This window comes from Erythrolamprus reginae, chromosome 2 (assembly GCF_031021105.1).
Source record: "Erythrolamprus reginae isolate rEryReg1 chromosome 2, rEryReg1.hap1, whole genome shotgun sequence".
NCBI classification, from domain to species: domain Eukaryota; kingdom Metazoa; phylum Chordata; class Lepidosauria; order Squamata; family Dipsadidae; genus Erythrolamprus; species Erythrolamprus reginae.
The window spans coordinates 160,604,182-160,676,270 of record NC_091951.1 but is presented as its reverse complement, the minus strand read 5'-3'; the positions used below and the strand labels follow the sequence as shown (position 1 = coordinate 160,676,270).

General features: G+C 42.7%; 1 long non-coding RNA gene across 1 annotated transcript; it reads right to left on the bottom strand.

The window, feature by feature from the left end:
* Window positions 1–25,289: 25,289 nt before the first annotated feature.
* On the bottom strand, window positions 25,290–50,254 carry LOC139158649 (uncharacterized). Its single transcript, XR_011557728.1, has 2 exons — window positions 48,848–50,254; window positions 25,290–26,861 (listed from the first exon to the last, which is right to left on the bottom strand). It is a non-coding gene; the product is annotated as an uncharacterized lncRNA (long non-coding RNA).
* Between the last annotated feature and the right edge of the window lie 21,835 nt (window positions 50,255–72,089).

Below are 72,089 nucleotides of genomic sequence, written 5' to 3'. Positions count from 1 at the left end.
CCAAATTCCAAGTTAAACTAAATAAAAGGAAGACAACCAGTTTCCAGAATATGGTCTTGAGTTTATACCCACCTATTTCAAGGGAAACATCAGGAATCACTTTGAATCTCATTGATAGGGAGCCAGGAGAACTGTGGCGTGAACTTAAAGAAGTTGTTTAGAACTAATGTGAAAAGAGACTGTCAAAGGTGAAGAAAAAACAAACAAAAAAACATAACAGATTTGGAGCCAAAGCCAAGAAAGACAAACATCTTATGAAGAAACTTAACAAGGAGTCTCAGAGAGCTGTTGGAAGAGAGAAGAAAGAAGCAGAATTAGAACAACATCTGTAAAGACATTGAATATGGAAACATATATTTTTCACAAAGAAAGTCTTCAAAAGGCCTTTGAAGGAAGTTCCAGCCTCAAACTGATTACCTAAAGAATTCCAGTGGACAGATATTAACTGGTTCAAAGTAAATCAAATAAAGTTGGAAGGCATGTGATGACATGCTGAACAGTAGAGATGTCAACATCCAACACTTAGAAGATATTCATGATACTTAGAAGAAGACAAGAACTTCTACTACAAAAAGATTAGGTTAGATCAGTATTTTGGTCCTTACCAAGTCAGAAGGCTACAGGAACCCATAGGTATCTGCAGGCAACTGAAGAAGAATCATTGAAAGTTGTAACCAAACTATGCCAACAAATCTGGAAAACAATATAGCAGCCAACAGATTGGAAGATATTAGTGATGGTGAACCTTTTTTGTTTTTTGTTTTAATTTTTCATATTTATTTTTAAGCAGATCATAATCCATATCTATTACATTTTGAAATTACAATTCATTGCACTATGTATTCAGTTAGACTATATACATTCTAATACACTAATCAAGAATAAAGCATAATATAATAGTGAGCATGAATAATTTGATTCTATAGAAAGTAGTTTTTAGTCTTTAATAGTTATTACTGTACATTTATTCCTATTGCTATTGCCAAATGTTTATTTTTATTTCTATGTACACTGATACTCTTTATTGCTACTTTTTGATGTTATTATGTATCCATTCGTGCCGTTTGTACCATGTCTCTTTGGTTTCTTTATTCCTTGTCCCCTTGATTGCGTTTGTCATTATGTCCATTTCTGCGCATCTATAGATTTTTTCAATGATTTGGCTTTCAGACAGGGTTTGTTCTTTTTTCCACATTTGTGCAATTGAAATTCTGACTGCGGTGATTATATGCGTCATAAGATAAAGTGTTTGCTTAAGGCAGTGTTTCCCAACCTTGGCAACTTGAAGATATTTGAACTTCAACTCCCAGAATTCCCCAGCCAGCAGATGCTGGCTGAGGAATTCTGGGAATTGAAGTCCAAATATCTTCAAGTTGCCAAGGTTGGGAAACACTGGCTTAGGGTATGGTGAACCTTTTTTGGCTCAGGTGCTGAAAAGATGTGCGCACACATGATAGCTTGCATGTGCATGTGCACACCCATAATTAAATGCCCTCCCCCTGTGCATGTGCACAACCCGCACATTGCCTCCATACGCATGCACAAGGCGTCACTGAAGCCCTGGACTTCTGGTAGGCCCATTGGGCTGTTTTTTACCATCCCCATGGTACAGGAGGCTTTCTTGAAGCCTGGGGAGAGCAAAAATGGCTGGAAAGAAGGCCAAAAATCAATTGACATAGGGCAATGCCTCGCGCACCCTCAGATATGGCTCTGCGTGCCACCTGTGGCACCTATGCCATAGGTTCTCCATTACTGGTCTACATTAAGAAGACCTAACAGAGATTAGTTTACAAAAAAGAGATTTAACAGAGTGTGCAAACTATTGTACAATATCCTTAATTCACATGATAGCAAAATAATACTGAGCAACATCCAAGCAGACTAGAACCATATATGCAAAAAAAAATACTAAATGTCTAAGCTAGCTTTAGAAAAGTCCAAGGAACATAAGGCATTATTGCAGATGCAGGATGGATAATCGAGAAACCTCCAAAATTCCAAAAAGAAGTCAGCATATGCTTTATTGATATCCCATTGATCATGACAATCTGTGAAATATGCTCGGCGAAATGGGAATCACAAACCATCTCATTGTCCTCATGTGAAACCTATGTATAGGTCAGGAAGCCAAAGTACAGATCGAATATGACAAAACAAACTGGCTGCAGGTTGGCAAAAGAGAGAGACAGAATTGTATACGCTCTCTCACACACACACCATTTAAACAATTTATATGCTGAATATATATTAACACAAGCTGGATTGGAAGAAGATGAACATGATTTTAAGAGTGAAGGAAGAAACATCAATAATCTGCACAATGCTGATGACACTACTGTGAGAGCTGAAAAGGCAAAGGATCTGCAAGTTCCGATAATAAGTCATGAGACACAGTGAGAGGGGGGGGTCTAAAATTAAATGTAAACAAGACGGATTGAATATGACTTGTAGAATTGACAAGGGAGAGATTTTGAAATGGTAGCTAGCTTCTACCTTTTGGGTCAAGCATTAACAGTAAAGGAGCAGGCAGTTAAAAAATATGCTGCAAACTAGTTCTTGTTCTGTCGAGCTCTCTGGTAGAATCCTCCCAAAAATGCACAGATACAATTTCAGACACAAACACGTTTGAAAATTCAAAACAATGTTCTTTATACCGAAAATGCAAATAAACAGAGCACTCTTTTTGTATAGCAAACAGCACTTGTCTCCAAACAAATTGGTAATGTGTACAAGTCCCTTATCAGTCCTGTGACACTTAGCTTGCAGCTGTGAGGCAATTCACAGTCCTTCTTTCACAAAGTGAAACACACTTTGCTCTGGTTTAGTTTCAAAGCGGGGGGAAAATCAGCACACAAAAGGTCAAAGTCAGCAAAGCAATCACGAAACACCACGATCAGATAATCCTCCACAATGGCCAAACCCACAGGCTGCTATTTATAGCAGCCTCACTAATTACCACAGCCCCACCCAACCACAGGTGGCCTCATTTTCTTTGATAATAATCTCTCAGTTGTTGTTGCCTATGCATCGCTCTCCGCATGCGTGGCTGTATCATTAACTCTTGTTCTGAATCCAAGGAGGAGCTAGATAATTGATCTCCTTCTGAGCTGTCTGCCACACTCTCCTCCCCCCTGTCACTCATGTCTTCTTGGTCAGAGGAGCCTTCATCATCAGATTCCACCGGGGGCAAAACAGGCCTGCAGCATGTGGATGTCTCCCCCACATCCACAGTCCTTGGGGCAGGAGCAGGGCCAGAGCTAACCACAACAGTTCTTGGTGGGGCAGCCATGAAGGCCATGGAGAAGATTAATAATAATAATTTAATAATAATGTATTAGATTTGTGTGCTGCTCTTCTCCGCAGACTCGGGGTGATATCCAGATGCTTCCCTGAATCTATACCTACAAAGCTCGGAATCATGCAAGCTATGGTATTTCTTGTGACACCCTATGGAAGCAAAAGTTGGACTTTGAAGAAATAGGGTAAGAAGAGTACTGATGTTTTTGAACTTTGGGTTTGGAGAAGACTCCTGAGAATGCCATGGACAAGCAAGAAAGCAAATTGAGGGACCATTGAACAAATCAATCTGGAGTTCCCACTCAGGGCACAAATGACCAGGCTCAAGATACAAAGGTCGCCCAGAAAGTAATGCACCAATATTTTTTTTCTTCAACAATTATTATTGAACACAATGAAACTTAACACACAACAAAGAATGATGTTTCTTCTACACTCCCTATTTTTCCATGTAATCTCCATCCCGTCCTATGGCCTTCCTCCACCGAGACACAAGGGCATGTATGCCCTGTCGGTACCACTCCTTGTTCTGGTCACGAAGCCATTTCTGCACTGTACGAATCACCTCTAATGGCCTCACCCTCTGTGCCCAGCGACTAACCACACTTCTCTCGACTGCAGATTTCCCATAAACTGTACACAAATGTTTGTGAATGTTCCCAACAGTTTCTTTCTCCGTGGTGAGAAATTCAATGACGAAACGTTGCTTGTAACATACATCACTTACAGACGCCATTTCAAAACACTGCTGCAGCTACGCTATCTGTCTGAAGAAACCCAAAATTTACACACACACTCCCGACAATTCAAATAATGTATATCTAAAGTTTCACATCCGTACCATTACTGTAGGCTGAGAAAAAAAATGGTGCATTACTTTCTGGGCGACCCTCGTACATCATGTGAAGACCGGCTCCAATGCTATGAAAGGTGGAAGGAAAGGAAAGAGGACAATCGGCATTATGTAGCAATGGATGCCCTTGGATCAGGTTAGGGACAGATCACCATAGAGAAAAGCTATCTTCATGCTTGTTGGAACTCTCAATTGCCTTGACAGCCCATCAATCAATAATCAATTGCCTCACCCTGCAATCTTGAAATGTAGTCCATCCTTTTCCATTTGCCTGAAAATGTTTGGAAGGGATTAGGAAAACAGGAGCTGTGTGTAAATCTGCCTAGAACCATTTTGCTATCTCTACTGAGATCTCCTAAATCCTGGATCTCCAAAGATCTGGGGGATGGGTGTCATGAGCCCAAGGAAACCCTTTGGGTTGGTTTTCCACAAAGAGCAAGCTCTTCCCCTTTCCCTTAGGTTGCATGGCAGCCGGTGTTAGAATGTGATGTCTGCTTCAAAACCTATTTAGATCGTGCCCTGGTAGTGTCAGGGATGTCAATATTTAATCTAAGCTAGCCTGAGCCTCCCGTGAAAGCTCCCCCTCCTGACCTCCACCTATTTTAGCAAATATGTCTTGAATGCACAGTTTTGTTGGGTGGGAGGACAGAAAGACAACAAAACCCTCCTAAGTTGACATATACCATCTGCACCAACTGCAACAGTTTCTAGTTTCCAGTCTTTCCTATCCCTATCTGGATGCTAGAATTATTTAAAACTGTGACACAACGAAGTAGCTGGCTTCTACATTTCGAGGTTTCCCCTAGGATTATCAATGTCTGAAAACTTTCCTTCTCATTCTTTTGTCATAAGGGTTGTGAACAGGTGTGTGTGTGTGCATGTGAGACATCTATGGAGAGCCTCAGTCATCCAGGTCTCCCAAAGGTGTCCCAAAGGCGCTTTTTTCAAGAGACAACTGGACTTTCCGGTTTTCCTTTGAAGATGTTTCACTTTTCACCCAAGAGGTTTGGATGAACCATTCCCCACCATCCAGTCAGAGCTGAAGAAGCTTCTTGGATTAGAAGCGAAATGTCTTCAAAGAAAAGACTGAAAATCCAGTTGTCTCTTGAAAAAAAACACCTTTGGGACATGCATGTGAGACTTTTTCCTTTCTTTTTCATTCAACAACTTGTCTTCCCCAAGTACAGGTAGTCCTTGACTTACAACAGTTCATTTAGTGACCATTCAAAATTACAATGGCACTGGAGACCATTTTTGACACCGACGACCATTGCAGATTCCCCAGGATCACACGTTCAAAATTCAGACTCTCGATAAGTGACTCATTGTCAAGCCACTGCCAAAGTTGGTGATAAATTAAGAGCTTGCCACGCTATCTGTAGAAGACCTGATGGCTGTGGGAACCTGGGAGAGGTAAATGTTAGGAGGGAACAGATGCAGATACACAACATTATTTCGAGTGGTTCAAGGGCATGCCCACCCATGGGGGCAGAAGTGAAGAAAAGACTGGCCACGCTGGCACAATCTGAATGGACAACGTGACGGGTTTGTGGGTGGGAGACAAGAGATGTGAACTTTCAAGTAATAATAATAATAATAATAATAATAATAATAATAATAATAATAATTTATTAGATTTGTATGCTGCCCCTCTCCGAAGACTCGGGGCGGCTCACAACAACAATAAAAACAATATAACCGTGATACAAATCTAATATTAAAGAAAAAATATATAAAACCCCACCAATTAAAACCATACAACACATACATACCAAACATAAAATATAAAAGCCTGGGGAAGGTGTCTTAATTCCCCCATGCCTGGCGATACAGGTGGGTCTTGAGTAATTTGTGAAAGACAAGGAGGGTGGGAGCCGTTCTAATCTCTGGGGGGAGTTGATTCCAGAGGGCTGGGGCTGCCACAGAGAAGGCTCTTCCCCTGGGGCCCGCCAAATGACATTGTTTGGTCGACGGGACCCAGAGAAGGCCAACTCTGTGGGACCTAATTGGTTGCTGGGATTTGTGTGGTAGAAGGCGGTTCCAGAGGTATTCTGGTAAGTGAGAAACTCAGATCCAGATTTCCCTGGGTAGGTGCCAGCATGACTCCGGAAATAAATTGGAATTTTGAGGAATGCTTTGATTCAGATTCTGATTTAGTTCGGATGTTACCCGGAACCTTGACATTATGACAACTGCAGTATCCTAGGGGCAGAGGTGGGTTCCTCCCAGTTCAGACCGGTTCTATGGAACAGGTAGTAACCTGGCGGCCTTGGTCACTGAAACTGGCAGCGACTCAGGCCTGCCACACCCCCAAACTGTCTCTCTTGGCGGTGCCATAGGTTGCACCATTTTGTTTTTTGTGCATGCACAGAAGCTGGGTTTTTAGTTTAGTTTAGTTTAGTTTAGTTTAGTTTAGTTTAGTTTAGTTTAGTTTAGTTTAGTTTAGTTTAGTTTAGTTTAGTTTAGTTTAGTTTAGTTTAGTTTAGTTTAGTTTAGTTTAGTTTAGTTTAGTTTAGTTTTATTGGATTTATATACCGCCCCTCTCCGAAAACTAGGGGCGGCTAACAGCAATCATAAACAATATACAGTAATAATCCAATACTAAAAGCGAATTAAAAACCCCCTTAATATAAAAAACCAAATATACATACAAGCATACCATACATATAATTGTAAAGGCCTAGGGGGAGAAGGAATCTTAATTCCCCCATGCCTGGTGGCAGAGGTGGGTTTTAAATAGCTTGCAAAAGGCAAGGAGGGTGGGTTTTTAGCGGCACATGGCGCATCAGGAAGAGAACCAGCAGCAAAGTAAGCCAGAACCCACCCCTGCCCAGGGATCATGTGATCTCCTTTTGTGACCTTCTGACAAGCAAAAGCAATGGGGAAGCCAGATACACTGAACAATAGTGTCACTAACTTAACAGTGCTTCACTTAACAATTGTAGCAAGAAAGGTTGAAAATGGAGGGGAAGGAATTCACTTAACAAATATCTAACTTATCAGCAGAATTTTTGGGCTCAATTGTGGTTGTAAGTCAAGGACTACCTATATGAAAAGAAAGCCATCCATGACAAGCCCAGGCTGCTGCAATGTCTTTCTGTTTCTCCTTTCTTTCTCAATGCACACAATTCTCTTGGTGTTAGGAGGATGACTGCCAAAGCTCCTGAACAAAATCACTAAGGATTTTCCAACCTAAATTAAAAGAAATTGCATTTTTATATCACAAATAAGGATAGTTTTTATTGCATAACCATTAATGAAGAGCCGTTTCAGAGGGCCTTAATTGCTCAAAGACTAAAGTTCAGCTCATATCTTCAGCACACACTAGAAAATGCAATGCGTCTACAGTCACGTACCTGGCATATTAGAAATGTAAATAAATTTATGGCCATTATTAGAAAAATGAGAGAAAGCACCCTATATAGGACATCTATTTATATAAAAGAGTGGTGATTAGGCAGCATTCAAGATTTAAAAAAAATAGAAATAAAACATAGACAGAGTTGGCCTTCTCTAGGTCCCGTCGACTAAACAATGTCGTTTGGCGGGCCCCAGGGGAAGAGCCTTCTCTGTGGTGGCCCCGGCCCTCTGGAATCAACTCCCCCCAGAGATTGCCCCCACCCTCCTTGTCTTTCGCAAACTACTCAAGACCCACCTATACCGCCAGGCATGGGGAAGTTGTAACACCTTTCCCCCAGGCTTTTTATATTTTATGTTTGGTATATATGTGTTGTTTGGTTTTAAATATGATAGGGTTTTTATATGCTTCTTTTTTAATATTAGATTTGTTTCGCTATATTGTTTTTTATTATTTTGTGACCTCTTTAGGTTTTTGCTGTTGTTGTTGTTGCTGCTACTGCTCTTATCAACTATCAAGAATCTGGTTCAGAGGTGGATTCCTACCGGTTCTAACCGGTTCTTTAGAACCGTTAGTAGCTCGGCGATGACATCATGGAACCGGTTCCATCAGTGTCTCTGCGGGTCCACCCACCTTCCCCGCAACTTGAGAAACAGCTGCTAACCTGGAGAGCACATGGACTGGAGCAGCTCTTTATGCTCTTCACTGACTGTTTCTTCCTCTTCACTGTTTTTGCTGCTGTTTTTCCTGCAGCACAGTGAAATGAAGCAGCCATGAGCTGTGCTTTCCTATAAGTCAAATCTGGAAAGAACTGGCTGGGAAGGGATGCCTCTGTCAACCAGCTCAGGGTAGCAGGCTCAGCTGCAGCCCAGACGAGCCGAGGAACTGTGGGGAGCCTCTGCACCACTTTTTCCCATGCTAAGTTTAAGTGCAAGAGCAGCAAGCAGGCACAGAGGCAGTGAGAAGAATATGGGGAAACGTGACCCAGCCGGTGTCTCGGGGTGGAGAAAGTCGTGTGTCTCCCCATATTCCTCTCACTGCCTCCATGGCTGCTTGCTGCTTTTGCAATTAGCACATAGAAAAGTCTCCCAACGGCTGGAAAAAGAAGCCAGTAAAGGGCTGCTTCACTCCTGCTCTGGAATACGGAGAGAGTCTCCATCAGCCGCTCCGAGTCCTCGGAGAGGGGCGGCATACAAATCTAATTAATAATAATAATAATAATAATAATAATAATAATAATAATAATTGTTGGGGGGGTTGTTGTTGTTGTTGTTGTTGTTGTTGTTGTTGTTATTGTTGTTGTTGTTGTTGTTGTTGTTGTTGTTATTATTATTATTATTATTATTATTATTATTATTATTATTATTATAGATAGAGAGAAGATTCTCCTAAAATCCTGACCAGGGATTTATAAAATCTGTAACACAACAATCCATATCTTGCTATTTATTCTCCACGTGGCATTATATACTGCTCCAAAAAAAAAAGGGAACACTCAAAGAACACATCCGGCTCTGTGAACCCAATCCTGGGTGCTGGTGATGAGTGTAATTCTGGCCCTGGGCTCAAGCTGCTGCTACTCAATGCCAGGTCAGTGGTAAATAAAGCTCTCCTCATCCGGGATCTGATCCTGGATGAGGAGGCCGACCTGGCATGTGTTACTGAAACCTGGCTGGGCCCAGAGGGAGGAGTTCCTCTCTCTGAAATTTGCCCAGCCGGGTTTCAGATATGGCATCAGCCTCGACCCCAGGGAAGGGGGGGAGGAGTGGCTATTATAGCCAGGGAGAGCCTTGGCTTGCGTAGACTCGTTGCTCCAGAGATTGCGGGCTGCGAGTCCCTCCTGGTGAAGTTGGACTTAGGGCTCCAGGTGGGCTTGTTTCTCACGTACCTGCCTCCCAGCTGCGTGTCACAAGCCCTGCCTGTGCTACTCGAGGAGGTAGCCAGGTTGGCGGTGGGGTCCCCCAGACTTATTGTCTTGGGGGACTTTAACCTGCCGTCGCTCGGTGAAACCTCTGGACTGGCACAGGAGTTCATGGCCACCATGACAGCCATGGACCTGACCCAAGTAGTACAGGGTCCGACTCATGAGGGGGGGCATGCACCCGACATGGTATTCCTCTCTGAGCAACTGAGTAATGGTCTGAGACTAAGGGGCTTAGAAGTGTTGCCTTTGTCATGGTCAGACCATTTTCTACTGCGGCTTGACTTCCTGGCTCCAATCCTTCCCCGCAGGGAGGCGGAACCAATTAAGCTGTTCCGCCCCAGACGCCTGATGGATCCAGAGGGCTTTCAGAAGGCACTTGGGGTTATTCCAGATACACTCGTACACAGTTCGGCAGAGTCTCTGGCTGAGGCCTGGAACAAGGCTGCAGCGGAGGCTCTTGACCAAATTGCGCCGTTGCGACCTCTCCGCGGCACTAGACCCCGTAGAGCTCCATGGTTCAATGACGTCTAGAGAAGTGATGGAGGAAGAGTAAGTCCGAATCAGATCGAACACTTGTAAGAGCACATGTTAAGACTTACAAAGTGGCGCTCAAGGCGGCAAGATGCGTGTATCATTCCGCCTTGATTGCATCAGCGGAATCCCGCCCGGCCGCTCTGTTTAGGGTGACCCGCTCCCTTCTTAATCAGGGGGAATTGGGGAGCCCTTGCAGAGTAGTGCCGAGGATTTTAACACGTTTTTCGCTGATAAAATCGCTCGGATCCGAGCGGACCTCGACTCTAATTGGAATACAGAGTCGACTGACAATGAGTCAGTTGAGGTGACTGGGGCACGTACTTGTCCACCTGTCTGGGAAGAGTTTGATCTGGTGACACCTGATGAAGTGGACAAGGCCATTGGAGCTGTGAGTTCCGCCACCTGTTTACTGGATCCGTGTCCCTCCTGGCTGGTTTCGGCCAGCAGGGAGGTGACACGGAGCTGGGTCCAGGAGATTGTCAATGCTTCTTTGGGGAGGGGGTCCTTCCCGGATCCCTACAAGGAGGCACTTGTGCGCCCCCTCCTCAAGAAGCCTTCCCTGGACCCAGCCATTCTCAATAACTATCGACCAGTCTCCAACCTTCCCTTTATGGGGAAGGTTGTTGAGAAGGTGGTGGCGCTCCAGCTCCAGCGGTCCTTGGAAGAAGCCAATTATCTAGGTCCTCAGCAGTCAGGATTCAGGGCCGGCTACAGCACGGAAACTGCTTTGGTCGCGCTGATGGATGATCTCTGGCGGGCCCGGGACAGGGGTTTATCCTCTGTCCTGGTGCTTCTTGACCTCTCAGCGGCTTTCGATACCATCGACCATGTTATCCTTCTGCGCCGGCTGGAGGTGTTGGGAGTGGGAGGCACTGTCCTTCAGTGGTTCTCTTCCTACCTCTCTGGTCGGTCGCAGTCGGTGTTAGTGGGGGGTCAGAGGTCGACCTCTAGGTTACTCCCTTGTGGGGTGCCTCAGGGATCGGTCCTCTCCCCCCTACTATTTAATATCTACATGAAACCGCTGGGTGAGATCATCCAAGGGCATGGGGTGAGGTATCATCAGTATGCAGATGATACCCAGCTTTACATCTCCACCCCTTGTCCAGTCGGCGAAGCAGTGGAAGTGATGTGCCGGTGCCTGGAGGCTGTTGGGGTCTGGATGGGTGTCAACAGACTCAAGCTCAACCCGGATAAGACGGAGTGGCTGTGGGTTTTGCCTCCCAAGGACAATTCCATCTGTCCGTCCATCACCCTGGGAGGGAAGTCACTAACCCCCTCAGAGGGGGTTCGCAACTTGGGCGTCCTCCTCGATCCACAGCTCACATTAGAGAATCATCTTTCAGCTGTGGCGAGGGGGGCGTTTGCCCAGGTTCACCTGGTGCACCAGTTGCGGCCCTATTTGGACCGGGAGCATAGTTCCCTCTAAGCTGAGCAGTGAGCAATTGCTCACTTAAAAATCATCATCAACTCAGAGTTTTCCAAACCTGCCCAGAAGCCGAGAGGGAAAGAGTGAGAGGGAAGGAGAGAGAGAGGAAGAGAGGAAGAGAGAGAAACAGATAGAAAAAAGAGAGGAAGGAAAAGAGAAAGAAAAAGAATGGGAGTAAGGAAGAGAGAAAGAAAATCAAAATCTAGTTTGAAACTAGCTCAACTATTTAAGTGGCATTTTGATATTGATAGAGTTGCCCTATTATGAGCTCACTGTTATAGACACAGAGTACAGTATTTTATTTTGAAATTCTCTGAGGCAAAACAGGGTGGGTTTTTTATTTGTTTATTTGTTTGTTTGTTTATTTATTTATTATTTCTGTGCCGCCCAGTCCCAAAGGGACTGCCGCTCAGACACTATACTTTTCCGCCCCCCCCCCCCAAAAAAAATTAGAGGGAACACTGACCGGGAGTCACTGCTCACAGTCACTCATGCCCTCATCACCTCGAGGCTCGACTACTGTAATGCTCTCTACATGGGGCTACCTTTGAAAAGTGTTCAGAAACTTCAGATCGTGCAGAATGCAGCTGCGAGAGCTATCATGGGCTTTCCTAAATATGCCCATGTCACATCAACACTCCGCAGTCTGCATTGGTTGCCGATCAGTTTCCAGTCACAATTCAAAGTGTTGGTTATGACCTATAAAGCCCTTCATGGCACTGGACCAGAATATCTCCGGGACCGCCTTCTGCCGCACGAATCCCAGCGACCAGTTAGGTCCCACAGAGTTGGCCTTCTCCGGGTCCTGTCAACTAAACAATGTCGTTTGGTGGGACCCAGGGGAAGAGCCTTCTCTGTGGCGGCACCGACCCTTTGGAACCAACTCCCCCCAGATATCAGAGTTGCCCCCACCCTCCTAGCCTTTCGTAACCTCCTTAAAACCCACCTCTGTCGTCAGGCATGGGGGAATTGATATGTTCCCTCCCACTAGGCTTATAAAATTTATGCATGGTACGCTAGTGTGTATGATTGGTTTTAATTTGTGGTGTTTTTTTAAATTAATTTAAATATTGGATTTGTCTTACATTGTATTGCTATTGCTGTGAGCCGCCCCGAGTCTGCGGAGAGGGGCGGCACACAAATCTGATTAAACTAAACTAAACTAAACATCCTAGATCTGAATGAATGAAATATTCTCATTGAATACTTTGTTCTGTACAAAGTTGAATGTGCACAACAGCATGGGAAATTGATGGTCAACCAGTGTTGCTTCCTAAGTGGACAGTTTGATTTCACATAAGTTTGATTTACTTGGACTTATATTGTGTTGTTTAAGTGTTCCCTTTATTTTTTTGAGCAGTGTACATTAGCATACTTTCTCCCAAACTCCATGATACTTTCTGTAAAAGATAAAATACAGCTGATCCTATTATTTTTGATGACTATGACTGAAGATGATAGTTACTACATGAGGAATAAATGACTTTGAGATAAAAGAAAGAGAGGAGAGGGAGGGAGGGGGAGGGGAGATGAAAGAAAGAGAAAGGAGAAAGAAAGAAAGACAAAGAAAGAAAAGAAGAGGAAGGAAGGAAGGAGAAGAATGTGTGTGAGAGAGAGAGAAAAAAAGAGAGTCAGACAGACTGACAGACCAACAAAAAGAAAGGTGGGAAGGAAGGAAGGAAAGAAGGAAGGAAGGAAGGAAAGGGGGAGAGAGAGAAATGTTTAATTGTTCCATTATTTATCATCTGTTAATATTTTACACTGTCCCTACACCTAGAGTGATTTTACTGTCTTTCTTTTTGCCCAGGGCTACAATATATTTTTAGGGACTTACATTCATTCAATGTCTATAGTCCAGAGAATGAATATATGTATGTGTATTTTGTACATCAAGTTGCATAAGTCCATCTTAATATGCTATTCCTGGTATGTGATGTTTTGTATACATACAGAGAAAGAAGCAGTCTTTTGATCTTTGACTTTTAGGCTTGCTGTCAAACATCAGGCCTAACACTAATTACTGTTTTGAACAATATGGAGATTGTATTACACACAAATGGCTATTTTATATGTGAAATTATGACTGAAATATTTCTGCACCTATATTGGTTCTCCCTGTCAGGAAGTTTCTCCTAAGTTTTAGGCTGCTTCTCTCTTTGTTCAGTTTCCATCCATTGCTTCTTGCTTTGCCTTCTTGTGCCTTGGAAAATATGTTGCTCCCCCTTCTTTCTGGCAGCCCCTTAAAAGCCTGTTGCCTATCACACTCTTGGGCAAAGCATGTGACCCATTTCCTCCTTTCAGTGGTCCATGAAATTACATCTATGGTATGTAGATAATAAAGTTGAAAAAAGGTGAACAACATTTTTACAGAACTATAGATACATTGAGGCTGGGTGTGACAAGGAATGGCTGGGAGGGGGGGCAGCCGAGGCACCCTTTGCCATGAGTGACATTGAGTTGGCCATGCCCACCCAGTCACATGACCATGAAGCCATACTCACTCAGTCACACGACCAGCAAGCCATACCCACAAAATAAGCCACACCCACAGAACTGGTAGTAAAAAATTTAGCACCCACCCCTGATCTGATTGGTTGTGGCAGGTAATATTTGATTAATAAATACATGCACGCATATGTACCACTTGTACCAGAGACCATTGCCACTTCCTGCAGTAGTTAAGTATTATTATTATTATTATTATTATTATTATTATTATTATTATTAATTAGATTTGTATGCCACCCCTCTCCGTAGACTCAGGGCGGCATACAAAAGTATGCTTTTGTCCTAGGTGATTTTCCAAATAGTTTTAGAGGAATGTTTCTCAGTTGTCATATTTTATTAAGAAACACAAGTTAGAGATCTTTTGTGGTATTGGAATAGTACAGGTGTCTACATCCTTTCCATCAAACACTTTGCTTTTGTGCCTTCGAGTCCAAGTTTTAGCGACTACCTAAACCAGTCCCTGCAGTTTTCTTGGCAAGTTTTTGGAAGTGATTTATCGTCCCCTCTTTTCTAAGGTGAAGAGAGACTGAAAGGCTCAAGGTCACTCAGACAGCTTAATAACTAAGGTGGGACTTGAATTCCCAGTCTCCCAGCTCCTAGCCTGATGCCTTAACCATTACACCAAACAAACTGTCCCATCAGACACTACTCCCGTGTAAACAAAGAAAAGACAGACTGAACCCAGCAGTTTATAAAAATGCACGTTTGGAATGAAAGAACTTTGGGCCTCAGAACAGTCGCTGAACACAGCGGCTTAACTTTGAGCAGCTGAAATGAGATGAACTCACAATCTTTCTACACACAAAAAGCCGCTTCTCGGTTATCTTTGCTCTAATTCAGTAATGGAGATCATTTCACTCTTCTTGGTATTCCATCGCGTTAAAATCCAACAAGCAGGAGTCGCAAATGCTTGTTCATCCTCTGCAAATAATTGCACAAAGATTCTGAATGGTGAAGGCACCAAAGAGTTAAGCTCAGCGGTAAAGAGGCTTCCCTCTTTCCCTTGCTCTGTCAAGTGCATCATGTACTTGTTTGCACCCACAGATTGTCTTGGCTAGCAAAATGCGGATTGTGTGAACGGGAAGCTACATTAGGCCTGGTGACTCACAGAGCCAGGAAAGACAATCCTCTCCTTCTGCTGACATTCCTCTCATTCCAGGGCCAGCTGTGTGTGTCAGGCCCACTTTCCTGTTGGTAAACCGGGCTAATTGTTTTTTTTGTAATTTTTACAAAACGTAACCCCCTTTTTCATTGCTGAGGAACAATCCCCAAACCTCCCATTGTTGGAATGCTGACATAAACAGCCAAACATAGAGAGGAAGTCTGCGGCGGTTCCTATTTCATGACATCTGCTGTTTTGCACAGAGGCTGCGGCCTACTGCTTATAGATAGATAGACAGATATTAAATCAGGTTCTAAACATGACAGGTCTAATCCGCATAACCAAAGACAAGAAGCACATTATGCTCCACAATGTACAGTTGTACCCATTCCATCACAAACCGATCATGTTCAGCTTTATGTCCGGTACGTTATATCCAATGCATTCAACGTAATAAACTAGATAGATTACATTTGATGCCATACAATACACGAGATGTTATACAAGATGCCCTCCTGATAGAGTCTGTGTCCAATGAAGCATATGGAAATCAGGCCTTTGGCAGGGAGGGCAGAATCAAGGGGCAGCATTCTTGAATGATGTCATCTCTATTTTCTGCAGGAAAACTCTGTGTGTGTGTGTGTGTGTGTGTGTGCGTGTGTACGCGCGTGTGATTTTTTGTCAATCTATCTATCTGTGTGTGTGTGTCTGTGTGTGTGTATGATTTTTTTGTCTAACCTTTCCTTTTCATTATTAGCAAAAATATGTTACACAAACAAACAAACAAATGAATAAATAAATATTGTTTTTCTGCAGAAAATATACATATGGGGGGGGGGAGCATACTGCTTCCTTTTTGTCACTCGGCCTCTCCAGGGGCCATTAAAGGCAGTTAATTTTTATAGCCAACAAACTATATTCTACATATTTTTGCTGAAAATGAAAAGGAAGTACAGTATAGATCTATTTCAAGCTATTTTTCTCTCATCATCTAGCCATACACTTACCGGGATTTAAACCTGGGCATTCTCTGCCTGTAAGGCAGTAGCTTTAACCTCTAGGCCACAGGTTCTCCTCCTCAGCTTCCACCAGGGAAGAGTTATATGGCTTTTTTTTTTCCTGTCGAATTACCCTGGTATACCCAAATATGAGAGAGAGCATACTGCTTCCTTTTTGCCACTAGGCCCTTCTATGGGCCATTCAAGGCAGATTATATAATATATAATATATAGTTATATTGTTGTTATATGTTACGTTATGTTATATGTTATATGTTATTATATTATGTTATATGCTATATGCTATATATTATATATAATATATAATATATAATATATTATATATTATATATTATATATTATATATTATACATTATACATTATACATTATACATTATACATTATACATTATACATTATACATTATACATTATACATTATATATTATATATTATATATTATATATTATATATTATATATTATATTACATCATATCATATTATATCATATTATATTATTATGATGCTTTTATATACTGTATACATATATATGACGGTCTTGATATATTCGGGTTTCTTCCCGTGTAGGATCCTACACGGGAAGAAACCCGAATATACCAAGACCGTCATACCTGTACCCGTGAAAATCTACGAAAATATATATATATATATTTGTTTTCGTAGATTTTCACGGGTACAGGTATATATATGAATGATGCTATTCAGCGAATAAGCAATAAGGTGGGTTTTGTTTCTTTATGGAACTCAGATTAGCTGGTGCTATTTTTCTCAGCCAGTCAAGACAGAGAATGTAAAAAAAACTTTTGCAACCTTAACAATATTAGGAAGGAGGTTTTCAGGGCAACTTATCTCTTCTGAATATATCATGATTCTCTTCCCCAATTTTGCAACCTTCTTAACAATATTATGTGGCAGCTTTTCAGAACGCTCATCTCTCTTGAAGATCTCGTGATCTTCATCGCTGATTTTTACACCTATTCTTCTTTCTTTCTTTTTTTTATTTAAAAAAGACTACTGTGCCTTGGCACTGATTATGATCAGGATCGCCTTGCCAATGGTGGAGATTAAAAAGTTAAAAAGAAAGTCAACCTCCCCACTCTCCCTCCTCCAACTCCATCTTATCTTCGGAAATTTTGGGGAGATGAAAAACCAACCCTAACCCATGTTCTAACATCTAGGGTAATAGGGGATTTATATTGTAGAATTTTAATGGGGTAAGCCGCCTGGAGTCACTGTGCAGTATCCATATAAATATGTTTAATAAATAAACAACAAGCCGTGGAACTTAGGGACAATTAAACTAAGAATGCAGTCTCATACTGTATAATGTTTAAGAGGCATAGCTTAAGTTTTCCAAAAAAAGAGAAAACCAACTGTTCTTCATGAGTCTTTGGAGTGGGGGGGAATGATTAACCTTGGGGTTTGGAGGGGAGGAGGGGAAGGACGAAAATCCTCCCTTATTTTTGCTTGCCAGGATGGGCACCCCTGTCCCCGCCCTCAGGGCTTAGAAATGTCAACATGAAGAGCACCCAGGGGCCTTGTATCTCTGCAAAGATTCTCCCACAAAGGGGCCAAGTTCTGTAATGTTTAACATTCAAACAAAGAGGCCTGTCTTTGCGAAAGGAGCGGAGCTGCCCAAATGGTAACTACCCAGCCCTGTTATCTCTGTTCGCCTTCCAAGACTAACCTTGGCAAGGTTGAGCGGCTTGTTTAATTTTTAACCATGTTGATTGCTGTTTTGAAAAAGGGGTCTTTAAAAACACGCACGTGGGCAGAACTGAACTTCCAAATCTTCAGACGGGTGCTCCTATCGCAGTGCTCAAACAATCCGAAGGGGAGGGAGGAGAATGGAAAACCGACAAGGCCTTTTGACAATGTGTCCCCCACCTCTTTCAGACTCAAAAACATGGGAGGAACCTGCAAATCAAGAATCGAGATTATTTTCTATAAAATAAAATAGATAAAATTGTCTATAAAAAGTAAAGCACAACATATTAGACTGGAGGGGCTGATCCCTTGAAGCAAAGTAACAAAAAAACCCCAACCCCACAGGATTTTGGCTAAGGTGCAATACTCATTTACTACAGCTTGTTATTTAGTTCTAATGTGGGTGGATTAGGTTTGTTCCTATTTTCCTGGAGGAAAAAATTAAGTCGCAAAAGTGAAGTAACAAAAAAAAAAAAAAAAGCTTTAAACCTGCCCTGAGTCTGGAGGAATAAAGGACAGTTTCATAAAGCTAATTAATGTTATTTGATTTTTGGCACTCCATATTTTGGGACAAGCACCTAATCTGGAGAGACAGCTCCCAAGATTAAAGTAGGAGTAACAAATAACTTCCCCACCCTGCTAATTAGGGTCCTGGAGAATCCAAAGAAGTTTGAGTAGAGTTATTAGGGGCAGAAGACAAGCACTGTCTTCTATCCGTTCTCCACACCCCAAATGAATTAAAAATGAACAAAATGTGGGGCTTTCACAACCCTCAAAGCCCAGTGGTTGAATTAGCCCATCTAATAGCAGGGCTAGTCTTGGCAGATTAAGACCGAAATGCTTATTCTTCCTCCGTCGTCTCCACCCCCAAACCTCCTCAACATCCACCCAACGTTTTCAGACTTCATAAATTATTCCTCAGGAGCAACTCTTTTTCTGCCCAGTACCTTGTCTGACAATTAAGGAAGTAGTTATGCATGCCAGTAGCATAAATCATTTTGCTTTGTTTTGCCTTTTAAAAGAAAGTAATTGTTTGCCATGTGTTGGTAACATTGCTACCTATAAAAAATTGAAACCACAACAAACAGTGTTTTGGAATAACACCCCCCCAGTCTAGCTCTCGTCATGAGGCAAATAGGCACTTGTACATAACGCTCCCTTCTGCCACTTTGATGGGGCCAGGATAAACCCTCAGGGCAGGTGGGAATTTGAATCAAGTTGAGCTTTGAACTTGCTGGATGTCCTTTCTGTGTCAAGGGAGCTGTCTTTGAAATTATCAGAGCTTAAAACTATTTCCCCATCTCCGCGGAAACCTGAAAAAGCGCTTAATGCTGTAATTACTCCCCATTTGACAGAATAGACTGGAGATGTGACAATATTAGTGCCACGCTGGAAATTTCGGCTCTTATGTTTCCTAACTATTCTCAGTGTGACAGGAAAGAAATGGCTTGCAAAAACATGATTCTAGGAAGAAGAAAAAAATGTGGAGTGAAAAATACCAAGTTCTGCGGTTGTGGTTGATCCTTTTATCACCGTTTCGTCAGTTTCCATGCCGGAAACTATCACTATCTATCCTTCCATCTTCCCCGCCATCAGAGCTGATGAAGCTTCTTCTTGGATGAGAAGCAAAACGCTTCCCCTTCTTACTCAAGGGGGAAAAAAACAGTCCAGTTGCCTTTTTGAAGAAAAAAAGCACCTTTGAAACAACTATGACCTGAATGATTGAGAACCTCCACAGACACCCTCTGTTCTGTCTGGGTCACTCCGGAAGCTATAACCAACCCAAAAAGATAAGCCAGACACACCTGTAAAATTCAAATACAGTTTTATAATGTTCAAGGAAAACGAAGCTAACAGAAAATGTCCTTACAAAGCAGGAAAACACTGGAACTCCAAATATATACACGAAGGTAATTGTCCATGCATCAATATAGGATTCTTGCTGCCAAGACGAGGCTGTAGATAACAGACATACACCTCCCACAGGTCTTCAAGACTGCTGGGCCACAAGCCAGGAACAGAGACGCCGAGAAACAATGCAGGTTACAGAAACTCCAACTGATAACACTCCACATGGCTTCAAGAGCTTGCCTGCCTTATAAACCCTTCCCTACTAATGAGGACCACACCCAAGCCCTGGTGTTCCTTATTCAATGCTGATAATATTTCCTCAATTGATCCTTCCTTTGATCTAAACGTCTCTGTCGCATGTCAATGACAGCTTGTGCCTCGTCACCTAATGACTCCAAGCTACTGGCTGGAGAGAGCCCCTCCCCGGGGCTCCCATGCTGTTCTTCCTCGTCACATTCCTGACTGGACCCTCCCCCGTCCGACTGCTCAGCCCCCTCCTCTTCGCTGTCAGTCTCCTCCGGGCATGGAGCCAGCAGAGACGCAGCTGGCCTTTGATCTGCCTCAGGCTGAACCACAACACCCCCAAGGAAGATTGGTAGAAGAAGTCCCTCCTATGAGGCTTTTTTAAAATCATGAACCATAGAAAGCTGGAGAGGTTGCAGAAGGATAGAGGGGTGAGTACAAAAGCATCAGTAGCTTCTGCCATCTCACATTGGGAAAAAGTCCACCCAAATTGCCACCCAATGAAATTCAAATACTCTGAGAATTAAGCAAAAAATCCCAAAGCCTCTTTTTCAATGGAAAAAAAAAAGCCTGTTCGTAGAAGACAGACTACAGGAAATGGGAGAGCAGATTGGGGATTTCCCCATTACATTTTTTGAAAAATAAATGCGAAGAACCATCTAAACATAGACATAGATATATAAAAGCCAGTTTCTAATATCAACTTAGTTTCAGTATGTTGCAAAGCTGCATGAGATATGCCAGCAGGGACTGAGAGGAACAAATGTGAACAAAAAATTGTAGGACTAGGACAATTCAGCACAGCCACCTCGCTGCTGCCATCCCGCCACAGCCATCTAGCTGCGGGACAATTTGTCACTGGCAATTCCATGCAGGATAACTCAATACGATAAATGTTATCTGACACTGTTTCTTTGACATTATAGGTAAATCCATCGTCAAAAATGCAAAATGCAATGAAACAACAGCGGATAACATTTATCGCGTTATTGCATGTGGAATTGTCTGGGTAAGTTGTCCCCCAGTTGGATGGCTATGGCAAGATGGTCGCGGCGAGTTTGTCCATGGTGAATATTTGAAAAAAAATGCCTTCGCTGTGGCGGCCCCGGCCCTCTGGAATCAACTCCCCCCAGAGATTAGAACAGCCCCCACCCTCGTCTTTCACAAATTACTTAAGACCCACCTATATCGCCAGGCATGGGGAAACTAAGACATCCTCCCCCAGGCTTTTATATTTTATGTTTGGTATGTATGTGCTGTATGGTTTTAATTGCTGGGGTTTTATATATGTTTTTTAATATTGGATTTGTTTTACTGCTATATTGTTTTATTATTGTTGTGAGCCGCCCCGAGTCTTCGGAGAGGGGTGGCATACAAGTCCAATAAATTATTATTATTATTATTATTATTATTATTATTATTATTATTAATAATAATAATAATAATAATTTATTATTTATTTATTTATTATTAAAACCCAGGAGATAGACTTGCGCCACACAGAGCCCTATTCTCCATTTGTGAATCAATTAAAATGTCTTCAACTTCCCAAGAGCCTTTGGTACATAATTTTCTACATTGATAAAATAAGTATTATTTTGGTTCGTTCCACAATCAACCAGAGGTTAGACTAGATTTGACATTTTTGTCCATCAATTGAGTCCTTCCCAAGGACCTGGGATAGGCAGATGTTGTTGTTTGATGGTGTTAGATGGATTATTGAAGTGTAAGCTGTTTGTCCATTAAGTTTCTCAATCATCCATGTCATGGTTGCCCCTTTTGCAAAAGGAAACTGGGCTGTTTTTTCTTTGAAAACATTTCGCTTCGAGTCTCCGGAAAGGGGCGGCATACAAATCTAATAAATTATTATTGTTATTATGTCAATACAACACAACAAACAAGATCACTATGCTGGATTTCGTATTTCATCACCAGTCGGGTGCTTCCCAAGCACCTAGGACTGCGTGATGTAGCGGCAAATTATGTTTGCCAATCCCAGTAAAGCGGCCTTTTGCAATTGACAGATGGAGATTTTGTCAATTCCGATAGTTTTCAAATGTCCGCTGAGATCCTTTGGTACTGCGCCCAGCGTGCCAAGTACCACTGGGACCACTTTCACTGGCTTATGCCAGAGTCGTTGCAGCTTGATTTTTAGATCTTCGTATTTCATTAATTTCTCTAGCTGCTTCTCCTCAATTCTGCTGTCTCCTGGGATTGTGATGTCGATGATCCATGCTTTCTTTTTCTCCACAATCAAGATGTCTGGTGTGTTATGCTTCAGAATTTGGTCAGTCAGAAGTCCCACAGTAGTTTTGCTTGCTCATTTTCGACCACTTTTTCGGGCTTATGATCCCACCAGTTCTTTGCCATTGGTAGATGGTAGTTCTGGCACAAGTTCCAGTGGATCATTTGGAACTTTGTTGTTGTTGTTGTTGTCATTGTTATTCGTAAGAAAAATTCCCCAGACCAAGAGAATAAAAGCTAAAAAACTTTATTAACCACATGATATATATATATATCATAGAAACATATATCAAACATAACATATATCAATCATAACATAAAGATATTAAAGATGCCAGCATGATCATACAGTATCATACAGGGACCAAGAGAAGTCACGGGAAAAATACCCGTGAACCTCAAAAGGTAAAGCACCTAACTACAAGAATCATCTTATATAGAATTTTCTATGTCTCGTTTACACCCACCTCCTTTCCATATATGGGGTTGTCTTGCATCCAATTTCATCATAGTACCTTGGAACTCTCTAGATTAATCCATCAAGTTGTTCTGCCTTTATGAATGTTGTTGTTGTTGTTGTTATTATTATTATTATCATCATCATCATCATCATCATCATCATCATCATCATCATCATCATCCTCCAAGAAGCTTCTTCAGCTCTTACAGGATAGAAACTGTTCTGGGTAAAGCTGCCCTTTACAATTGACTAATGATGATTTTGTCAATGTTGAAGGTGTTCAAGGGTTGCTCCAGTTATTTGGGATTGCACTTAAGGTGCCTATTAGTATTAGTACTATCTTTGATTTCTTTTGACACAGTCAGTCTATTTCTATTTGCACGTCTTTGCTTTTTGTTACCTTTTTCAGTTTTTTCTCCTCTTTTCTGCTGTCTCCAGGTACTGTCACGTCCACTAGCCAAACTTTTTTGCCTTTTTAATTGACAATTTTTATGTCTTGGGTATTACATGGCAAGTACAGAATTCTAAAGTCCCAGAGCACTTTAGCTTCCACATTTTCTATTACTTACTCCATTTTATGATCATTATTATTAATTTAAATGCCACCCATCCCTCTATCCAAAGTGACTCTGGAAGCTCCCTTGTTAACCCACTCAGGTGCATAGAAAGGGACAGATTGGTCGCACACAAAGAAAGAGGTAGAAAAGGACCTGCCATGGGGAAGGATGTGAAAAGTGCTTGGTTTCCTTCAGCATAGAAGAAAAGAGAATTGTGCTTTGAAAAGATGTTTCCAACTTACTGCCCCTAACATCTGTTGTAAGAAGGGAGGTAGACACCTCCTTTCTAGCTTTTTTTAAAAAAGGAGCACATAGCACAAAGAGTTGTGGTGGTGGCTCAGTGGTTAGAATGCAGTACTACAAGCTAACTCACGGCTCACTGCCAGGAGTTTGATGTTGACCGGCTCAAGGTTGACTCAGTCTTCCATCTTTCCGAGATGGTTAAAATGAGGACCCAGATTGTTGGGGGGCAATATGCTTACTCTGTAAACCTCTTAGAGGGCTGAACAACACTGTGGAGAAGTATATAAGTCTAAGTGAAATTGTGACATAAGTATTTGCTCAAATGCTCTTTGTTCATGTTCTTTAGACTGTCCTCAAACTGGGACTCTAGAACAAACTTTCCCAAGCCGATATTCTCTAGATGTACTGGATGCAATACTTTAAAATTCCACGTGGGGTGGTTGTAACAGCAAAAGACACATATACAGTATCTGGAGTATCACTTTAGAATAGGTTAGGGCAGGGGTAGGCAAAGTTGGCTCTTCTATGACTTTTGGACTTCAACTCCCAGAATTCCTGAGCCAATAATGCTAGCTCAGGAATTCTGTGAGTTGAAGTCCATATGTCATAGAAGAGCCGAATTTGCCTACCCCTGGGCTAGGGCAAAGGCCCAGTCTAGTCTTGGTATTTTAATCTAGTCTTGCTGTTTCAATATGTTTGACTTAACTGAGTTTTCTTGTTTGCTGTATGACGTCTTTGACTGTTATGGTCTTCCAAAGGATCTACACTTATATTAAATTGCATTCAGGTCACTGTACTGAAAATAATCTTTATTAGGTGTGTGCATCTAGCTGAAAGGCAATGCAATGTGGACAGATGATGTGCAACTTTTGATCTGCGGTCCATTCAGTAGGAAAGATAAGAAGAGACTTTCTACCTGGATTAGATTGACAGAACTCTGCCTATTGAGACCAGTCTTTCTCTTCTAACTAAGGGGACCAACACAAGCATTTTCCCCAGTTTGCAAGTAACTGTAGCCCTCTGTGATCCCACAACATTGTCCATGTTCGATTTCCAAACCAATTTATTTCCTGCTCACCTGCAGAGCAGCTGAAATAGAAGTAAAGCTAGCATTTCCTTTTGTAACGCTTTCAAACACTGCAATTCCAGTGATCTTGTGGGCAGTCCATGTCGCCAATGGAAAAAAGCTACCTAACTCCACTCCGAGCTCCTGAGTCTTTACACTTTATTCATGGGAAATCCTGGCTTGAGGGCACCAGAGATCAACTGCTTTTTGTAAATGTGCCCAGACATACACACCCTTCATAAAATAGGACATGTTGGTGGCTACCGATGTTATTGCTTTTTTTATATGAAATGGGGGGGGGGGGGTTTGGAACATCAAGATCTGCAGTATTTGGAATGAAACAGTAATTTATTGATATTCTTACCTCCCCATTCCTGGATTTAGGTCAGCCGAAGTATAGATGACTAAGGATTCATCTAAAATTGTTCCTGAGAGTTGAGGAAGTGAATGCACTGGCTATGTTCAAGGGCCTAAACAGTGGCTCTCCAGAGATTTAAGCAAGTATGTTTCTCATTATCTGGTAACTCATCTTTTTTGACTGGGAACCCTGGGAAATGCCAGGGTTTGAACCTGGGACTTTTTGCACACAAATCATATGCTTTAGTCTTTTCTTTGTTTATATGCACATATTTCTTTAGTGGGATATCCTTACCTGTCTCCCTCCCACCCTTTCTCCTTCCTTCCTTCCTTCCTTTTTCTCTCTCTCTTTCTCTTTCTCCTGCATCCTTTTGGAGTAAGATATGGAAGAATCAAAATAATGGGTTTTTTTAGAAAAACATTCTTACCAAAATGACAATGTATGTATGTATGTATGTATGTATGTATGTATGTATGTATGTGTTCTGTCTGGGTTCCCCCAGACGCCAACACCAACTAAAAAGAGTAGCCAGACACGCTGGTAAAAAGCAAAGTCATTTTATATCTTTGAAAACAAACACAGAGAACAAAAACTGTTCTTACAAACTGGAATGCTGTGAAGCTTCACAGAAGAGTCACGACGGCCAGACAATACAACAGGCTTCTTGGTGGCACACACACCACTATAGATAATAAAACCCACGCCTCCCCCAAGTTTTCAGCCTTCGAGGCCACAAGCCAGAATCAGAGATGCCAAGGATCGAAGAAAGGTCACAGGACTCCCAAAAGATAACTCTCCACAATACAGGAAGGGCGGGCCTGCCTTTTCAACCTTTCTGAGGAGAACCACACCCAAACCCAGCTGTTGCCTATTAGGGATGGAAATACCTGGCTAATTGTCCCCTTCTTTGTGCTGCCCTTCTCTGCCTCATATCTATGATGGCTTGTGCGTTCTCATCTAATGACTCCAGGCTACTCGCTGGGGAGAGCTCCCCCCCGGGGGTCTCAGGCTGTTCCCCCTCCTCCTCGTCCTGACATTCCTCTTCCTCGTCTGCCTGGTCCTCCTCCTCCTCCTGTTCCTCATCCTTCCCCTCTGAGCATGGAGCCGGCAGAGTTCCAGCCGTTCCCTGAGGAGCCTCAGACTGAATCGCAACAGTATGTATGTATGTATGTTTGTTTGTTCCTTCCTTCCTTCCTTCCTTCCTTCCTTCCTTCCTTCCTCCCTCTCTCTCTTTCTCTCTCCTGCATCCTTTTGGAGTAAGATGTGGAAGAATCAAAATACCGTAAATAGTCTCAGCCTCTCTATCCCAGCCACAGCATGGATGAAGACTGGATCCAATCCAAAAGCCAGACCCAATATCTCACGCATCGAAATTCAATGGATGATGTCAAGGGGGTCAAGTTTAGAGGTTTGACAGTCTTCCTTTCTCTTTGCCAGGAAAGATGGAAAGTCACCATCTTTTTTTTCTTTTTTTTTTGACACAGCAAGTGTCTCCTTACAGGGAGCTGCTATTCTCTCCTATAAACTGACACAAAGGAATCTGCCCTTACCTTGCATGGAGGACCTTCTGCTTTCCTGTTTGGAAAAAGTGACAGGCAGCTGAAGCACAGTTGCCTTCACAAGCAAGCACACTTGGAACTTTGGCAAGAATTGGCCTGTGTTGAGTCTGATGGCCTTTGCCTTTCCTTTGAAGGAAGCGCTAGGAGGCTGAGATAAAGCCGTGCCTGCAAGGATACCTGGGTGCTTTGCATATAGCCTGCAAATAGGTGAAGCTGAAAGGTGTGTGTATGGGGGGGAATCTTGCTGGAGTCCCAAAGGACAAGAGATGCAACAAGGTCACATAGAAGCTACAAATAGAGGTTCCAAAATAATGTGGGTTTTCTTTATTATGTCAGATTTATGAGTGTGTTGTAAAAAAAGATGACAAGCCAATTCGGATAAAGGATGCTCTGGATAATAGGCCGGGGGTGGGGTGGGGGGAAAGGTCCATGTTTGAGTTCATCCTCAGCGGTGGAAACTGACTGGTTGACTTAATTTTGATTGCTCTTTCTCAACCCCGGCTCATTTACAGGATTGTTTTTGGGGGGAATTTGGTTGACAGCCCTTGGCATTCCTGGAGGAGAGGGGAATATAAGTTGAACAAATAATTAATAGATAATAAATAAACAATGAAGTAAGGAAGGCATTATCTCCCTTTCCATTTATATTGGAGCAATTATTCTAACTGAAATAATGCTGAAATAGTGCTGTCTGCGTGGAATCTTTTTTTCAGGTGGCCTGGGAAAGTTCTTTCGTGCACATGCTCTGCACAAGCGCGCCTTGACAGCTAGCTTGCCTGACACAATTTCCTGTCGCCTCTACTAGTACCCGATCCTATGGGAGAATTTTGCTTAGGTGTGCCAAGCACACTTGGCACACCTAAGCACACTTCACTTCTGTGAAATGGGAAATTCTAGGATAGTGATGGTGAACCTATGGCATAGGTGCCACAGATGGCATGCGGAGCCATATCTGTTGGCACATTAGCTGTTGCCCTAGCTTAGCTCCAACGTGCATGTGTGTGCCACTGTGTGCATTTTTGGCTTCCAGAGAGCCTCCAGGGGTTTGGGGAAGGGTGTTTTTACCCTCCCCCGGCTACGGGAAAGCCTTTGGAGTCTGGGAAGGGTGAAACATGAACCTACTGGGCCCACCAGAAGTTGGGAAACGGGCCATTTCCAGCCTCCAGAGGGCCTCTGGGAGGCAGGAGAAACTGTTTTCGTCTTCCCTAGGGATTGAATTATGGGTGTGGGCACTTGCACAGCCGCAATAGCGTGCGCCCACACTGTTGATATATGATATACACTGTTTTCTGTGTATTTTTGTGCAAGTGTGCCTGACCCATAGAAATAGCAAAGTACTGGAAAAATGTATACAGTGGTCCCCCGATTATCACGAGGGTTCCGTTCCAGGACCCCTCGCGATGATTGGTTTTTCGCGAAGTAGCGGTGCGGAAGTAAAAACACCATCAGCGCATGCAAGGCGAACTTCCGCGTTTGGCTTCGGGACTCAGTTGGGAAGCCGCGCGGCTGTTTTAAAACGTCGCCGCCGGCATGGGGGGCTTGCCAGCACCCCCTGGACCCCCAACCCGGGTTTGGGGGGCTGCTAGGAAGCCCCCCATGCCAGCGGCGACGTTTTAAAACAGCCGCGCGGCTTCCCAACTGAGTCCCGAAGCCAAACGCGGAAGTTCGCCTTTGACGTTTGGCTTCGGGACTCAGTTGGGAAGCTGCGCGGCTGTTTTAAAACGTCGCCGCCGGCATGGGGGGCTTGCCAGCACCCCCCCGAACCCAGGTGGCCGGGCGAGCAGCGAGCGAAGGGCGGGTGGCCGGGCGAAGGGCGGGCGAGCGGCGAACGGCGGGCGAGCGGGTGCTGGGGGGGGCTTCTCGCCCTCCCACCAGCAAGAGGGGGAAGACCCAGGGAAGCCGCCCAGCAGCTGATCTGCCCGGCGCCATCTACGCATGCGTGGCCATAGAAAAACGGGCACGCGTGCGCAGATGGTGTTTTTACTTTCGGGTTGAAAAATCGCGATATAGCGTTTCGCAATGATCGAGATCGCGAAACTCGGGGGACCACTGTATTATGGCAGTATATTAATGCCAGAAAGTTTTCTGAAATATAGTCACACTAACTCCGCCCAATTATTTAAATAGATCTACTCCAAGCATGATTAAGTCAGGATTTAATTCAGCTGCTTTATCCTAATACTAATCAGGACACTGTTACATTTCAGATTATACTTGAACAGAGCTGTTAAAACTCATGTGGCTTTCTGGAAGTATACAACATTCTCTATTATTTAAAAGAAGATGCAATAGCACTGGGCATCTTCAGATTGAGCATTTATTTTAAAAAGCTTCATTTTGTTACGTTGTCTAGAACAATAATAAAGCAGTCTTTTAAAAATAAGTCTAATAATTTGAACATTCTATAGACATTTATAGTTATTGACTTACCTCTTTGCATCCAGATTCAGCAACTGATTAGCACACAAAAAATTAAATTCTGTCTCTGCCTGTCCCTCCCAATTTGCTTACTTGCAGCTAGTTTCAGTCTCAGTTTAACACATGGCAAATCAGCTGAGGGCCGGGAAGCTGATAATGGTTTGCTTGGTTTAATAGGCTCTTCCCTGTTTGCTACAAGGAGATAAATTACTGGAAGACAGAGGCCAAAGGGTAGGGGAGGGAGGGTGGGTGGGTGCTACATTTGGTGTATAAGATGCACCCAGGTTTTCACTGACTTTGGGGGGGTAAAAATGTGCGACTTATACTCCAAAAATATGGTACTTGTAAAAGGAAGGAAGGAAGGAAGGAAGGAAGGAAGGAAGGAAGGAAGGAAGGAAGGAAGGAAGGAAGGAAATACAAAGAATGACTTCCCCTTTTATAACAATAAGTACAGTATATATAATTTTAGTAACATTATTTTCTTTTATTATACAACAAATGATCTCTTCTTCTCATCTCTCATTTGTAAACAATTCTTTAAATCTTTCCTGTTCAGTTCAGATCAGAAAAATGTTCATTAAGGGTTACCAGAGATAGTAACATATTCATTTTAACTCTCATCAAATAAACTGACTTTATTTTCCTTCATTGTTTTTAACAAACTTCACTTCTTTTCATTTTTTCAGTCTTTTCCCAGTCTTCAAAGTTTTAACAAATCTTTTTTTGAAAACCAATATAAGAAAGTTATTAAAGTTATTTGTTATTTGTTATTTGAATCTCTCTTTTAATTGTTAAGACATCATATGGCTTCATTTGTATGTGTCCCATGTCCAGTCAATGAAGCAGTGGAAGTGATGTGCCGGTGCCTGGAGGCTGTTGGGGCCTGGATGGGTGTCAACAGACTCAAACTCAACCCTGATAAGACGGAGTGGCTGTGGGTTTTGCCTCCCAAAGACAATTCCATCTGTCCGTCCATCACCCGGGGGGGGGGGAATATTGCCCCCCTCGGAGAGGATCCGCAACTTGATCCACAGCTCACATTAGAGAACCATCTTTCAGCTGTGGGAAGGGGGACGTTTGCCTAGGTTCGCCTGGTGCACCAGTTGCGGCCCTATTTGGACTGGGAGTCACTGCTCATAGTCACTCATGCCCTCATCACCTCGAGGCTCGACTACTGTAATGCTCTCTACATGGGGCTACCTTTGAAAAGTGTTCGGAAACTTCAGATCGTGCAGAATGCAGCTGCGAGAGCTATCATAGGCTTTCCCAAAAATGCCCATGTAACACTCAACACACATTGGTTGCCAATCAGTTTCCGGTCACAATTCAAAGTGTTGGTCATTACCTATAAAGCCCTTCATGGCACCGGACCAGGGTATCTACGAGACCGCCTTCTGCCGCACGAATCCCAGCGACCGGTTAGGTCCCACAGAGTGGGCCTTCTCCGGGTCCCGTCAACAAAACAATGTCGCTTGACGGGGCCCAGGGGAAAAGCCTTCTCTGTGGTGGCCCTGACCCTCTGGAATCAACTCCCCCCAGAGATTAGAATTGCCCCCACCCTCCTTGCCTTTCATAAGCTCCTTAAAACCCACCTCTGTCGTCAGGCATGGGGGAATTGAGACATTCTTTCCTCCTAGGCCTTTATAATTTATGCATGGTATGTTTGTTTGTATGGATGTTTAGTTTTATAATAAGGGTTTTTTAGTTGTTTTTAGTATTGGATTTGCATGTTGTTTTTTATTACTGTTGTTAGCCGCCCCGAGTCTACGGAGAGGGGCAGCATACAAATCCAATAGATAGATAGATAGATAGATAGATAGATAGATAGATAGATAGATAGATAGATAGATAGATAGATAAATATTCAGTATAGCATATTTTTCCATATTATTCTTGTATTTTATAATTTTTTAAAATCCATTTTCAGATCTGTCTCAGATTTCCCAGTCATTATTATTATTATTATTATTATTATTATTATTATTATTATTTATTAGACTTGTATGCCGCCCTTCTCGGAAGGAATAATGTCTCTGAAGGAATAATGTCTTATTCCTCTTCCATAACATATTTTAAACATAATCTGTCTATAATGGTAGACACTTAAAATTAACTTTGGGTGCATTGTTCACAAATATACTTCAGTATATCAAGTTTAAAATATTTTGGTCCATTCTGAATTAGCAAGTAAAATTTAAATGTTTTCCTTTCATTGTAATCTTTAGTTCCTTCTGGTTCCCTTCTCCTCTACTGTCCAACCTTCAAAGTCCAACTCTATCAACTTAAAAAAAATAATTCAAAGTAAAAGCATTTTTCCATGAGAAAAATTCTAATAATTAATTCCAAACTCTTATTTTAAGTCCAGCTGCATCCTTGGTCCATGTGTAAATTTCTAAAATCAACGTTCTAATCTCCCCTTTACTGATTTAAGTCAAAGTAAGCCCTTAAAATAATATTTAAAACTTCCTTCATTAGACTGAAGGAAACTCACCTGGTATTGTAAAACTTATTGATCCAAAGTTCCCCATAGCGGAAAAGCAGTTAGGAAGCAATGGATAAGCAAATCCAGTGTCCATGAAAGTGCTTACCATACTTTGAACAGGACGGCTATTCCCTCATCTCCCAGATACCTGCTGGATACCACTATCTTGTTGTCTCCTCCTGAGGAACAATTGTCTGGAACATGTGTGGGTGATATCAAGTCCTCTCCATGTCCAGAGAGGAATTACAAAGAGATGGCCTACTTGCTGGATTTTCATTCCACCATAGTCACCATTTCCAGTTTTAGTGAAGCTGTCTTCAGTTTCCTATTTCACACCAAGAAATCCTAAGATTAAAATTTGTCAATGAGGCAAATTTCCAGCAGGAGCAAGAATTTCTCATTCGAAGCAAAAATCTTCAGCCATGGTGACAGATGTATTTATTTATTTTTATTTTATTTATTTGTTTTGTCCAATACACAATAATACACAATGAGGGTTATAGAGGATATAATCAGGTAGAATGTATTAAAGAGGGAATAGAGGAGAAAGTAAAGGAGTGAAATATAACTATGAGAGAATAGCAGAAAAAGATATAGGTATAGAAGGGAAGATATAGGAGATACAGGAGAGATTAGATTAGATTAGATTAGATTTATTGGATTTATATGCCGCCCCTCTCCGTAGACTCGGGGCGGCTCACAACAATGGTAAAAAACAATACATAGTAACAAATCTAATATTTAGCAATCTAAATTACAGTTTTAGGTTAAAAAATCCAAAAGAAACCTGTATATAAAAAACAAGCACACAGTCGAATCATACACAGAAACTACATGGGCAAGGGGGAGATGTTTCAATTCCCCCATGCCTGATGGCAGAGGTGGGTTTTAAGGAATTTCCGAAAGGCAAGGAGGATGGGGGCAATCCTAATCTCTGGGGGGAGCTGGTTCCAGAGGATCGCAGCCACCAGAGAAGGCTCTTTCCCTGGGTCCCGCCAGACGACATTGTTTAGTCGACCTAACCGGTCGCTGGGATTCGTGCGGCAGAAGGCGGTCCCGGAGATATTCTAGTCCGATGCCATGTAGGGCTTTATAGTTCATAACCAACACTTTGAATTGTGACCGGAAACTGATTGGCAATAGGACAGGGGAGGGTAGGCACTCTGGGGCACATGTACGCCCCTTTATATTGCCTGCTCCATCTAAAAGTTGTATTAAGATCAGTTCTTTGGATATAGCCAACTTGGCATTTTCTTCATAGTTTATTAGATAATAGTCATTTTTCAGTTTCAGATTCCCATGAGCTTGAGTTAGGACTGTTTTCTCCAGTGACTGATTCATACTGACCTTCCAGTGATCTAAGAAAATGAAGAACGCTCAAACCTTTGTCTCTAGAGGAAAGCTTAGAAGCTATCCTTCAAATCTTCTCCTAGACATTAATGTCTCAGAGACTCTAGAAAGGCTCTGGAGTTTGGGGAGAGCAAAAGATGGGCCTTCCCCAACCCCTCCAGACAGGGCTGCCGATAGGGGGTACTACTGGGAGTGGTGTACCGGGCCCGGCCATGAGGGGGGTCCGGTTTTGCCCGCCGTCACACATGCACAGTACCGGCCCTCTCTTGCCGGCTGCCTGCCTCACCAACAAAAAAGGCGGGCCCTCTGGCCCTCACGAGGCAGGACTCGAAGAAGCCCCGACGGAGCCTTTGGCAGCGCGGTCCTCCAGTCCCAGAGTAAAGCGTGCGGCGAAGGTAGGAGCCCCTTTGGGGTGGCGGTTGCAACTTGCGCTTGTGTTAAATTTTGTTTCTTTCCTAAGCAGCCTTCTGTGTAAAAAAATCCATTTGGGAACGAGTCGTTCCCAAATGGATTTTTTTACACAGAAGGCTGCTTAGGAAAGAAACAAAATTTAACACAAGCGCAAGTTGTAGGCTTCGCACGCGTGCGCCAGCATCCCCCAAAAGGGCCCCCCGCGCACCCTTTTCCAAGGGCGCGCACGAAGCCGCGGCCGCCGCCCCCCGCGCCTCTAGCCCCCTCACGCCCCCGTGGCTACTCGCCGCTGCCCTCGCCCGCCTGTCCGCTGCGCCTCTCTTCCCTGCAGGCATTCTCACAGCGGGGGCCACCGCGCTCTCTCCATCTCCCTGCTAGCCTGCCCGGAGCATTCAAAGTAAGAGCGAAGGTTTTTCTTACTTTGAATTTTCCGGGTTGGGCTGGCAGCAGGGGGGTGGAGAGAGCACGCGTCAGACCACGCGCCCGACATTCCAGGCGCCGTCCCCTGACCCCGGTTTCCTGGATTCCTGGTGGCGGTGACCGAGCCCTGCGGCGGGAACGAAGGAAGTGGGGCGCTCCCCGCCCGGCTGCGGCTCTTGTAACTCGGCCCGGGATGGGTGTGACTCTACGGGCTGTCCTCGTCGGGGAAAGGGAGCGGACAGGTGGCGGCGACCGAGCCCTGACCAGCGGGCTCCCGACCGAGCCCTGCCGCGGGAATGAAGCGAGTGGGGTGCTCCCTGCCCGGCTGCGGCTCTTGTAACTCGGCCCGGGATGGGTGTGACTCTATGGGCTGCCCTCGTCGGGGAAAGGGAGGGGAGGGGAAGAGAGGGCCAGGAGGACACAGAAGGGAAGGAAGGAAGGAAAAATAGGGAGGGAAGGAAGGGAAAGACGGAGGGGAAGGAAGGGGAAGAGGGAGGAGAAGGAAACAGGAAGAAGAGATAGGTTGGTTGGAATGAAGGAAGAAGGGAAAGAAGGAGAAAGGGGAAGGGAAGGAAGGAAAGGAAAAGAGGGAGGGGGAAAGGAAGGAAGGAGAGATAGGTTGATTGTAATTGAAAATTACAATTGAAAGTAATTGAAAATTACTTTCGCCAGCCTCCGGAGAACGAGAGAGAGTGAGAGCGACGACAGAACAAGATAGAGAGAAAGTGAGAGAGAGAGAGAGAGAGAGAAATAGGGGGAGAGAAAGAGATAGCAAGAGAAAGAGAATGAGAGAAAGAGTGTGAGAGAGAAAGAAAGAGAGGGAGAGAAAGAAAACAAGAGAGGGAAAGTGAGAAAAAGAGAGAAAGAGGGGGAGAGATAGAGAAACAGAGAAAGAAAAGAGAGAGAGATCAGAGAGGAAGGAAGAGTGAGAGAGAGGAAGAAAGCAAGATAGAGAAAGAGAGAGAGAGAGAAAGTAAGAGATGAGACAGGAAGGAAGAGAGAGAGAGGAAGAAAGCAAGATAGAGAAAGAGAGAGAGAGAAAGAAAGAGAGAGATGAGGGAGGAGGGAAGAGAGAGAGGAAGAAAGCAAGATTGAGAGAGGGGGGGGAAGAAAGCAAGATAGAGAAAGAGAGAGAGAGATAGAGAGAGAGAAATGAGAGAGGAAGGAAGAGAGTGAGAGAGAGGAAGAAAGCAAGATAGAGAAAGAGAGAGAGAGAAGGAAAGAAAGAAAGAGATGAGAGAGGAAGGAAGGGAGTAAGAGAGAGGAAGAAAGCAAGATAGAGAAAGAAAGAGATGAGAGAGGAAGGGAGTGAGAGAAAGAGAAAGAAAGGAAGAGAGAAAGAGAAAGAAAGAACGAGATGAGAGAGGAAGGAAGAGAGTGAAAGAGAGGAAGAAAGAGAGAGAGAGAAGAGTGGAAGGAAGAGAAAGAGAAATGATAGAAAAAAGGGGAGAAAAAAAGAGAAATGAGAAAATGATTGAGGCAGAGAATGACAGAAAAGAGAGAGAAACAGAGAGAGAAGTGATTCTTGATTTAAAGCATATGGTAAAAGCACTTAAATAATAACAGAGAAAAAAACCCAGCCCTCACCTGTTTTTATTAATAGTTTTGCTGGTTGTTTTAGTTTTAATAGTAATGGATTTTGGTTTTTTAAAATTATTATTGACAAAATTGAACGGGTCGAAAGACGGGCTACAAGAATGGTGGAAGGTCTTAAGCATAAAACGTATCAGAAAAGACTTCATGAACTCAATCTGTATAGTCTGGAGGACAGAAGGAAAAGGGGGGACATGATCGAAACATTTAAATATGTTAAAGGGTTAAATAAGGTCCAGGAGAGAAGTGTTTTTAATAGGAAAGTGAACACAAGGACAAGGGGACACAATCTGAAGTTAGTTGGGGGAAAGATCAAAAGCAACCTGAGAAAACATTATTTCACTGAAAGAGTAGTAGATGCTTGGAACAAACTTCCAGCAGACGTGGTTGGTAAATCCACAGTATCTGAATTTAAACATGCCTGGGATAAACATATATCCATCCTAAGATAAAATAAAGGAAATAGTATAAGGGCAGACTAGATGGACCATGAGGTCTTTTTCTGCCATCAGTCTTCTATGTTTCTATTAATTTCTTTTAATAAAAAAGAAGGGATTTATTTATTTATTTATTTATTTATTTATTTATTTATGATTTCTATGCCGCCCAGTCCCAAGTTTTTCCTTATTTCCAGATTGCATTTCTTCTTGGTGAGGTTCCGCCCATTGCTTCTTGTACTACCTTCAGGTGGCATGGAGAATAAATAGATGCCATCTGCTCTGTGGCAGCCCTTTAAGGATTGGGAAACTACTATTATATTCCCCCTCAGTTTTCTATTTATTGAGTTAAACATACTCGTTCTCTTAGCCCTTGTTCATAGGATTTAGCCTCTAGGCCAGGGGTGTCAAACTCAATTTCATTGAGGGCCACATCAGGGCTGTGTTTGACCTCAGAGGGCCGGGGGAGGGCTTGCCCAGGGTGTGTGGCCATGGTGGGCATGGCAACGGATTTGGGGGGCAGTAGTTTTAAAATGGCCGGGGGGGGCAGACACTTAGGCTGTATGGGCCCCCAAAATTCCTGATGGTGGCCCTGCCTCCAGAGGCTGAAAAAAGGCTGTTTCCCGACTCCTAGTGGGCCCAGGAGGCCCAAAAATAAGCTGGCTGGAATGTGCGCCGGGCATAAGCTTGCATGCCCACCAATATAGCTCCATGTGCCACTTGCGGCATAGGTTCACCGTAATGGTCATAGTGCAATAGAGGGGTAATAATTCTGACCTACTTTGCAGGGTTGTGGTTAGCATTCCTGGCAGGGTAAAGATGAAACATCTTGAGCATAACAAATAAATATTAAAAATTAATATTAGCCGTGCCTGCCCACTTAATAACTGCATTTCAGAAATGCTATCAAAGCCAAAAGATGAGAGCCAGTTTAAAAAAAAAAACCTGGCAGCTGAGTATTGGATCACTGCACAGAAGGAAGAAATGAAGAGAGTTTTAAATGATTTATTTATTTACAGAAATATGTTTGCCAGTGAAGTGCCTTTCCCAAGTAGTGTATTGAGGATGGTTATGCTAGTTGCACAGACACTTGTGGAAATAAATATCCTGTATCCATAGTGGGGCATATTTGGAGACCATTCAGCTATTATTTTTATTTTTCCTCTTAGTAGTGTGGCTACTGTTGCTTCTCCTACTAGATTTTGGAGTTTGGTTAAATAACAATATGCTAATAAAAGTACTTCAGATCAATGTGGACTAATAGTAACTTACTGGATATAGACATGTAGTTTTCTGGCAATAAACTAAAATGATCTGCTGTTTTTTTCTGTTTTTTGTCTTCATAGCATACACTACAGCCTTGGCTATCCTGATGATTCCTCTATTCAAGTGCTTACCATTATCTAACCCCAAATAGTTTTTTGAAATAGGTGTGCTAGTGACGTCAAGTTCCTAAACGGTTGTGGGCTGGACAAAAGAAACTAAATCTAGGTAAGACAGAAATAATTCTAGTGGTGAGCTAGGACTCTAGGATTGTGAATGTTCATACTTGTTCTAGATGGTGCTCACAAACTTCATCATTTTGAGATTAATTCTAGATTGTTCCCTCATCCTTCTACTCTGAAGCCAGAAGCACATTTTATCAACTTTAGCTGATACACAGGCTGCCTCCAATCCTACATAATAATGACCTAAAATCAGAGATTCATTTACTGATAACCTCCAGGTTTGATTTCAATTATGTCCTCTGAATATCTTTCAGAAATTTCAATACACGAAAATGCTAGGCAGCTAGCTCGGTGACTGAAACGGTTCCTAAAGATCACGTGACTGCCATTTTGAAATCCTTAGCTTGGTTGTCAATTTGTTTCCAGGTACAATACAAATGCTGCTTACTATTCTTAAAGTCCTTAAATGGCTTGAGCCCAGAACATCTGAAAGAGCCCTTTCTCCTGCAAGAGACTTACCCACCTACTAAGATCCACTCAGGAAAGTTCACTTTACAGTCAGTTCTGGCTGGAAAGATGTATGGGAGTCAAGCCTTCCCTTTGATTATGCTGCATCTGTGAAATCCATTCCCCGTAGATGTGTATCCTTGAAGATGGCTTTAAAGACACATCTTTTTCAATTGACCTACATTTTTTAATTGTTCCATTTTTAAAAAACATTCTGACCAAAATGACAATGTTTGTTCCTTCCTTCCTTCCTCCCTCCCTTCTTTCCATTTCTATAGCTGCCCATCTTAATTAATGATTCTGGCCAGTTGCTGAGCATCTGAATTTTGATCATGTGCCCATGATCCCTAATGCTGCAATTTAAGTGTGAAAAACTGTCATAAGTCACTTTTTTCCAGTGCTTTTGTAACTTTAAAACATGACTAAATAAACAGTTGTCCCATCAAAAATTACCTTTATTTGGTTTAGGATATCCTATGCACAACCAAGGGTGGTCCAAAATTCAAACCAAGGCATTCATTTATTTGTTGGGGTTTTTTAATGGATCCAAAATGCATTTTCAAATCAGTGGCTTTCTACATTAGTGATGTGAATGCCTTCGTGAGGGGTAGGTGTTAATTCGATATAAGAAATAACACGTTTGAACTTTTCTGATTTTGGGGGGGGGGTAGTTTTCAAAATATAGTAGTTAAATCTATTTTATTGTTTTTGAGGCATGATCTCGGACAGTTTGGGTGGTGGTCTAAAAAGGGGCCCAGCTGTCACCTGCACCTTGTGCTCCGAACTTCTCACTAATGCCGAAAGAGCCGCAAAATCTTAATTCTATTTTTACAAATATGGAGGAGGCACATAATACAAATTGTCTGATGCTGATATAAAATCAATTGGCGGGATATATTAGCTGGAAATAATAAAAAACTTGTGTGATGTCAAGTGGCACCAATGGCCACCCAGCTACCGGTAGTTAAGTTATTGCGAAAAAAATATAAAAGAAAGACCCAAGGCAGCATTTAGTTGGAGGGAGGATTTTACTTACCTCAGGGGTGGATTCCACTTAGCTTCACCACCAGTTCACATTGTTATGTTTTGTGCACGCGTCCCTTTGTGCAATTCTGCTTCTGCGCATGCTCAGTAGCTATAACCAGCCCGAAACACTGCTGAGGAGCTGATCAAATGTGCTTCGGTCAAAGGAATAAAGGTTAAGTATAAACCCAGGGGCGGGTGGCAGGGCCCTTTTTTCAAGCAGGAGCAGAGGAAAACATTTCCAAACAGTAAAAAAAATTCAGAAAAAAATCCCCCCAAAAAGAAGGTGGCGCCCATGGACTGACACCAATTGAACAGGATCCGTGATACCATTGTGACATCACCAGCGGGTCACTGCTGGTCTGGGCAATCCAGTCCGAACCGGGAGGAACACATCCCTGGGTCATTTTCCTGGTAAGACTTCTGTATTTCACCTCTACTCCAAAGCATCTTCCACTGCCTGTATGGCCCAAGAATTGTGTCATTCAATGGATTATGCAAAGGACATCAAATCTTTAAGCTGCTTTATCCCCAAGCCATTATTGTAATTTATTTATTTTTTTGCACTCATGTGGCCTTCTAGATGTCTTGCCTCCTGCAGTGATTTTGGACTCAGTTTCCTATGTGACTCAGAAATCTGGTAAGCAGATCTACTCCTCAGAGAATGTGAAGGAAGGAAGAAAATGATTTTCTGAAGAAGTCCCAGTCAGTGGAACTAGCAATCAGGGGCAGCTCTTTCATTATCATTTGTGTCAGAGAGCAGCTTGAAAAAGGTAGCCAGGTGTTGGAATGCTCTCCTTGATACCATTTGCAAATGGATGAGTGGACTCTCTGTCCTAGTCAATGCTGAAATAAAATCTAACCAATTGAGGCATAGAATGAAGGTTGAGAAAGTGGATTTCTTTGCCTTCTTAATTTTGGGCTGGTCTTTGCCCTTCCAAAGCCTACATGCCTCACAAAGGGTTAAGAAGGAAGGCAAATAAATACATTTAAAATTGGCTGCAACCTAGCTAAGTGAAGCAGAAACAGGTGTGCAATGAAAGAAAATGTGCGGGCAAGTCTATTTGTGAATATCCATTTAGAATGCTCAGCTGCTTGAAACAGGTGCACTCCTCAGGTAGATGTGCCATTTTGTCAAGCTTTGGGCTTCATTGCATACCACCCTACCCCAAGGATTCTGACCGCAAACTTTCAAATAAGAAGGACACAGCCTATATCAAGAACACTGGAGCAAATTCCAGAGCAGGATGGCACTATAAGGTGGCAAGAAAATTAGGGTGGGTGAAGGGGGAACTGAGTCTGGACTTCTCAATTCGGTAGCCCAAATATGTGATTAAGGCCAGGTCTGGAAGCCATTTGCAAAAGAAATAATTTTCACCTTGATACTCAGGTTCACATGATATCAAGGTTCATCCCAGCTTGGCTTTACAAAGGAAAGAGAACTTGGGGGGGGGGTGTAATCACCTTGTCTAAGGACATGCATCTTTTTCTATTGCATACTCCAAAACAATGTTTGGGATTTTGCCTCATCCAGAAATTAAACTTCAGGTGACCCATTTAATCTGCTGAAGTGAACCATCCTAGATCCAAGAGTTGATGCTTCCACCTGTGCACTAAAGATAGAACTGGAGGGACAGTCCGGAACATCCTCTCGCCTTCTTGTGTTTAAACTTCAAAGCCCACAATTTGCAGCCAGGCAAACAAATTGGGAACACATTTGCAGGACATGAAGTTGCATAAGATGGATGGTAAGGGATCAGGGCTAGGCCTGCTGGTTTTGATTAACCAGAACTGAAGCCTCAAATTGCGGACCTCTTTTTTGGTGGAGCTGCAATGAAAGGCACCAAGTTGTTTTTCTACTGGATGACTCTAGATACCATCTTCAACTGTAGCTGGAAATAGGTTAGTTGTGGTGGTTTTTCCCAAAGGGAGGAACCATTTCAAGGATGGGAACTTTTGCTTCTTGGAGAAAAAAGACAAGAGTTGTTATTTTGTTTCAAAAGCCTGCCAAACCTGTTTAACCAGAAGATGAGATAACTATGGGTGGGCGTGTATGTCTGTGTGCAGGGTTATGGGCCATGGATATTCAGACCTGTCAATAGCTTTTTTTTTTCCCTGCTAAAAATGCCAATAGCGTTTGCTGTGAAGTTTCTATCATACCCAGACATATTATATAAAAGTACAATGTCCTTAGGCAAATAAAATGTAAGTACATTCCATTGCAAGTTTAAAATAATATTGCATGTGTTTCTCCTTTGCTGTGGTGGCACCATATCTTCCATGGTTTTCTTCCTTCAATTTTCAATGGCTTTTGCGTCAGCACAGAAATTTTCAAACTGTGTTGGGAACCTTCAGGGAGTCACAAACAGCTGAGAAGGGAGTCCTGTTTTAGAAATGACAACTCAAGACTTTGGAATAGTACTAATCTCAGTGAAACCACTATTGAGTGAGGGAGTATGGATATATGGATGCATCATTTTAACTTGCAGGGGAATCGTAATTTAAGAAAGGCTGCATTAACATGAAAGCTACTCTAAAATTATTCATTGGAAGCCTTATTGACTTACATAGTGAGTATTAATAATTTCTCCAGTCTTCCTTTCCATGTACTCCTCTGATTGTAACACACCTTTCAAGTACCTATGTGCAACTTTCTTTAGCTCGAGAATGACTCTGATGGGAACATGACTCCCTATTTACAGGCGGGAAACTTTTGAGATAATTTAGGAACATTCAGGGAACGAATAAATGAAGTAGGATTTACATCAAAGTAGGATTTACATCAAAGCCTATTCAGAACAAGGGTACTAGTACTGTACTCCCTGCTCATTGGAAAAGCATTGCTTCTACAGGACAAGAATTGGGAATGTATTTGAACCAAGGATCAGTTTTGCTGCAGAAATCTTGGAACTGCATGCTGAATGCGTTGGGCCTCAGTTCAAAACAGGCATGGGTAGCACATTGTGTGGTTGCCTCTGCCTTTTCCAAGTCACGTGTACGTTCTTCATTCACTCAACCACAGACATTGGAAGTAGTTATTATATTCAATTAAGACTATTTTAAAAATTTACTGCAGAATAGAGGTAACTTTTTGAGGGGCATCCTAGCTTTAGAAACTGGAAGGCAGGTCAATATAGATTTCTGCTACATGCCCTGAAATCTACTGCTTTGTGGATGTTCTCAAATTAATCAATTTAATAATATTTCATTAAATAATAAAAAATGACAGTGTAAATAAAGTCTCATAATGCTTCAACTGTACAGTGCATCACAATGAAAGCATAAATAATCCTAGTGGAATTTGGTGTACACATTCATGATAAAAGTTTGGGCTTCAAGCAACAAAGTAAAACTAGAGCTAGGAGAATCAAATACTGGGTAGGAAAGATGCAGAGTATCATACAGAACTTTATCTTTTAAAAGATATAGTGAAAGATAGTATATGTGTATAATAAACTTCAGATCTCTTTCTGAAGTTTAAATATCTGGCTATCCCACATACTCGAACAAATTAATTTAAATATAAAAATAATAAAGGCAAGGTAAAAAAAACAGCCAAATAATATATGCCCTGAGGTTGAGAAAGCAGAATAACATTGCATGTATTTAGGATAGATTTAGAAGTTGTATCTTCAAAGGAGAGCTGTGAAAACCTGGAGAACCAAGAGCCAATTACAACTGTTAATATGCTAATCTCAAAATGAAATTATTCAAATTAATCAAGCTGACTTACAACTGGGATGGGAGGGGGGTAAGGGAGAGAGGGACAACAAGTCTTTACAATGAAAAAAAGGCATTTATTTTTATTAAGGAGGAAAGCAGCAGTCTCTTTCGCTGCTTCTTCAAAACACGTCAAGAAAGGACATGGTCTTAGAGATTGGGGAGGGAATGAACTTTACAGCTCTCTTCATGTTGAAGATATACGTTAAAAGTGGTGGATTTCTTCTAAAAGGCAGCATCTCTTTGTATGTTTAGAACTGGCGCCTCAGCTCAGGATGTGTCCTGAGGGGAGGGAGGGAGGGAGGGAAGGTTGAATTTTTTTTGTTTGGCCAAAGGAAAGCTAGGAAAGCTGACTGAAGCCCTGGCCTTCTGCTGGCCTAGCCAATAAAACCTCTTGAGCTTTCCACTCTGTTACACCCAGGAGTGGGCCAGCCCTGGCTAAGTCTTGAGACTTTCTTCCTCCTTGTCCAGAGAAGCAACAGGAGTCTGTAGTTCCTTAAAGGAGGTTGGAACCCTGAGGCCTCAGAGTTGTTGTTTTTTAAAGGAGCTTTTGTATGTGTGTCTGTCCGTGGGGGCAGCATCTAAAAGACAGGAGTAGCACAGGAGGAAAAGCATCAGCAAAGAGTTCTTGGAAGACTGTGAGTAGGCGACTCAGCAGGGATCTTCAGGATGCCTTCAGGTTCCAGCAAAACCTGGAGGCCATGGGGTTTGTTAAAAACCATCCACCTTCCTTCTTGACTTCATTCAGTAGGGCTGCAGGGCAGGCAGACAACTGATAGGACTCTCCGGCTTAACAGCAACTCTCCAGTGCAAATCTGCCAGGAAGCCTCTCCTGGGTCTGTGCTCCTGTCCCTCCCACCCCCAGTTTCCAGTTCCACTTTTGAGGATTGCACAGAGCTCAGCATCAGCATGAATTACTATAAAGGCAAACTTCAAAAAAGGAGGAGGGTGCGTACATGTGAACTTTCCTGCGAGATCTGCAAATTCTTAGCAAAGTTGCAATTCTTCTCTATAAACATACCGTGTACATGCATGTCCTTGTTCCAAAATGTCCTCCACTAGGGCTATTTATTGCAGTGTTATCAAATTAATAAAAATTGTTTCCCCTGCCACCCACCCCACCCCCGAAAAAAAGAGCCATCCGGGCAACATTTTAAGATTTTAATCGTGTATGGAAGCCAAAAAAATTGAGAAATAAAGGCACACTTGGCGCTCTAAATTGCGCAAGACTTGTTTTGTGTAACCTCAAATCACGCGGGTTGCCCCTTCCCAGGCATGGAGAATAACATCGCACCCGAGTTTTGCTTTTCAGTAAAGGGCAGTCTTAAAGGGCTAAATTTCGATGAAGTGTTTTAGGAGCTGCGCTTTGTGGCGGGTGAAATTTAGTAAACACCCCCGCCCCCCCCAAAAAAATCGGTGTTCAGTTCGTTCACCTCAACAGGGGCAAATAAACCTGCTTCAATCGGTACTTCGCCTGTAACGGAAGGGCGAGAGAGCGCAAGAAAGCGCGCGGAGTCAGTCCCACCAACACGAAGGCCTTCCGCCTTTGCCAGGCTGGGCTTTTTCTGAGACGACGCCGGTTCCTTTCCAGATCCCTTCCCGCCCCTCTTTTTCCCCGCTGCGGGTTCCTTTGCGGGCGAAGCGTCCGGCGAGACTCGGCTCCGCGCGCGGCTTCCCAGGCGCTTGTCGCTGCCTCCGGGCTTACAGATCGCAGACCTGGCGGGCGTCCCTCGGCTGTCTCGTCGCTCAAGCAGACAATGCTCCGCTCTCCCGCGGTGGGGGGCGACGGCGGAGGTCAGGCGCGCCCTAAGCCTGGCAAGGCAGCGGCGGCAGAAGCAACTCGGGCAAGCCCTCGAGGGGCACGGCGGGAAAAAAGCCCCGCAGCTCCAGACGGCCAAGTCGGACTGAGTCGGCGCGCTGAGCCCAAGCAGGAGAAGGGAGGGCGCTGGCCGTTAGACCAAAGCTCCCCACCTCCTCCTCCTCCAGGAAAGCCGGTTGCCTCCGCGGCTTCCTTTGGGGGCTGCTCGGAAGCATCTGGCCGGCTACCGTTGGAAACAGGCTGCGAGGCTGCAGGGCCTTTCAGTTGGGGGAGGGAGCCGGGAAGGCAGCTGGGGAGAGCAGTTTCCTTGCTAAGGGCAGCGCCACTTCGGCAAAGTCAGCGTTACGCTGCTTTCACTCCGCAGTTCCTCTCCTTACAGCCGAGACGAAGCCAAGCGAAAGGGACTCTTAAAACCTTTTCTTACTTTCTCCGATTCCGAGCTTTTCTTTACAAAGCAGGAGGGAAAATTGTGTGTTTTTGTATGTGTAAGGCGGGGGGAAGGGAAAGGTGCATAAAATCTGTCGGCCTCGTGGTACTTGGCCCAGCGGTTCTCTGTGCGCTCGGAAAAGATATGTGGGCCGTGGGGCCAAGATTTGCACCAAATCTTTTGTGCAAAAGGCACTTTAAAAACCCGTGCCGAATGATTTTATTCCCGTACCAAATGATTTAATTCGGCCGAGAGTTTCAGACTTTGCTCTTTAAAATACCTTTGCAACTCAGTGGATTTTTACACTGAGTTGGAAAAGATATTTCAACTTGCACCTTTTTCAACTAGATTGTTTTTTAACGATTATTTTAAGTGTCCTTTTAACTCTTTTTCGACGACAGTTTAGAAAATCCAGTTAGTTGAAACACTAGGCCGGTCCTTTAAAAAAAATCCCTGGCCTGGAAGTTACCCCTCCTCCCAGCCGAGTTGTGGTGGAAACGGAGGCCAAAATAACGCCGTTCGCTGGGTTCTCCTCAGTTTTTTTTTTTAAAGGTATTTCCGTCTGGGAAAGCGTAAGTGAGGCATGGAGAGAACGCTTCTTTTCTACACACTTCTATGAAAAATAGAAACAGTCACCTCCTTCTGGCTATTTTCGAAAATTCAGGACAATGAGGGTTTTTACAAAAGACTTTCCTAATACGGCACGGTTGCTTCCACGGCGTTCTTCGTCTGAGGGAAATTAAAGACTAGACTATTCACTAAATTTCGCCCGCCGGATTGGAGCGCTGGTCAGCGGCTGGGTCAGTTTTGCGACCCGCTCAGAAAAGCCCGGGTCAATTTCCACCCGCCTGGATTCAGCTGAAAGTGTCTCGCCCGCTACGCCGCCCTTAGAGCCGGCTGCGTCCTGACGACCACGAGCCCTTCCAATTCTCTTCCCCACCCTCCACCTCCGTCTACTTTTCTTACTTTAAAAATTATATATCTTCATGTCACAACCGCTTTCCTTTTAAAAGCACAAACATCCAATTTGGCTCAGTGTAATAAAATCAGCCGGAGATCCTTAAACGCTACCATTCCGCTGAATTAAGTTGTGAAATCTAATCTATTATATCCATAAAGGAGAATGCTTTCATTGTAAATTCAGGTTATAAAGAAAAACTCTACCTGAAGCAGTCGTCTTCCACCCCCACCATCCCCGAATCCCCCCCTCCCTGTTCGTATTTGTTACTGGATGGCTTATCAAATTACTTAAAAACGCCGGCCTCTCTTTCCCCCCCATATCTCATTGGAACCAAAATTAAATGTGGCAAGACGTCTTTTTTAACAGCATGAAAAGGTCATAAACTGGGAACAATAACACGAGAAAACATAAAATACGAAATTATTTCAGCCCCTCACAAACGATGTTCTGTGATTAATTTGGATCTCAGCTTTCCAATATCTCAGCATTCATTTAGTCAGTCATTCAGACACACAGACGCATAAGAACAAACAAATCAGTTGCAAAAGGGCTTGGAATATATGGGTCTTCACCCACAACAAAGGTGCAAATAATTTTCCGGACCTAAGAATGTGGTATAACCACATGGGGATGTAAGTGTGTCTACCAACAGAGCGTCGTGACCCGCAGACAAAAAAGGGGGACCAATTTAAAAAAGGAGGACTCCTAAAAATAAAAATATCTTGGAATTCTGGAAGTCTAAAAAAATGGAATATAGGGGGAGGGAAGGGAGGCAGAGAAAAGAAAGGAGAACACCATCACCTTCATATTTGAAGAGACAAAAAAAAGAATTCCAATTTGGAACCAGGCTTTTTAAAAAAATAAATTTCTAGGAAAAAAGAAACAAACAACACCCAAATACATCCAAAGTTAATATCTCTCAAAAGAAATTTATAAATACAGGCGTTTAAAACATAGCAGATCCCTGTCTGGAAGCTCCATATCAAGATATAAGCGCAAAAATAATTATATAGCAGATCCAAAGTTTTTCTATGAAGGAGAGAGGGAAGTGGGGGGGAAAGGGGGGGTGTCTTTTGGATGTAGCTTTTGTCAGATCTTGGGAGATTTATTAATGTGCGGCTAATGTCCCCAGTGTTTTATCCTCCTAAAGCCCTACCCTATTTCCTAGTCTAATCTTTTATTTTCATCTAATTATTTTTTTTGCACTGCCGCTTCCAACAACTCATGCCTTAAGAAAGAGGCAGAAAAAGAATAAAAGGATAGGGAAGCAGACAACCACAACTCATCCTAACATTGAAGTCTAACACCCCGTTACAGAAATCTAACCGGGCTTCTGGAAACAATCCTGGATATATATAACTGGGCTAAAAAAAAAAGGAAGCTCAACAAAATAAATTTAAATAGAAAGGAGTAAATTTAGATGGTGCTGGGGAGAAACAAGATCCTGAGCCCAAGATAGGATAGGCAACCTTAACCAGTCAGGAGAATCCATAAAAAGAAAAGCACTTTTACTAGCTAAGGGCAGGCAGCAAAATCTTCCAAATTTCCTAAAGAATACTACCAGTACGAAAACTTTGCAAAATAATTAAATGGGTTGATAAATGGAAAGCAGTTACTGGCACAAAGAAAAGGGAGGATGATACAGAAACGTATTTTCTTAATTCAAGACAAATGCTTCGTTCATAATCATGCATGGTTCTGAAAAGCAAGGACAAAGTTGCAACCACACACCATACCAAAGCAATATTTTATATGTATTTCCCTCAGTCAAAGGCATCCAGAAAACGTGATACTTTTCAGGGGGAAATAAAAGGGCGGGAGCCACAGAGACACCATTTGAACAAAACAAAGAAGGTTAGCTTCATTTGCATTCTGGGTCAAAAATATAGAGTGGGAAAGTATTTGTTTTTTTAAAAATCTACAATCTCATCTTAAAACTGAAAACAAATTCCACTGAAGTTTTTAACTGGTTTTATCTCCATAATTGCATTCTTTACATGTTCTATTCCTGAGGATCAATTATTATTGAATGGGGGAGGGCGTTATGAGGGAAGGGTTCCCCCACCAGAAACTCTGTTTAGAATTGAAAGTGCAGCTCTTAAATGTATATTTTTAAATTCAGGAAGGGATGAAAAAAACAGCAAGCATAAAATAAAATAAATTACTTGCTTGCAAATTTTCAAACCTTACATAGTTACAGGGAAAAAATCCCACTCTTAAAACAGTTTTGTAGTTAAAATGGAATTTTAATCTGGTTAAGGAAAAATTAAATAATCTTGGAAATGACCCAGTTAATTCTGGTGCAATAAAATATTTTTATTTTGATGTGTTTAGCTAATACAGTGTTATAATTGAAATGTTTTTATTTTGTGTTAATGTACATTTTAGTAGACTGCCTGCTTTCAATTTATAAACACAGAAGAATTGTAATAACATTAAGTATTGGTGAATTTCAAATTGAAACAGGCTTCTGCAGATTTTCCCTTGCTATTACGAAATACTATCCCTTGAAAACATCCAAAAAGTAAAATATTTCTGGCCAGTTATTTTTATTCAAAAAAATCTGGAAAACAACTGGGCAATTTCCAAAGACAAAAAGCATGAATGATGCACTGCATATAAAGCCCAACTATTCTGAAAGTCTTTTTTTTAAAGGAATATCTACACAATATTTTTCTTTCAACTCACTTATTAACAAGAATTTTAAAAAATCTAATAGTCTTTCAGAAAATTATATCCCTTTCCTAGAAAATATACTTTCATTTAAATTTAGGGAATCTCTAGGCTAACTAGAATGCCATCCTCTCATTAAATCGCTTCTATAAAGAAACTGGTTTTATATTTAATACATTAATAAACAGCCTATTTACAGATCTATTTGCAAAATATTTTTGCTTTTATTAATTACACAGGCAGTTTTCTTTACTGTTTTTATTTTAATAATTTCTAAGGGAAAGTGGGGGAAATTAGTAGATCAAAATGTCCACTCTCATGTAAACATTACAATTTATTTATATCTCGTTAGCGTAACCAGCAATGCAGAAACTGAAAAATTATTTATTATTTATTAATCGGACTTATATGCCGCCCCTCTCCGGTTCAAAATTTGACCAGATAAATATGCAGACATGGATAGCAAAAAAACAAACAAACCCTATTCTTAAATATTGTCCAATATTTTTTTAAAAGTCAAAAATATTTTCGATCATCAGCAACAAAAAAATTAAAATTCTGTTTAACGATGCCTACTACTACCTCCTTGCAATTTTAATTGTCTCGATTTTCCATTTGAATATAGAATTCTTATATCGCGGCGGGCGTGGAAAAAAAGTACTGTATTGTTTCGCATTATAGCCGTATCGATTCGCAACATTAAGATCTCGGGTAAAAAAAAATAAAAACCTTTTAAAAGTTTGGAGCCCTCAACTTTAGTTCTTTGAAACTTATTTTTTTATTAAATGGATATTTAAGAATGTGGATGATTATACAGGATGGGGAGATATTTAAAAAAACAAAACACGTACCTGCAAATCCAGAGCGCCAGGCCCTTTTCTCTTCCATCCCCCACCCCCCGCGGCCCCCTCCAAGAGCTATTAACACAAAGAGATTCGGGAAAGGCGGGGTGAAATCCGCACGAGGTGGGGGCGGTCACCTACCCTTTCCCCACCCGGCCCTGCCCCAAGAAAGCATGCAAATTTCAGCGCGGATTCGCTCCGCAACCTTCGAGCAGGAAGGGCTTGCTTTCTCGTTGGGGGGGGGGGGATAGCCTCCGGCTAAAATATTCTGCAGCTCCAGCTGGGAGTGGTGAGAGCCGAATTGGAAGCCGCGCGGATAATTACATCTGATCCGTCCCTCTCGCTTCCCAGGGCCACGTGTTCGTGCAGCGCCCCCCCCCTCCGCCCTCGCACATCCGGGGTATGCCAGCAGCTCTCCTCGGTGGCTTTCAAGCGCGGGGCCGCCGGATCGAGAAGGGGTCGTTTCGGTTGCCGGGGGTCTTGGTTCCTCCGATCCTCAATCGCGGAGCTTAGTCCAAGCACCAGCGCTCCTTTAAATCGATCCTAGCCCCAATGGCTGCAGAGCCCATTTCCTTTTGGTGGTGGAAAGGTGTAGTTTTCCGACAGCTGCAAGCCGAGAGAAGGGGGTTCTCCAAAGCGATTCTCCCGCTTGTTTCCGATTCCGCCCAAGCTCTCTGGTGTCCTCAGCCCCAAATTTTAAAAAAAGTTCTTTGGAGCAGGCGATCCCTGTCAGCTTTTCCTCCGCCTGTGCCTGGCGACGCTTTCCCCATCTCTCGGTCCACGGCTTCCTTTCTCCATTGCAGATCAGAAGCCCCCTTGGCGTTCCTCTCCTCCTCCTTTCCCGGTTGCATACTTTAAATTGCAGAGCTCCTCCGGATCCACCGCCGGGCTTCTTCGGGGCAAAAAGGAGGAGAATTTACCTTTCGACTATGTGCATGTAAATAGATCGTGGTAAATAAGGATCCGCGTTTGGACGCTGCCCGAGGAGAGCCTTGGCGGCCCGCCTCCGCTTCGGGTCTCACCCCCAGGGACAAGGAAACGAGAGAAGCAGCCACAGATCTGCGGGAAGGAGCGCCCGGGGCGGGCAGGCAGGAGGCAGGCGAGGGAGGGATGGAGGGAGGGAAAGGAGGGAGATCCAGAGGGAGGGGGGGAGCTTTGCTGGAAACTGCCTCCTGAACCTGCCCTTCCCCCTTCGCTGGAGGTTTAATCAATGGGGACGCTTGCCGCAGTTCTCTTTTAAGGCGGGACGGCTTTCACTCAGGTCCGCCAATTCCCTGCCGGTCAAGCTGGCACCCGCACGACGCGCCTTGTTCTTCTTTGGCCTGCCGGGGAAGAACTCCTTCGGCTCCTTCTCCCCACCATAGTAACGCGGACCCGGTTTGGAACAAACCTCGGCCTCGGAGTCCGGAACGCGCCTCCACCTTAAATCCCCGCCGCCGCGCTTTTCTCACCCATTCCGGCGCTGGGCCAATCAGGCAGACGTTTCGCCTCCCTCGAATGACTCGCTCATTGTTTGCGGAGGGAGGATCGAAGCGGGGGGGGGGAAGGCCCGGCGGCTCAGCCAATCGGCGATCAGCCCTTGCCTGGGTGTTGCGAGCTCTGAAATTCCCGTTTGCGCTTCGGGGGATGCCCTTGCTAGCCGGCCTGAAATCTGCCGCGCACTTTGCTTATTTGGATCGGCCTTTCAGACTCATCTCATCTATTAGTCGGTCAGTCTGCCTGCCTGCCTGTCTGTCTGTCTGTGTAGACTTGGGCAATGTTTGAACGGATCTTGCGATCTGTGAGCGTTGCAAGGGGTAATGTAATGATTGATGCTTCAAATGCGCCTCTTAAAAAGAGGTCACCTCGCCGGCTTACAAAAGTAATGCCCAGCGCGACCTTCCTGAAGCCCTGCGGATGGATCAAAGCGGAAAAAAACACGAGCGCTGGCTTTTTTCTTTTTTTTTTGATGGGTCAAATCCAGATCAAGCAGGTTCCCCAACATTACTGGTTAAAAACTGGGTAATGCTTCCAATGTAATCTGAGCTTATTCTATGAATGGTGTGTTAAACAACTTGGTAGCACAACCCCTTAATAGCTTTAAATATAGCAGTTTCTTAAACAGCGGCATACTGTTAGTGCTTGCTCAGAAGTAGATTGCTGTCAATGGCAATTATTCCCCGCTAAATGGGCATAAACGTATAGCCTTAATCAGTTTTAATAATTAACAATAATTATTAATTATTAATAATAATAATTAATAAGAAGCATCAAAATATGATATTTTGAATAAAATTCAAACAGTGGAACTGAGAGCTCCACTTTGCAAATAATAACAGTTGTATAGGGTTGTATAGTATAGGGCCGTGATGGCGAACCTATGGCACCCGTACCACAGGTGGCACGCAGAGCCATATCTGAGGGCATGCAAGGTGTTGTCCTGTCAGCTCTAGCACGTGTGTGCAGAGGCCAGCTGATTTTCGACCTTCTGGAGGGCAATGGGGAAGTCGTTTCCACCCTCCCCAGGCTTCAGGAAAGCTTCCAGAGTCTGGATGATGAAAAACAGACCCAACGGGCCTACCGGAAGTTTATTTCTGAACTTCCGGTAGGTCCATTAGGACAGTTTGTGCTTTTGGCACCTGAGGGAAAAAAGGTTCGCCATCACTGGCATAGTGTCTCTTGTTTGAGTAGGATATTGGATTAGAAGACCTCCAAGGTTGTAGTACTGTAGGGCCTTTCAGTCAGGGTGGTTGTTCAGTCTCTTCTTTAAAACCTCCAGTGACTAAAACTTTTTAAAAAGCATCTGAATAAAAATAAATATTTTTATTTCCTGTGATAAGCAAAATAACAAGAAGTGAATGCTCCCTTTCTTTTTCTGTGCGTGTTATGACATTTTAAAAACAAGGGATGGATTAATAGATGCTATATAGCTATATATCATGCAAAATCCAAAGAAACAGTATTGCAATAATTCTGCTGCTTCACATTCAGTAAATCTATCATAGGAAACCCGAGTACAGTATATTTTATTGAGAAGTAAATCCCACTAAGTCCTATAGAACATGACTTCCACTAATTAAACAGTAAGCTGAACTGGTTTCAGTAGCACTTCCTTCTAAATAAGGAATCACAGGACTGGAACTTGAATTAATTCAGGGCAATCTCATCGAAAAGAAGCCTTTATAAACAAGGGACAGCATGTTGTCAACTTTTCTGGAGCTGAGCAGGGCTGGTGTGATCAGTACACAAATGGAAGACTTATTTTGGCAATCCCAGGACTTCTGGCTAGATGCAATTTTAAAAGGGCAACACTAAGCTACTTCCACATTGCTCTCAAGAATAGAGCGTGATGGTGTCCAACGGCTCTTTCCCCCCCCAAAAAGCAGCTGGACTTTCATTTCTATTTTCTATAGCTAGTAAACCACTGCTTCTGTTATAAGGTGTTATTTCGATCATATCACGTGATCCGGGAATCACATGACCCTGGAACACTGTGACTGTCATAAATATGAGCCAGTTACCAAGCATCCAAATTTTGATCGCAAGACCATCAGGATGTGCAAGTCATAAGTCACCCCCTGCCCAGTGTTGTTGTAACTTTGAACAGTCACTAAATGAACGGTTGTAAATCAAGAAATACCTGGACATATAATAATAATAATAATAATAATAATAATAATAATAATAATAATAATAATAAATATTATATTTATTTATAATAAATATTATTATTATTATTATTATTATTATTATTATTATTATTATTATTATTATTATTATTATTATTTAGATTTGTATGCTGCCCCTCTCCAAAGACGCAAGGCCATAAACCAAGTACTTGGCAATAGGCTGACTTTGGACCACATGGGAGCTGCTGAATCAATACTGTCTAGATTTTATCTGACATTCAAATACTGTTTTCAGCCAGTTCCACATAAAAGGAAGGACAGGGAAAAGGTTGCAGTTTGATTGCAACTCATCCTGGAGTATACCTACCTGGAGACAAAGGGACTTGACCGTGTTCCTTCAAAAGCAAAGGGTTCTGTTCAACCCTTTACACTTTCCTGGAAGTAACATCCAGTAAATTCAATATAGTAAAAAATGTGAAGAATTGCCTGATACTTTTGATCATCTCATCAGATGTCCTGGAAAGGATGACGTATATTCGGATCCCAAATTGCTTAGAGTACAATTAACCACCGAGAGGGAGGACAGGAGGAACCAAGTATACAGAAGCATTCCAAGGAATCCACAGTTAATCAGTGTGAGTTTTGCTTTTTAATTATGCCCAGAAGGCCTGAAGCTGGTTGTCCAGCCTTATGAAGAAGGCCTTCCCCTCTACACACATGCATCAGAATGGGAAAAGAGAGCAAAGCTTGATACTGTTGACAGAGTGATATTGACTCAGTACTGTCATTCTTGTCCATGTTATGATTACCTTTGCACATGTTTTCTTGGGGTGCTCATGCCGAATTCATAGTTTCCCCAGGGGTTGGGTAATTTGGAGTTCGCCCTTGAAGAGATCTGAGCCACCCGATGTGGGGAAGTCAGCCATAAACTTCAGAAAGCATTTATTCCAACTATTTACAGCAGAAGGAAATTGGGTCACTGGCAGCGTTATCCCTGGATCGTGTTAATCTAGAGCTCAAGCCTTCCTCTCCCCACCCACCCCCACCCTACCCCCGTCACCCTGATGTGTTGGACTTCAACTTCCATAATTCTGGGCTGAAATAATACCAATAGGATGATCAGATTGAGATTCATCTGGACAGCTTTAAGAGTAGTTAGAGCTGCAGCCAGGCAAGGCACTGTGGCTTGTCTCCGAGGAGTATCTTGAATATCATTAAGGAGCAGCAAATATTCAGTGTCTATGTTTTATTTTATACTAGTGGGAATGGTGATTAGGATTTTCTGCCTCCGGCACCAGAACGTCTTAAGCTGTTTTTGGCTATACTTGTTCAACATCTGCTGTTGGGTGTATCATTACTGTCTATATGTACAGCTATATACACAAAACGTATCATTGGCTATACATTCTGCAATCCACACAGCAGCTGCCTCTTATTTTAGAAATTAAGCACTGGAAGCACCAGAAGTGGCAAAACAATTCCAGACAGTTTGTCACTTTAGAGATTAGCTATTGGCTGGGTGGTTCCTAAGTATTTAAATGTTTTCTCAGGTTTGTGCAAGGCTGCTTGCTAAATATCTGATACTGGTTCTTTGGTATTTGAAGTATTTTCCCACCCCTGGAAAAATGTGGTGTCCCTACATTCTAAAACAAGCCATTGAAAATATATAGATCATGCAGCTAAACCGATGTAGATGTTCCCCGGATGTGGCAAAAGATGGCAGATCGTTAAATCTCTTGCAGCCCAATCATGAGCAACAAATGCATTATGGCATAACCATTAATATACCACAGACCATCAGACAAGTGAAGTCATAGACAGTAACATCTGCCTTCTCCAAATAATTATTAAGGGTGATGCAAATCAAGCTCGCCAAAATACAGCTCTGCGATTTCCCCCCTCCCCCCAAGCTCATGTAATTTGATAGAAAATAATTTGCTTAGAATAGAATAGAATACAATTCTGTATTGGCCAAGTGTGATTGGACACACAAGGAATCTGTCCTGGTGCACATGCTCTCAATATACATAAAAGAAAAGATAAATTTGTCAAGAATCATAAGGCACAACATTTAATCATAGTCTAGCAATAACATATAAGCAATGAAGTGTCTTCCAATATATTAAAAACAAGAAAAAGATTAAGGATGCAATTAGTCCATTACAGGGAGAAAGTGGCAAGAAAGTGACAAGCAACAGGGAGAAAGCAGAGCTACTTAACTTGTTTTTTTTTTTGCATCTGTCTACACAAGGGAAAAAGCCCAACTATCAAAAACAACATTACAAAAAACATATCAGGAACACAAGTTAAAATAGAGAAGAAAATGGTAAGTGAACACCTGTGTACCCTAGATAAGTTCAAATCACCAGGACCGGATGGATTACAGCCAAAGTTCTGAAGGAACTGGCAGATGAGATCTCAGAACTATTGAATTAATATTTCAAAGATCCTGGGGAACTTCCAGACGACTGGAAAAGAGCTGATGTAGTTCCCATCTTCAAAAAGGGAAAAAATAGATCCAGGAAACTATAGACCTATCAGCCTGACCTCAATACCAGGGAAGATTCTGGAAAAGATAAGCAACGAATCAATGAACATCTAGAAGCAAACAAAGTAAAAACCAAAAGCCAACATGGGTTTGTCAAAAGTAGATCATGCCAGACAAAGTGATAGAAGTAGTGGACAAGAGGAATGCTGTTGATTTAATTTACCGGTACTTGGATTTCAGTAAAGCATTTTATTAAGCAGACCATAACCTACTACTAGTTAAAATTGAAAAATGTGGGTTAGACAGCAACACCACCAGCTGGATTCAAAACTGGCTAACCAACCACACTCAATGTATAGTGCTCAATGGAACTGTATTTACATGGAGGAAATATGCAGTGGAGTACCCCAAGGCTCTGTTTTAGGCCCAGTACTCTTCAACATCTACATCAATGACTTGGATGAAGGGATAGATGGAGAACTCATCAAATTTGCAGATGATACCAAGCTAGCAGGAATAGTCAACTCTCCAGAAGATAGGCTCAAGATAGAGAAGGATCTTGACAGATTTGAACATTGGACGCTATCAAACAATAGTGAAAAGAGTAAGGTTCTACATGTAGGCAATAAAAACAAAATGCATATGTACAGTATATGTGATACCTTGCTTAACACTAGTAACTATGAGAGGGATCTTAGAGTCCTAGTGGACAATCATTTAAATATGAGCCAGCAGCCTACAGCAGCTGCCAAAAAAGCCAACACAGTTCTAAGCTGCATTAACACGGGGATAGAATCAAGATGACGTGAAGTGTTAATACCACTTTATAAGTCCTTGCTAAGACCACACTTGAAATACTGCATTCAGTTTTGGTCGCCATGATGTAAAAAGGATGTGGAGACTAGAAAGAGTGCAGAGAAGAACAACAAAGATGATTAGGAGACTGGAAGCTAAAACATACGAAGAACAGTTGCAGGAACTGGATATGTCTAATTTAATGAAAAGGTCTAGGGGAGACATGATAGCAGTGTTCTAATATCTCAGGGATTGCCACAAAGAATAAGAAGTCGGACTTTTCTCCAAATCACCTGAGGATAGGACAAGAAGCAATGGGTGGAAAATAAACAAGGAGAGAAGCAACTTAGAACTAAGGAGAAATTTCCTGACAGTTTGAACAATTAATCATATGGAACAGCTTGCCTTCAGAAGTTCTTCTGAATGCTCCAACACCAGAAGTTTTTAAGATGATGTTGGATAACCATTTGTGATGTAGAGTCTCCTGCCCAAGCAGGGGGGTGGATTAGAAGACCTCCAAGGTCCCTTCCAACTCTGTTGTTTGTTTTTGTTGTTATTAATCAAATAAAAATAAAAGGTGGAAAACCCCAGTGACACCCTCATGGTAGGATATAAGATTATTGCATTTACTCTACTTGCAAAAGGTCCAGGTGTTGCATAAATAACCTGTTTTTCATCCCATGATCGACTCTTCAATGGTTTGCAGTCCTCTCTGGCTTTCCAGGTTCCATCTGATCCTTCAGAAAAGGCTTTTTAAGGAAACTCTGCATGGGCCTTTTGGAAATAAGGGCACAGTCAGGTGGCTGCAGGATGATGAACAGATATATAATAAGATGGGGAGGAACCAGGGGTGGGCTACCGCCCCGGCCGGGGGTAAACGCAGTGGGTTAGCGAAAATGGAGCTCCACCCCAGAGCACCCAATTTGCACTGAAAGATGTTGAAAGAAAATGCAGGGCGTCCTGCATAAGCCACACCCACAGTGGGGTAGTAAAAATTTTCGTAGCTCTTCACTGGAAGGAACCCATATCTAATAGCAGCAACTAATAAGGCATGTAGTCCTCACCTTACAACTATTTCTTTATTGACCATTTGAAGTCACAACAGCACTGAAAAAAGTTACCATTTTCACGCTTACAACTATTTTAGAATGTGCGGAGATGTCCAAATTAACACTAGAAATCCATGATAAAGGGGACACGGAATTTTATAAATATGGTCGAAATGGTATAATTGGCTAGAGAACAAAACAAAGTTTAGTAGATATCAAGGTAAGAAACAATAAACCAGAACTGTATAATGTGTTAAATTAGATTATCCCAATGAGTAACATGAGCTAGAAGGATAGAAGATAAGATGATATGCAAGACTGCAAAAAGGATGAAGATAGACTGTTATATATGGTGTTAGGTCACATTATGTGAGTTTTGTCTGTAGTGTTGATATATTTGTAATGGCTTTGTATATATGTATATTTGATAGCTTTGTATGTGTTTATTTTCCTGGGGTTTTTTTCTGTTGGTTGTTTTTAAAAAATGGTTCAATAAAAAAAATTTTTTTTTAAAGGTGGGAGGAACCAAGGCAGGGGTTGTCGTTCCCACCGCTACCAGTGCCCTACACATGCAGCTTCATGTCTCCGGCATGTATGTGCACGCGCCTGAGCAAGTTTTTGCTTCTATGCATGCACAGGAAGCAAAAATCTCACGAGGGGACGCACATGAGGGAGAGATTTTGGTGATTTCTTTTTTTGCTTCTGCTCATCTGCAGAAGCAAAAAATTGCTGAAATCTCACGCGCATACATGCCTTCGCAAGATTTTTCTTCCTGCACATGCGTAGAAGCAAAATCGTGCTCAGAATCACACGCACACATGTCAGAGACATGAAGTCTGTGGAGAGGGGCGGCATACAAATCTAATTAATAATAATAATAATAATAATAATAATGCACAGCTCCAATTTTAATATTGGTGCAGCGTCGTCATCTGTACCAGTGGGAACCCGATACTGGAAGAATCCGTATCTAATAGCAGCAGTCAATAATACAGTGGTACCTCTACTTACAAACTTAATTCATTCCGTGACCAGGTTCTTAACTAGAAAAGTTTGTAAGAAGAAGCAATTTTCCCTATAGGAATCAATGTAAAAGTAAATAGTGCGTGCGATTGGGGAAACCACAGGGAGGGTGGAGGCCCTGTTTCCTCCCAGGAGATTCCTAGAGAGGCCCCGCGGAAGCTTCTCCCCACCTTTTCCAGCCCTGTTTCCTCCTAGGAGATTCCCAGAAAGACCCCACAGAAGCTTCTCCCCGCCTTTTCCGGCCCTGTTTCCTCCAAGCAGATTATTAGAGAGGCCCCAGGAGGCTTCTCCCTGCCTTTTCTGGTCCTGTTTTCTCCCAGGAGATTCCTAGAGAGGCCCCACGGAGGCTTCTCCCTGCCTTTTCCGGTTACAGTTTCGGAGGCTCGAGTTTGTAAGTGGAAAATGGTTCTTGAGAAAAGGCAAAAAAAATCTTGAACACCCAGTTCTTATCTAGAAAAGTTCGTAAGTAGAGATGGTCCTAGGTAGAAGTACCACTGTACATGTAATCCTCTCCTTACAACCATTTTTTTAGTTATCATTTGAAGTCATAGCAGTACTTTAAAAAGTGACTTATGACTGTTTTTCCACTTACAACCATTGCAGTTTCCCCACGGCCATACAATCAAAAGACTGGGTGGTTGACAACAGACAGTTGCTCTGCCCCAAGGTCACGTGATCACCATTTGTATCCCTCCCATCTGACAAGCAAAGTCAATGGGAGAAGTCAGATTCACTTAACAAACGTCTAACTCACTGAACAACTGCAGTGATTCACTTAACAACTTTGGTAAAAAGGTCCTATAAATGGGGCATAACCTGCTTAACTGTTTTGTTTAGGAATGGAAATGTTGGGCTCAATTGTGGACTAACCTGTACAATATTTTATTTTAATGATAAGCTCACCACAAAAACTGCATTTAAAAAATTCTAAAGATTTTTTTTTGACAAGCATTTATTTTAAATATCTTGTCTGAGCAGGGGTCTGGAACAGAAGGCTCCCAAGGTCCCCTCCAACTCAGTTATTCTGTTAGGTTGCTGGGAAGAGTTGTAAATCTTTGTCCTACATTTCCAAAAGCATTTCTTCTATTTTTTCCTATTATAAATATAAATCATCCAGAGTAGCTTTTCCCTATTGCTTTTTCTGCCTTTTTAATTCTTTTTTCTGTGCTTTTTTTCCAATTTGATATTGTTTTATAACTAAGTTACGTTAGTTAGCTAAAGCTAATGTCAGTGTGCCCCCATTACGTTGTACAAAACACCCAGAAATGACCCTTTTTCTGCAAGCCACGATGACTGGAACATCAATTCGGGAGCATGGACCACTGGTCATAGCTGCTGGTTCAGCAAGCGGTGGTAAATTTCCACTACCGGTTCTAAAGAACTGGTCCAAACAGGCAGAAACCCACCACATCTTGTTGGATGGACCCAATGCTCAAAAATTGAGTGCCTCTTTGATCTTCTCATCTAAGATCATTTATAAAAATGTTCAAGAACACTGGACCCAAGACTGAACCTGTTCCACTCCATGCTTCCCTCCACTTAGAAGTAACGTAGTTGAGGACCACATGCTGAATGTGGTTGGTCAGCCAGCTGCAGATTCACCTGGTAGTGGTACTATCTATCCCATGTTCTATCTTACCAAGAAGGAAGAACGATGATCCAATTTATCAAATGCCTTACTGAAATCCAAGTGTGTTATATCCACATCATTTCCTTGGTCCACTAATTTAGTCATTCTATCAAAGAAGGCAATAAGATTTATCTGGCATGACCTGTTCTTAACGAACCCATGCAGGCTTCTATTAATCACCTTGTTCATTTCAAGGTACTCACAAATTTGCTGCTTGATTACCTTATCCAGGATTTCCCTGGTATCAATGTCAAGCCGATTGGCCTGTATTTCCTGGATCTACTTTCCCTTCTTTTTGAAGCCTGAGATCACATCGGTTCTTTTCCAATCCTCTAGCACAGCGATTCCCAACCTTTTGGGATAGATACAAGGGACAGAGAAAGGTTTTTCCACAGACCGGAGGTGGCATGGTTTTGCAAGGCTTTGCTTATTTGCGTGGCCCAATTTACTGGCATACTACAGCCCAGTGCTGGTCCATGGACCTGGGGTTGGGGACCCCTGCACTAGCAGTTCCCCTGTGCTCCAGGAGCTTCCAAAGATTTCATCCAATGGTTTCGAGATCGCATCTGCCAGCATTTTCTGTACTCTGGGATGTAGAGTTCTTTCATTGTTTAGGAAGGAGGACAAGTAAGAAAGTATTACTTTCTTACTATTTACGACACCATCTTGGATATACTGTATGAATTTGCTACTTTGTAAAAATGCCGTAGCATTTGAAGTTTTTTGCTGCAAGCAGCAAATACTGTACAATTATTCTGGAAACCACAGCACCTTGTAGTTTAGGGATACAAAGTAGGTCATTTTACACCTCCTAGCCTCTATCATAGCATACCCCAGACTTGCTATGGATGAGAGCCTGTAATATCTCCCTTGGCATTTGAATGAAAGTTTTTAATCAGTTCAGTAATTTTAGGGTTGCATTGATGGATTGTTCAGAAAAAGTTGCCAAAGTCAACAAACTGAAATACTAGAGGGATAGATACACAAACGTGTACACACACACACACACACGTATAATATGCATGTGTGTGTAGCTGTCAGTACCAATCCCGCAAGCAGATAAGAACATTTCCAGTGTGAGCAAATTTTAACGTGTCAACCGCTTGTTTAAGATTAAGCAATCACTTTGTTTTAATGACTAATTTTATCTTGGTTCAGCCTACAGAATCACATCTTGCACCCTACAGAATCATGGATTACAATTCCTATCCTTATCAGCCAGAGTAGCCATTGGCCATAGTGGCCAGGGATGATGAATACATCTGGCAGGCCTCCAGTTGGGGAATGGCTGTTCTGGATGAGTGGGGGGGAAAATAAGGCTGTAATATGCTTCTTGGGTTTTTATGGTTATTTATTTTTCTTTAAAAAAAAAAAAAGATCGATGTTGTAAGCCAGTGGTTCCCAAACTTGACAACTTTAAGACTTGTGGACTTCAACTCCCAGAATTCTCCAGCCAGCTATGCTACGCTATGCAATGCTAGGCTAGGCTGGAGAATTCTGAGAGTTGAAGTCCACAAGTCTTAAAGTTTCCAAGTTTGGGAACCACTGTAGCTAACTGGATAGCTAATTTCATATCATTCTTTCCCCATTTGCATGTACTGTACTGGGATAATCTAGGAATCTTTGGGTTGGGCCAAACCGCTGTAGGTCGAACCCATCCCAAACTATTTGCATCGAAATGAATGTTAAAAAGGCCATTAAACAGATCCTGTTTGGCAATCTCCACCCACACTCTTATTAATTTTATGAGGAAGGGGGCTATTCCAAGTGAAGTGAGTCAAAATGAAGTGAGTCAGCCCGCAGAGCACTAAATTGAATATTCCTCTCCCCAGTTGGGTGGGGGAAAAACATTTTGCTATCTGGCACGCAAAGCATGATGATCAGGTTTATTAGGATACCGCAAGCAGAAATATCACAATCAACTTTCTTTACTGGGAAGGAAAAAATACAAGACTAGCAGGTTAGTATCTAAAATGTTCCTTTCTTTTCATGGTACTATAGGTCAGTGTTTCTCAACTTTGGCAACTTGAAGATATCTGGACTTCAACTCCCAGAATTTCCCAGCCAGCGAATGCTGGCTTGGGAATTCTGGGAGTTGAAGTCCAGATATCTTCAAGTTGCCAAGGTTGGGAAACACTGCTATAGGTAGTCCTTGACTTATGACTGCAATCGAGCATAAAATGTCAGTTGCTCAGCAAGACAGTTGTTGAATGTGTTTTGCCCCATATTATGACCTTTCTTGCTGCCACTATTAAGTGAATCATCACAGTTGTTTTTAAATACAGTTTTTAAATAAATCTGGCTTCCCATTGACTTGGGCACAAGGTCTCAAAAGGGAATCATATGACCCTGGGACACTGCAACCGTTGTAAAAATGAACAAGTTGCCATCTCTCTGAATTCTGAACACATGGCTGTACAGATGCAGCAATAGTCATAAATGTGGAAAGCAACCCTAAATCCCCCCTTTTTAGTGCTGTTGTAACTTCGAATGATCACTAAGCAAAATGGTTGTAAGTTGAGAACTATCTGTACCTGGATTCACCTATCTAAAGTAGCTTTCCAGTTACCACTGCCTCCTTTCCAATTGGTACAACTGTCCATCTCAAATACATGATCTTTGGCAGCTTAGAAAGAATTAAAAACTGGCGGGGTCTAGAAAGACAGCCTTAATTGCCGCTGCGCCCATGTTGTGGAACATCCTGCTGCCAGACTGAGGAAAGCCCGCAATCTCTTGGTCTTCCACAAAGAGGTCAAATCCTGGCTGTGTGGCCTTGCGTGGGAGCTTATTTTTCAGCTCTAACTAGGAGCTAACGATCTTCCCAGCTCTTATCTTGCAGGCTCTTTCATTGTTACTCTCTGCAAAGAAAGTTTTCCAAGTCTTTGCAGGCTTTTTTTCATTGCTCTACTTGTTCCGAATATATTTCTTTCTAGCCCTAACCAGGTGCTAACGATGTTTCCAGCTCTTATCTTGCAAGCTCTTTCATTGTTACTCTCTGCAAAGAAAGTTTTCCAAGTCTTTGCAGGCTTTTTTTCATTGCTCCATTTGCTCTGAATATATTTCTTTCTAGCCCTAACCAGGTGCTAACGATGCTTCCAGCTCTTACCCTTTACAAGCTCTTTCATTGTTACTTTCTCTGAATAAGGTTTTTTTTAAAGCCCTAAAATAATGTGCTGAAGTTGACCAGACCTATGATGCTAGCAAGATGAATATCTGGTAGGCAGATTCCCCCCCCCCCTATTTTCCTCCCCAAAACTAAGGTGGATCTTATTTATTTATTAGACTTCCATGCCGCCTTTCTCAACCAACTCAGGGCAGTGTACAACATACTAGTACGCCGCCATGAACGTATACTCCAGTGCATCTTATACTCCAAAAAATACGGTAATACAAAAACCACAATCTGCAGCTAAGATATTAAAAATAGCCAATTTAATGGTAGTATTTTAAGGGCGGTTATACCTCTCATGCAGGAAGACTGGGATTGTGTAGGTTAGCAACTAAGGTATTTTGATTATTCAACAGTTGGTTCAGGCATAATTTCTCCTGGAGCAAAGAGGGCATTTAACCATTCCCAAAGGAGAAGTTGCACAAATTATGTGACAGCTCTCTATGGCTTGTAGCAGCAATTTCCTAATTTCAGGAAACATGTCCTTGTTAGATAAAACAACTCTTATAATCTAAAATCCAGAAAACACGTCTCAGGGAAGCCCAAATGTTCTTGCAATATTTTGCATGAAAAAAAAACACATAATGTGATATTTGAATTGGCCTCCAGGCACAGCTTTCTACAGCCTGCTGCCCTCTGGATGAATAGTCAGGGAGGTGATGTGGGGTACAGTATTCTCACAAGGAAATGCATTTGAAAGGAACCCGGTTGGGAAAAGCTGGTTTAATACACCTTAATCTTGAGAAGCTTTTCTAAAGGTGTAACCACCCTTGTTTATTGCAGCAAAACAATAAAAAGTCTTCCAGCCCATAATACAAGTTTTATGGAGTACACTTCTTTCACGTAATCCGCCGCTCCAGTATTTTTCTTGCATCAATACAGAGGGCGCCTGTCCCGCTATGCCAAGTATTTATTCTCTTCTACTGTCTCCCAAAACAGGACTACCTTCTCATATATCTTTCCCAGGTGGGCTATTTATACTGTCTCCATGGTTCACTCAAGCTGCTTACCAGTTTATATTGCTATCCTTGACCTCTGCGAATGCTACTTCCTTGAGAGGCTTTTGTACCTGATTGTTTAAGTTATATATCAAAATTATTCAACATGACCCGAGTCTGAACTTCAGTGAAGAATTAGCCAGGCTTTCCTTACCTTCTCTATTAAGTTAGCTAGTTTCTTTGTTCTGGCTTCGGATTTAAAGGGTTTTATAAGTAGGTATTTTTTTAATGTTTGAATGAACTTCCTTGAAACCAATATGATCCATCCAAAGAACTTATCTCAGGAAAGGAAGTTATATTCCTGCTTTCTTTTTGTGATCAGGTAGCTACTGGTAGTTTAGAAGGCTTAGAAAGATGCACATTTTCTCAAAATAAGCTAAGCAGGTCCTAAATGTTAGATACATGTAGGCCTTGACTTAGGGGCACAATTGAGCCCAAAATCTCCATTGCTAAGCAAGATATTTGGATATCTGGACCGGGACTCACTGCTCACAGTCACTCATGCCCTCATCACCTCGAGGTTCGACTACTGTAATGCTCTCTACATGGGGCTACCTTTGAAAAGTGTTCGGAAACTTCAGATCGTGCAGAATGCAGCTGCAAGAGCAATCATGGGCTTCCCTAAATATGCCCATGTTACACCAACACTCCGCAGTCTGCATTGGTTGCCGATCAATTTCCGGTCACAATTCAAAATGTTGGTTATGACCTATAAAGCCCTTCATGGCATCGGACCAGAATATTTCCGGGGACCGCCTTCTGCCGCACGAATCCCAGCGACCGGTTAGGTCCCACAGAGTTGGCCTTCTCCGGGTCCCATCGACTAAGCAATGTCATTTGGCGGGACCCAGGAGAAGAGCCTTCTCAGTGGCGGCCCCGACCCTCTGGAACCAGCTCCCCCCAGATATCAGAGTTGCCCCCACCCTCCTTGCCTTTCGCAAGCTCCTTAAAACCCACCTCTGTTGTCAGGCATGGGGGAATTGAAATTTCCCTTCCCCCTAGGCTTATAGAATTTATACATGGTATGCTTGTATGTATGAGTGGTTATTTAAATTGGGGGTTTTTTAGATTATTTTTAATATTAGATTTGTTACATTGTCTTTTTATATTGTTGTTACCCGCCCCGAGTCTTCAGAGAGGGGTGGCATACAAATCAAATCAAATCAAATCAAATCAAAAAATAAATAAATAAATAAATAATAAATAAATAAATAAATAAATAAATAAATAAATAAATAAATAAATAAATAAATAAATAAATAAATAAATAAATAAATATTTGTTGGGTGGGTTTTGCTCCGTTCTACGACCTTGCTTGCCACAGTAGTTAAATAAATCACTGCAATCGTTAAATTAATAACGTTAAGTGAATCTGACTTTGCTTGTCAGAAGGTTGCAAAACATGATCATATGATCCCGGGACATTACAAGAGTCGTAAATACATGCCAATTGCCATGCGTCTGAATTTGGATTGCAATGACCACAGAGATTCTGCAACATTCCTATGTGTGAAAAGTCACGTCACTTTTTTTCAGTGCTGTTGTGACTTCAAACGGTTACTAAATAAAAAGTTGTAAGTCGAGGTTGATTTCCTTATGCTAATTTTTCTTGCAGTAAGATAGCTGATTCTGGAATATGCCATTCTCTTACTACCGCAGTTTTTAAAAATTATTATTTCAGGATATCATTTTTTCATTTCTAAATCCAGTCTCAGTTGAGATCCCATCTGCCTGTGGAATGTGTTGTAATGAGAAATGCCTAAAGGTTAATATGTGTCACAGTAGCCTTCATCAACCTGGCACTCTTTCCAGATGTGTTGGAACACAACCCTCCAAGCTCCCAGCCCAACAGGGTGACCATACTTGGAAGCAATTCAGCGGTGTATGGGAAATCTTGCTTAGATTTTGCATAAGCCAAATTAATGGAAATGAGCAACTATAGTTGCACTCGTGTTCAGAAGCTGGACTTAGCCTTTGACCAGTCTCAACACAAACATGAGATTCAACATCCTGATTGGCTTCATGCCTTTACCAAAGATCACTGTATGAAGTTTGGGCTGCAAGAAATGTTGTTTGTATAATGTTAGGGGTCTCCTCTTGAAGGGTGTGAAAGCCACAATCCATTTGCTTCACATATCAGTTCCAGGTTCTTCTTATGGCTCATTGCCTTGTTCTTTGTTCCAGCTGCCTTCCTGGTCTTTAGCCTCTTCCTGTCTCTTACTCCAACCTCAACTTGATTTACAACTCCTGTAGTTTCCTATCTTTGACTTTCATCTCCCACTTTCTAATCAAAAGACAGCAGAAGTTCTGGCTTAGTTTTTCCTTTTCATTGCCTAAATAAATTTCAACCTTGCCAAACCTGGCAACTTTAAGACTTATGGACTTTAATTTCCCAAATTTCCCAAGAATTCTACATGATGAATTCTATATGAGTTGAAGTTCAAAAGTCTCGAAGCTGGCAACAGGAACTTCTGCGGCAGTCCTATCTAGTCCAGCTTCATCAGAAGAGTAAGAAGGCCTGCCTAAAGGACTATGTGTTGTGGTTAGCTCTGGCCCAGCTCCTGCCCCAAGGACTGTGGATGTGGGGGAGACATCCACATGCTGCAGGCCTGTTTTGCCCCCGGTGGAATCTGCTGATGAAGGCTCCTCTGACCAAGAAGACATGAGTGACAGGGAGGAGGAGAGTGTGGCAGACAGCTCAGAAGGAGATCAATTATCTAGCTCCTCCTTGGATTCAGAACAAGAGTTAATGATACAGCCACACATGTGGAGAGCAATGCATAGGCAACAACAACTGAGAGATTATTATCAAAGAAAATGAGGCCACCTGTGGTTGGGTGGGGCTGTGGTAATTAGTGAGGCTGCTATAAATATCAGCCTGTGGGTTTGGCCATTGTGGAGGATTATCTGACCGTTGTGTTTCGTGACTGCTTTCTGACTTTGACTTTTTGTGTGTGCTGATTTTTCCCCGCTTGGAAAATAAACCAGAGCAAATTGTGTTTCACTTTGTGAAAGAAGAACTGTGAATTGTCTCACAGCTGCAAGCTAAGTATCACAGAACTGATAAGGGACTTGTACAAATTACCAGTTTGTTTGGAGACGAGTGCTCTTTGCTATACAAAAAGAGGGCTTGGTTTAAATGAATTTTCATTATAAAGAACATTGTTTTGAATTTTCAAACGTGTGTGTGTCTGAAATTTGTACCTGTGAATTTTTGGGAGGATTCTACCAGAGAGCCCGACAGAACACTACGAATGCACCATCTAGTGATGGAGGAGTGCTGCATCCAGGCTTCTCTCAGGTCCTCAGGTTCTAAGACATATCATGTTTAATATTTGTATTTACAGCAGATAAGATAGTTAGGAACATAGGAACATCACGAGATAAATCCAAGAGCATACAAAACACACATATGAAAAAGGTGTGGGAAAGGGGAAACTCCCCCTTTACACCCACAGCAACCAACCATAACATAGATTGCCTCATACGAGAACCAGAACTCTCCAACCAATCAACTACAATTGTTTGTTCTGGCCCATTGTATGCTTCTATTGTTCCGGCTACTAAATGTAGCATCCTAACATTTACAATCCAGCATTTGATTTCCTACCAACTACTAGCAAGGTAAAAACTGGAAAGTATAAAAATAAGCAGATTATCATGATAATAATTCTCTCTTGCAGGCTGAGAAATATATGCAGATCCTAATTTTTACTAGATAGTCTGGCCTAATTTTTACAAGATACTCTGGCCATATTGACCGGAGATTCACAACATCTGGAGAACCAAATGTTCTCTATTTTTGTTTTATTATTCATTCTCAATGTTTGGTGTTCTAATGTAGATTACATCCATATGCAGACAGTAACTGAATTTATCCTTTAAAGCTCTGCACAACCTGGGACCTGTATATCTTAAGAAGCACTTACCTTACCTGTAGCCTTCCAGGTGCGACTGAACTATAACACCCAGCATTCCTCACTATCTGTTATCCATCTTGTTGCTGGTGCTGCTAGAAATGTAAATTGGTAGCAGTTGGGGAACTATAACCAGGAGAAATGAGTTCGCTATCCCTAAGGAAAATGTCCAGATACTCGGATAATCTTAATTCCTTCATGGCTTTACCTTCAAAGAATAAGCAAGGCATATTCCATTTCATTACTGTATTATTGAAATACTTGTCTTGTGGAATTTATCTGGCCCTGAATGCTAATTATTTTTCATTTGTCTTTTCTTTTTTTAGTAAGAAGCTATTCTTACTTGCTATGCTGCTTAACTTTCTAAAGGATGCAAATCAATGCTGCTCTTATGGTTAGTTAGATTAGATTAGATTAGATTAGATTAGATTTATTGGATTTATATGCCGCCCCTCTCCGCAAACTCGGGGCGGCTCACAACAATAATAAAAAAAACAGTACATAATAAAAATCCAATGCCCACCAATCTAATTACAATTTAAAATTAGTAATTTCATAAAACAATCCCAATATATATAAAAAACAGGCACACAGTCAATCAATCAACAAAACAACATGGGCAAGGGGGAGGTGTTTTAGTTCCCCTATGCCTGACGGCAGAGGTGGGTCTTAAGGAGTTTACGAAAGGCAGGGAGGGTGGGGGCAATCCTAATCTCAGGGGGGAGCTGGTTCCAGAGGGTCGGGGCCCCCACAGAGAAGGCTCTTCCCCTGGGTCCCGCCAGACGACATTGTTTAGTCGACGGGACCCGAAGAAGGCTGACTCTGTGGGACCTAACCGGTCGTTGGGATTCGTGCAGCAGGAGGCGGTCCCGAAGATATTCTGGTCCGGTGCCATGAAGGGCTTTATAGGTCATAACCAACACTTTGAATTGTGACCGGAAACTGATCAGCAACCAATGCAGACTGCAGAGTGTTGGTGTAATATGGGCATACCTAGGGAAGCCCATAATTGCTCTCGCAGCTGCATTCTGCACGATCTGAAGTTTCCGAACACTTTAGAGAGCGTTACAGTAGTCGAGCCTCAAGGTGATGAGGCTGCATGATAGTTATTATAGTTATTAGTATAGATGTAACCTATATAACCTATATGTAACATAACTAGGTTTCATGCTCTGGGGAATCCAGAGCATGACACCATGGTCTTTCGAGACTGAAGGATGCCAATGCAGTATAGATGTTTTTCCATGATTTGAAAGCTTTTTTTGTACAGAAACAACCAAACTGTTGATGTCCAAGGGTATTTTAGCTAATTTGGGACAGAAAGACCATGCAGGCAAGGCACCATCATAAACTGAAATAAAGTCAGATTTTTATCCATGTCCACACATCCAGTTTAATAGAATTGCTCATTTTATGGGAACATAACTTAAACACATCCTGCGAAGAATGAGTAATATGGCATCTTCAAGACCTGTGGATTTTAACTCCCATTATTCCTGAGCCAGCCATGGCTGACTCAGGAATACTGGGACTTGATGTCCCCAGGTCATAAAGGAACCATAATTGCCCATCCATTGGTAAACTGATTTGGATATACTGTACAAAGGCTAATGGTCAGATGGGATGGGTGTCCTCAACTTTTGTAGCTGGGAAGAGCGTGCTATGACACTCAAACAAAATGGACGCCAGGACAAAACCTTGCCCATTTGCCTGTTCACCAAATGGATACTATAATAGAAACAATGATAAAGTACTGATTACTTCAAGGTAATATGTAAGGAGGCTTTCCCCCAAAATAGTGTCCTTTGAAGTTTCCCTTTGAAGTTTCTATCAGATCAATCATTCTGTCTATGGCTTTTGTAGGGAGTGAAGGGTATGCACTCTTCCAAATAGAGCATTGGACTGGAGTCACCCAATCATTTCCTTGTAACGATGACTATAGGGCTCACTTCAGGGATGGGTTGCTACTGGTGTGGTAGGCGACTGCGCACTGGTAGCGGCTGCCAGATTGCGCAATTTGCACGTGACCGCTCTGGTGCCAGTCCTTCGGGCACCCCCATCTTTTTGCTTTAATATTCGGTATTTTTTGCTTTCGCATGTGCAGAAGCCAAATCTTGCGACGGGATGCTCACGAGATTTTGGTGCTTTTTTGCTTCCTGCACATGCGCGGAAGCAAAATCACGCTGGGGACGCAAGGGCATGCGCGAGATGATTCAAGCTGCGTGCACAGTGCATTGGTAGCGGCAGGTAAGAGCAATCCACCCTGGCCCACTTGGAATCTGATACATAGAAACATAGAAGACTGATGGCAGAAAAAGACCTCATGGTCCATCTAGTCTGCCCTTATACTATTTTCTGTATTTTATCTTAGGATGGATATATGTTTATCCCAGGCATGTTTAAATTCAGTTACTGTGGATTTACCAACCACGTCTGCTGGAAGTTTGTTCCAAGGATCTACTACTCTTTCAGTAAAATAATATTTTCTCACGTTGCTTTTGATCTTTCCCCCAACTAACTTCAGATTGTGTCCCCTTGTTCTTGTGTTCCCTTTCCTATTAAAAACACTTCCCTCCTGAACCTTATTTAACCCTTTGACATATTTAAATGTTTCGATCATGTCCCCCCTTTTCCTTCTGTCCTCCAGACCAGTGTTTCCCAACCTTTTTTGAGCCGCGGCACATTATTCACATTTACAAAATCCTGGGGAACATTGAGCGGGGGCGGGGGGCGGGTGTGTGTGTGTAAAAAAAAGTTTGGACAAAAAATATCTCTCTTCCTCCCTTTCGCTCTATTTTTCTCTCTCCCTCTTTCTCTCTCTCTCTCCCTTCCCTCCTCTTTCTTTTTCCTCTCCATCTCTCTTTGTTTCTCCCTTCCTTCCTCTCTTTTTTGCCCTCCTTCCCTCTCTCTGTCTTTCCCTCACCCTCCTTCCCCCCTCTTTCTCTCTCTCTTGCTTTCTCTCTCTTGCTGTCTTTCTCTCTTTCTCTCTTCCCCCTCTCTCTCCCTCTCTCTTTCTCTCTCTTGCTATCTCTCTTTCTCTCTCTCTCTTTTGCTTTCTCTCTTTCTCTACCCCCTCTCTCTCCCTCTCTCTTGCTATCTCTCTTTCTCTCTCTCTCTTTTGCTTTCTCTCTTTCTCTCCCCCCTCTCTCTCCTTCTTTCTCTCCCCCCTCTCTCCCTCTCTCTTTCTCTCTCTCCCTCTCTTGCTATCTCTTTCTCTCTCCCCCCCTCTCTCCCTCTCTCTCTCCCTCTCTTGCTATCTCTTTCTCTCCCCCCTCTCTCCCTCTCTCCTTCTCTCTCTCCCTCTCTTGCTATCTCTTTCTCTCTTTCTATCCCCCCCTCTCTTCCTCTCTCTACCTCTCTTGCTATCTCTTTCTCTCCCCCTCTCTCCCTCTCTTTCTCCCTCTCCCTCTCTTGCTATATCTTTCTCTTTCTCTCCCCCCCTCTTCCTCTCTCTTTCTCTCTCTCCCTCTCTTGCTTTCTCTTTCTCTCCCCCCTCTCTCCCTCTCTCTTTCTCCCAGTAGCCGTGGGGCGACGGCAGGGTGATCAGCTGTGAAGCGGAGCTCCAGAACGGAGGCACAGAGGGCGGTGGCTAGACGACGTACATTTCTGGCGTTGCACTGGGCATGGACGTGGGGCTTGAGCCTCCGACCTGGTCCAGCCAGCAGGCAAGTGCCAGCCACGCAATTCCAGCATTTCCAGCCGCCGCCGTCGGTGCCTCTGTTCCTCTGTTCCATAGCTCCGCCTCACAGCTGATCACCCTGACGTCGCCCCACGGCTACTGGGAGAAAGAGAGAGGGAGAGGGGGGAGAGAAAGAGAAAGCAAGAGAGGGGGAGAGAGAGAGGGACCACCCTGCCACCGCCACACGGCATGGCTCCTGCCCGCCCCCGCCCCCCGCCATCATCCTCCCACTGCGCGCCGCCCTCCCGCTGCCGCTGCCCTCCCACCAAGCCCCAAAGCTCACCTGCTGACAGGGAAGCTCCAGCCGGGCGGGGCGCCGCAGCTGCTGGAAAACTTGGAAGGCGCAAAGAAGCAAGCTCAGCTTCCGGTCTCACAACTTTTTTCTCTTCGCAAAAAGTTGCGAGACCAGAAGCTGAGCTTATTTCTTCACGGCACACCTGACCATGTCTCGCGGCACACCAGTGTGCCGCGGCACACCGGTTGGGAAACACTGCTCCAGACTACACAGATTGAGTTCATTAAGTCTTTCCTGATACGTTTTATGCTTAAGACCTTCCACCATTCTTGTAGCCCGTTTTTGGAATGCAAAGAATACATAGAATGCATATATAGAATACCGTTCATTTCTAATACATATAAATAATTATGATGCTGGAGATTGGTACTGTACAGGTAGACCTCAATTTACAACCACAATTCAGCCTAAACTTTCTGGTGCTAAGTGAGGATGTTGTTAAGTGAGTGTTGGTCCCATTTTATGACCTTCCTTGTCATCGTTAAGTGAAGAGCATGGCAAGACACGAAAGACAACCACTGCGCCCAGCCCATCTCCAACTGTCTCGACTCTTGTCCTGCTATTGGAGCAAGATGGAATCTGGGAAGAGAGAGTGAGGCT